Source organism: Centroberyx gerrardi, chromosome 3 (genome assembly GCF_048128805.1).
Source record: "Centroberyx gerrardi isolate f3 chromosome 3, fCenGer3.hap1.cur.20231027, whole genome shotgun sequence".
NCBI classification, from domain to species: domain Eukaryota; kingdom Metazoa; phylum Chordata; class Actinopteri; order Beryciformes; family Berycidae; genus Centroberyx; species Centroberyx gerrardi.
In genome coordinates, this window is record NC_135999.1 from 18,432,969 (window position 1) to 18,505,057 (window position 72,089).

Below are 72,089 nucleotides of genomic sequence, written 5' to 3' on the forward strand. Positions count from 1 at the left end.
GAGAAGCCATAGACCAACTTCTCTGTTTTCAAGCCGCCCATGTTCACAAATATTTATTTAATTGTCTAAGAATAACACTTGTGAATTCTGGATGGATTTTTGCTGTCAGTGTTCACTCACTCTGTATAGGCTCCCTCACATAATCACACGTACACTGTGCACACAGTTTATTAAGAGTGACCCTGATTAATTAATGTTTACACATACATGTTGATGAGCCTTATTAGTTTTCTTCCCACATGCCCATATGTCTCCCATTCCTACACACCATCTACACACTAAAGACACCACATCCTGCTGCTGCAGCTACTAACGATGCACCATATACCCCCGATGCACTGTACTGATGCCCAAAGAGGCTCTTTTCACCTCGACCTTGGATGGGGGATTGGTGGTTCTGTGGTGCGTGGGGGACAGGATGGTCATTGAAAGATAAAAGAAAAAAAGATGGAGGAAAAATATGAAAATAGGAGAAAGAGAAATGGGGAAGAGATTGATTTATGAGATTTATGATGCAATCCCCAATTATTGTGCTTGAATGCATTTATTTATTATTCATGCTTCACCACTAGCTAAGGTTTTGCATTAAGGAATGACTATTTGTGCAGGTGTGCATATGCATTCACATGCACGTGCGCACGCACACACACACACACACTGGTTTCTTCTTTTAAGAGTGGATTTTCAGAGACAATCAGGGAATCATATAATGTGAAATGCTCACAGACACCAGGTTTTCAAAGTATGTGCATATGGTTTTGAATATAAGGAGGTAAAGATCTCCAATTCCTACATAATGCTGGTGTGCAGTAGTCTGTCTCTCTCTGTTTCTCTCTGTCTCTCTTTCTGTCTGCTTTTCTGTCTCTATTTCTTATAATTTCTGGTCTCCTTCTTTCCACTCTCTAATAAAACAGGGTAAGGTCAAAAGACCTTGCAATGACTGGGAGTGATAGCTTTGATGCCATGGAATGGTTCCTATGGGAATCTGAGCTTGCTCTGCTACTCTTTGAAATTCAGATTCCATCCGTGCCAAATATGGCTTTGCATTTCAAAGTATGGAATTTCTTCTGTACACATATGTATAGAGGAACATATTGTGATGATAAGCACACACACACACACACACACACACACACACACACACACACACACACACACACACACACATTTGTCTTATTATACTTATGAGGATTTTCCATTGGCTACATTCATTCCCTGACCCCTATCCCTAATGTTAAACCTCACCATGACATGCCTAACCTTAACCCTAACCCTGAACACACACACACACACACACACACACACACACACACACACACAGACACGCACACGTGCCTTGCTGAATGATTAAAGAGGTGGTTGACAGTGAACTTGAGGCTGAGCAAACTGTTTATCATTAATAAAGCCTTGAACAAACACTGCAGAGTCTCTGTGGACACATTTCTCCCTGAATGTGCTACTGTTTATAAAGCCCACAGCAGCAGAGAAGAGATAAGACTAGTGATTTAGCATAGCAGAGGCCTTCAGGGGGTCCGTATTACACTCACTACTACTACAGTACATCTAAGCTACAGTACATCTAAAGTACATGAAATCACATATGGAAAGAATCCCCAACACAGGATCGCAATGTTGTCACAGTTGCCAGTTGAAAGTTCCAGTGAATATGCAGAGGTGATGATGTCATGATAAAAAGAAAGTTAGTGAGAGCATCTGATGCAGTAGAATGGAAGTTAATGTTAGTTGATGCTGTCATGTGTTTCAGAGACTGCTGTAATGTCATAATAGATAGAATACCATAGACAGGGAAGTTCTGATGTCATAGCAGGTAGAATGACAGACAGGACAGTTGTGATGTCATAAAGAGTACAATGCCTGGGCGAGAGAGAGAGAGTATGATGTCATATTGGTGCAACTGACAGAGATGTAGACCTAGACCTAGAATTATAGGTCTAATCTCAAACCCAACACTTGACCAGTGGCCACTTACATCTCATTCACAACTGCAATGCAATATCCACTCTCCCAGAGCATCAGACTCACTCTCACAGATCATGAATGTTTAACACCAAGGAAATCCTTCTGTTCCCCCCAAAAGCAAGTTGAATCTTAATGTTGTTGTCTGTGCAAAAAGCGAGACGTTGCTAGCTAACTGGCAGAATAAACCGTCAATGGCGACTTGGTACTGAGTGAGTTGAGTGGCCAGTTGGCAAATAGGGTTTGAGATGGTCTTTGAGCACTGACCTGATGATGACAATGTGCAGATCAAGTGGTCAAGTGGCTGAGTGTTTGGGTTGAGATTGGATCATTACTGCCATAGTATTTTGCTAACATTGTAAGTAAATGAACATCGCTCTATTGGTGAGTGAATGAAGGTATAAGTTGAAATGCACAACACAAATGCCAATATATTATACAGGGAATAATATATTGGCAATATATTCAGGGAAAGGATGGTGTTTCCATTTTCATACATCAGGTTCCTGGGTCTCTTGGTTCTGTGCCACTTATCTAAAGTTTAATGGGATGAGATTCCAGCTCTGTGGCCAAAGACAGAGAAGTTGTGATGACATAATGGATAAAATATCAAGCGACTGAGCTGATGTAATGCCCCAATGTTACATGATCCTATGACATCATAAAAGAGAGCCGATACCATTATAGCCATTGTTGCCCCAACAAAGGTCATTCCAAGTGTTAGTTTAATTTCTGTAATATCAGGAGCTAGACTCAATCAGATAAGACTGTTGTCCTTTTGCGTAATCAGTTAAAAATTCGGAAAGGGGAACTACTTCTAATGCAAAAAGAACACTTTTTTACTCAAGCTAACAGTCACAAAGATGAAATTGCATACATAGGTAATTTTTGCTACAGTGCATTTTGAGTATCCACTCAAAATGTGACTGTTAGCTTTTCACCCATCTCTTCTCTCTATCTGGTTAAAATTCTGGCTCTGTAGTCAAGTACAGATGTGACAAAAATAAGGGCAACTCATCTAGACAGAAAAGGGCGATAAAGACGAGGAGACTAGAGTTTGTTTGATAGAGGGATACAGAGCGGGGTCTAGGAGAAATCATGTGACTGGCGAGAGGTGCAGTGACTGTACCTTTCTGGCAGAGGAGCTGACAAGTCATTAGTGGTTATAGGAGTCTGAGCCTGAACCAAGTGTGGAAGAAATCAGCATCTATCTCTGTCTGCTCCCATTGCTGTTACACATATTAAGACTTAATGAACCATCAATCATCCCAACCATAATATTTGCATTCTCTATCAACCACACATCCTGGAAAACTAGTGTTCTTATTGAAAGGGGATTGAGGCACATAAAACATGTCTGTAATGGTTCTTCGGGGATGTAAACACTCAGGAACATGGAGTTCATGCAGAGCAACCTTTACTACCAAATACACGGTGTCACAAATAAACACACAGCTTTCGGTTTACACGGTTCAAACGTAATGTTTGAGTTTTAAGTAAAATAATATAATGTAGAAAATATATAATCCTCAGTCTAAATCAAGAGTGTGCTTTTGAATGTCCAAAACTCAAACCGCTAGTCACAGAGATCTCCTTAGTTGTAGAACAGATCAATATTACTGATACTGTGAATGACACATGACACCAACATTGAAAGACCAGCTCTTCAGCTGGGATCATAGTTATTAATGTGTTTAGAGTCAGTTTAGTTAAATTCACTGTGGTGAAAAGTATCCTCCATCTATTTCAGGTGGCACTTAATTTGCAGCTTGGAAATGTTAAGTTCCATCTACGTTCAGATGAGATATTAAGCTTTTTGGTTCTCAGATCCCATAGCCTAGTGCAAAACTAATATACCCATCTATATCTAACTTCAGCAGTATGTTAAGACCTGTTTTACAGCTGCATTACATGAATCAATTATTTTTGACTAAAAGGTCATGCCATGACTCCAGAATGAGATGAATGTAGAGAACACTTCCATTTATAAGTTTGATCATTTAGCAACTGCAGCTCCAAGGAACAGGCTGAGAGCCTCTGTATTAGGGCTGAAACGATTCCTTGAGAAACTCGAGTAACTCGATTACTAAAAATCATCGATGCAAATTCTTTGCATCGAAGCTTCGTTTAATCCAGATTCGCACGGATGATTATTACTGTTGCACAACGCGCTGGAGAAAGAGAGAGAAAATAGCGAGGGGCGAAGAGAAGAGACAGGCCAGAGAAAACGACAGAAAGTGTCCAAAGTTTCGGATCCAGTGTTGCCAACTTGGCGACTTTGTCGCAAGACTGAGCGACTTTTCAGACCCCCCTGGTGACTTTATTTCTCAAAAGCGACTAGCGACAAATCTGCCGACTTTTTCTGACCATGGGAAGCAATGTTAATGTGTTGAATCCCAAAGCATTTGGCAATAAATTGGTTCGGCTGATGCCGGTTTTCTCTACTTGCTTGTCTAATCCAGAGAGGTCTGACGGTCACAGCGCTTCCCACACACAGCGTAGCTCCCTCCCTCCGCTGAGAGCAGGGACTGTAGGATAGGGTCCACTTGTAATTGCTACCGGCGTACGCCGAAACTGGCCGGGTGGGCGGAGTCAGCACTTAATATTAAAACGGGATGAGATGAAGGCTAGTAAAGAATGCACGTTAATTATGGCTATATGTAATGGCTAGTTAAGAACGTAAATCAATATGGTGGCTAGTTATGATGTCCCTAAATTAGCTAAGTTTTGCTCAAGAAAATAACCACAGAAAATAAAATGCTGCAGTCAATTTGTGAAAGCCTGAGCTTCATTCATGTTATTATTATGATAGTCACACACATACACACACACACACACACACACACACCCCACACACACACACACACCTACTCCCCTCACAGTGATGCATAAAATACCCCAGAAAGCAAAATATCAGGTGGTGTAAGTAGCAATTGGAGCCTAAAATGCACCAGTCCAATACAGCAGGTATATTCAGTTTAGTTTGATTGCAGTGAGTAGGGTCAGCAGGTGTAGGGCAACCCTTCAACATAGTAAATAAATGTACATTAGCCAGTCTTATGAACTTGTATGATATTTAGGCCTAGTAATAAATATCAATAATAATAATTATTTCACCTCGTTTTCAGTAAATCACAGTGTCGTATGGACAGCTTTGTGCGGACAGCTTTTCTCTTTTGTATATTTACTATTGCTCTTTAATAAAGCAAAAGTATTTCTTATCCGATTACTCGATTAATCGATGGGATAATCGGTAGAATACTCGATTACTAAAATAATCGATAGCTGCAGCCCTACTCTGTATATTTAACCAGTTTGTTATTAAACAAGCACATTGATACAGAACAAGAAGCAAACAAAACAGTACACTCCAGTGGTATATGTATTGGTGATTGGTGAATTTGACAAAGACAATAGGATGCACACATAATACATACAAATACATACAATATATATATATAGCAATAACATAAACACCATCCACAAACATAGTGACTCAACACTATGTTTGACATTATATGTAGGGACGTTAAAGGACCTGGACCTTATTTTCCCATGTTTTCAAATCAGACTAATCGATTCTGACCAAATTCTCGTCAATTAGCTACTTCATAGAGCTTCTTACGTTTTGCAGTCTGATAGGGCCAATGGACAAAAAAATCAACCCCAAAAGCACCCAAAGCAAGTCTTTCCAATTTTTTTGATTGCTTATTCTGTAATGAGACATGTTGGAAAAACCTATGGTCCTTTAGGACTAAAACCTTGGTCCTACACTGCACCTTGGTAAGCAAAACCGAAGTATCTCTGTGAAGTAAACGACAAGATTTTGGTCAGAATCGATTACCGTAGTTTGATTTGAAAACACAGGAAAATAATATCCAGGTCGAAGAGCCGCGCACCCTGGCGAGCAAGATGTAAGTATAGCTCTGTAAGTAGGTCTGCAGTGTTAATATTTTGGGAAGAACTCATCAGTATGATAGAAAATGATGGGAAAACAGAGTCCAGGTCAAAATGGCCAGTTATGCTTGGAATGGAGGTGCTGCTTTAACGAAATAGAAGGCAATAGGCTGCAGCTCAGAGGGTGATGTTGCATTGCATGTGATTACAAGGCAGATGTGATCTCTGCTTGACCCTGTACATGGAGGTGAGGATTACTGTAATGCTTGGCAGTTGAATTATTTGCCATGGGAACAACATGTGATTCAAATCACAGAACAAATTGGATTGTGCTCATAAGGTGGGTCATGATATTCATGCAATGACACTCCCCGCCCCCAACACACACATTTAAAATATTTATTTATGTCCACATAAATACAAGCATACAAAGGACATAAACACTATTAATGCAATCAGATATTGAGTCAATCAGTTACATAAGTGCCTGATTGGCAGCCACATTGTTGCAGACACACAGGATGAAAACAGTGGCAGGTCGAGGGATAATAGACAGAATCCACTTCAAGGGTATAAAAAGCAACGCCTCCTCCATATTGAGCGGCTACCAATGATAGCAGATACTGAACAATACCTCGCTAACTGCTTGGCCCTTCTTTTAGGGAGACCAGCCATCTGAAGGCCCCTCACAACTAGCTTGTGCACATGACCCAGGCTGCCAAATATGAAAACTAAAAGTTTACACTTGTAGCCTAGCTGTGAAATGGTCTGCTCCAGCTGTTGATATTTCAGCATCTTAGTTAGAAAGGCTTCCTCTAGGCTGTAGTCAAAAGTACAGCCAACCTCTAGAATGAACACCTCTCTAAGATTTTCATTGACAACAACAACATCGGGAGTGTTAGCTGTAATATTAGAGAACACTTCTGAATCCTCACTACACAGACTGAACATGCTCGGCTTCACAGCAGAATGCTTATAAAGCATTATAGAAGACCTGAAGATAGATGTGATATCTTTTGATATCAGATCCACTATTCTGTCATGCCTACATATGTAAAGCCCCCTGTATACATGGCAACCATTTAAGATGTGGGACATGGTTTCAACTATCTGGTCGTGACCATGGTGTTTACAGTGAGGAGCATGACTGTCAGGAAGCCAGATGGAGAGATTAAGCTTAGTTGGTAGAACCTGTAATCTTGCTTTTATAGTGAAGATGACAATGCTCTCATCTATAGCTACACTTTTGAACACTGTGTGGGAGACAGAGTGATCTGCAGCAGGGAGACATGCTAGCTTCCCTTGAAGTTTCAACTCAGTCCAGTGTTGCCGTTGTCTCTGTTGTTGCGCCCTCAAGAGGTGACCTCGGGCATTTGTTAGTGGAAGTTGATGTTCTGTTCCACCGACATTCACAGTCGCTCTCACAGAGATACTGGGGTCAGATATAACCTCCTCCGAGACATTTACTGCCTCGGAGTTAGACCCTACCCACTCCAGAGTAACTTTTGCCCAGCCACATAGGTCGTTCAAGTCAGGCCAGTCCGACCACACACCGAAACCAGGGGAGCGACTGTCCAGCTTTCCACTGGGTTTCCTCTTGAAGCCCAGGAAACTAGGATCCGACTCACGTGCCAGGGGGACCTTGCGCCTCTGTAGGTCCAGAAACAGAGAAGCTCTAGCAAGCTCTCTGACACATTGATCATCACTGTTAAGCATATTTAATAGATGGCAGAGCCTCGTAGCAATATATGTCCATTCAAAGTTAGGAACCCCCAGTCCACTCTCCCGTTTACTGTGGAATATGACATCACGTGTAGTATGCGTATTTAAGCCAGCCCACTGTCTTACCATACGTACAGTTTTATCATTCAAGTCACGTAGTGACTTTCGTGGAATATGTACATTGGAAAACAGATGTTGTACTTTGGCCAGTGCTACTTGTCTGATCGCTTCCAATTTCATGATAAGTGGCAGGGGCGATGCATTTATTAAATCAAGTCTGGTGGAATACTCAGATATGATTTCATCGACTTGTTCTTTCCATTCACCTGCTACATTGAATTTATGACCAAGATATGTATATGTCTCATGCCGTGAGTAAACTCTTAGTGGCTTATTACTAATTGTGAATACAGGTAGTGAATCTGACTTAGAATGGTACCACCGGTTTCCCCCACTCCGCCTTTCATAGAAAACTGCACATTTGGAATCTTTAACCTCTAATCCTGACCACTCCAAAAAGGAGTCAGTTCTGGAGAGCATGTTGTTAATGACAGCCTCTTGACGAGAGGATATCAGAACATCATCGGCATACCCTTGAACGGGGTTAGGGGAAATGACACTGAGGGGAGCACACTTACATAGCCACTTTAACCATTGATTGATTGCTAGCACAAAGTTAACTGCACTCCATGGACAGCCAGTCTTAATGCCTACTTGGAGAGGGATTGGATCTGTGAGCTGTTTACCACAAATAACCTGTATAAATGAACCATAATAAACATCTTTAACAATGTCAATAAAAACCTGAGGTAGATGCATTTCCTCAAGAGCTCTTAACATGACATTATGTGCTAAAGTTCCAAATGCATCACGGAAGTCCAGAAAAACAGTATAGAATCTACAGGACTCGTGCTTAAAGTCATCAATTCCTGTTTTGAGACAAAACACATGTTCATTCATGCCTTGCCTATTGATGTAAGCCTTTTGCTTGGGAGATAAGATGTTTGCATCCACAAGCCATGGGAGAATTCGGGCAAGAATACATTTCATGAACACCTTATAGATGGTGGGTAAAAGGGAAATGTCTCTCCAGGTTGATGGATTGTCCGGGATATTGTCTTTTTTGGGGATTCTATGAACAAGAGCCCCCTTCCACGAATCAGGCACTCTTTTATTTTCCAAGCAGGTATTAAAGATTGAAGTTAATGTACATGACTGTGTGGCCTTGAGAGATTCGTATGATACACCGTCCACGCCACTTGATTTATTATTGGGTAGATTGCGCAACACAGTCTCCACCTCAGCCTGCGTAAAATGCGCGGTGTCAGGGAGACAGGCCGGCTCTGTGTACGGTATCGTTTCGTGCCAGGGCGGTGATGGAAGTGGGTCATCAATTGACATTCGCCCGCGACACTTTCTCTGGTAATATAATTGCACCTGCTCACAATTATTGGGACACGGGGGGGGGGGGGGGTCTTTCAGATGTTAGTGAAGGCTGCACTGTCTCTAGGAGGAAACGCAATTGCGCTTCAATCCAGCTAGTAGCCAGTGTCGGTGTTAATGCCTCCGGGAGCGGTCGCTTCACTGGGAGCTTTTTCAGAATCCGAGCTACGTATTTCAGTAGGGCGAATCCAAACGGTTTTCCACGGTGGCTCTCGGTTGTAAACACTCCATTCTTGAAAAATATGCCATTCAGGAGGGTTATGAGTCGGATCCAGCTCCCGGGATCTGCCGATGAACCGTAGTGTTGTTTCTCATGGTATCCTCCGGTAGCCAAACTGCTCCTGAAGGCTCTCTCTTGGATTTGAAAGGCCGACCACTGCTGCTCAGTCAGGGGTCGCACCAAGTCAGAGAATTCCATGTGAGTTGGCTCCATGCCCAACAGGTGTTTCGGGGTCGGGTCGTAGGCGAGCCATTGTTGTTGATAAACTCTCCCACTTCGGAGCGCTCGTTTGTAGGCAACTCTGATCGCCGAAACCAGACACATTGTCCAAACTATTCTCCACAATATCATTTTGCACATGACTACATTTACGACGGCAGTTACGACGGGTGTGTGTTCAGATCTTAGAATGCTACGCACAAGCCTTCACCTGCTGCTATGCTCCAGCCGCCATGACACACACCCACACACACACACACACATACACATACACAAAACATGTGAACAGTGTTTTTTCCTCTTCCTTGAATGTACTGCTGTGTTTGTGTGTCTGTTAGCCTCACCCACTCTTTGCTGTTCTAGGACTCAAGTACTTTCCACAATAGACCTGTCACCGCTGATTGATATCTACTCTGTGTTGCTCTTCTGTCATTGTTATGTCACTGTTAGAAGGTGTTTATGCCCTGCGCCCAAAATAGCTTCTCCTGGCTTCGTGTGGCGCGTGTATACGACTTCCTATCCAGTTTTAACACACAGGAAGCCATGGAGCTACAGCAACAAAAAGATAGAAACAGGGATTATTCTGTCTGTGGTACACACACACACACACACACACACACACACACAGAGAGAGAGAGAGAGAGAGAGAGAGAGAGAGAGAGAGAGAGAGAGAGAGAGAGAGAGAGAGAGAGGGGGAGAGGTTAATACTGTCCTCATTAAAAGCTCGTGATTTCAAACCCAATTCCAGCTACATGTCTGGGAGCCATTGTGGAAAATTGCATTTAACGTACAGAAGAGAAACTTTAAATATTTATTTATTCATCCAGAATGATAATAGTGCCCTTTCAGTTTGAAGATGGCATTCAGATATGATGATCTTTCAAATTTGATCTGTTCCACCTCCTCTCACTCACATCTTCACCCTCTGGTTTCACACCTCTCTAAGCAGAGAACCAGGCCTTGGACCAGGCCAGAGAACCATGCGGACCGGGAATTGAGATTCTACATCTTCAATCTGCTTGGCCTTCTGGGTCTGGGCTAAGATTTGTGTAGACCCAACAAACTAGATGGTTTTAGCAGAATGATCCTAAGGGACTTTTTTTTGTTGTTTGTTTGTTTTATTATTTTGGGGGGTATATGGAAGAATCTTGACCTCTGTAATACATTTTTGATTACCCTCCTTAATGCAAATAATATATTTTCCATGGTCCTCCCTGTAGACTCACAAAATCACAAACGACCAACCAAATGACCAAAGGCTAGTTCAGAAAGTTATAATTGCTGTCAAAAGAAAAATAAATCAATTGAGTGATGATTTCAACAATGAGCAAACAGAAGCTTTTTGCAGCTTATTACTACTGAAAATTAAAAAAAACATGAAAACCAAACAAAGGGATTGCAGACACAGACTGTTGAGTTTATGCTGACCCTGCTCATATACTGTATCTATTTTAACAACTAAAGCTAACCAGATGTAATGTATCATACAGTATAATTAAGTCAGAGAAAATCCATTACTTGTCAGCAGGCTACAGTGTATACAACATCACCTTTTACAGCAGGATGACTGTGGCCAATATGATAGACCTTTTCCCTTTTTTTCCCCTTTTCCTTTTCATTCATTGCATAAAACATTGCTTGCTTATGTGACAGTCTAGTGTCTAATTAAGATGATAAAATGTTTGGTCTTCTTTGCCTGAGAAGGGCTTCAGTTAATGATGCGGTGATACTGGTAGAAATGTGCACATCACTGACATTATTGATAAACCTTGAACTGAACTCATAAAAACAGGCATAGATATGAAAGAGCAGCGAGGTGTGAAAATACAGTAGATAACTGATGAAGAGAGAAGGCGGCAAGTGTCTTATGTTTTTATGGAGAGGATGAAAACGTTTGTGTGGCCTCAAATGTTCACTGCTGACCAGTGTAAGCTGTTGAAGAGAGGTATAATAAGGCATATAGTGGAAATACTGCAGTGTTTCAATCTGAAAAAGGCACCTATAGGTAGAGCCAAGTATAACAAAAAACAGGCTGATTTTCTCCAATGATCCTCTAACAGAAATTATGATACGTCCTTAACTGACATGCTCTGCTGGCTTTATCCTGACATGCATGGAGCTGCCTTGAAAGGTTTATGTTCTCTGTAACATGCAGATCCAAGCATGAGTGGGTTACTCAGATTTTCTAGATAAATCTCTGTCACACACACAAGCACACACCATCACACACACTTACAAACTCACACACACTACTTGCACGTGCGCATGACCAATGCATTATTCATCCACTGACAACTTATTACCTTCTGCACAACAACATTCTTATATGATTCATTATGATTTCATGATGCATTAATCCCCAAAGGAAACATGTGAGCTGATTGTTACAGTAATAAGTAATTTGATTGGCTTTGTACTCAAATATGATGTAAAATAACTGCATAGTAATATGCATGCACATGCACACACACACACACACACACACACACACACACACACACACACTGCTGTTAAGTAGATGTAGTATAGCCTAGCAGTAACATTTCTGCAATGAAAGGGACTAGACAGTAACTGTCAATTATGTGGAAAAAGTTGATCTGTTGCATCAAAATCTGTCAAACGTATGTCGAGTCCTGATCAATACATCCACTGCATGACTGTAGAGAAATGACAACTATTTCCTCAGTCAATGCTAAAACTAGTGTCTTGTTCTCATGCGGTGAATTGACACATTATATTCTGACACTTTTTATGCTGACAGAACTCAGTTTAATTGGATCCATACAGACATGATGAGACACAACAATTTGGCAATTATATAAAACTTTTTGCTTTTTTTATGACATTTCTTTGGGCCTCTTGTGACATTGCAACATTAGAAATAATTAGACAGGATTTCATAGTCAAGATGAGATGTTCTGTGAGACCAAATCTTTTTTTTCTCAGGATAATTAGGCATATTCACTTTTAATCTTTTGAATCATCTCAACTACAAACAAAAACACAAAACAACAATGTTACCCCTCCCACCCCCATCTTTGTCCTCATAATATGCAGCTTTTTCAGTATTTACAGTGTTCAATCCACTCTTCCTTACAATCTAAATAAAGGTCTGTATTTGTTTACCATCTTCGATCAAAAGTCCATTAGGAATCCCTTCTATGGGTTTGGCTCCAATCTGATTAGAATCTATCATATTTTGGAACCAGTCAGCTCCTTTTAACTTGCTTGAAATGTTTTCATGAAGAAATGATTCTTCTCTTCTGATCCGAGATTGTCTTCTGTTTTCTTTTTCTTTTTTTATAGCTGAAAAGTTATTTTCTTAAACCAAATGACAAAAGTAGTTCTATGTAGCACTTTCTGAGTGTTTTCTGAGATAGACACTTAGCAGTGGAATTGGAGCATTGATCCAGTCAACAGAAGAAATGAACAAAACACAAGGTGGCTTTGTTAACCGGATGCTTCTTTTCAACAAAAAAAAATCACTTACACTGTGTTATCAACTGCAACATCTTCCCTTTATGAACTACAAGTTCCCTGGCACATTATAGCCTTTTAGTTTGCACATATTGTGTACAAGACCCACCTTGTCTTCTGTGTTTGCCTCCATCCTTTCTGGAGAATAATTCAGGGTAACTATGGGGCTGCAATAAATTCAATGTATGAAAAAATAACAAATTTGCTGATTTGCTCTTCATCCAATGAACTGCTTGTGTGTCATGTACTACTTTAACAAGTCTGCATGAAGGCAAAGATCATTGTTATAGACCTTAAAATGTTTCCCACCCATATCTCTACATTGCCCATATACATTCAGACTGGCATCTCTGTTTAAAAAGGGAGAAGGATGGGGTTAGTGGGGAGGGGGAGGGGGGAAAGGGATGTGCAGGGAAGAATGGATTCAATACCTGCAGTGCCCAATTGAGGTAAAACCTAGCATGATGCATTGTTATGTTCCTTGTTGGCTTTGGTCATTCAAAACCAAGATAACTTAAACATTATAACACAGTGTTCAGTCCTTTGGATATGCAGTCTTTCTGAAGGTTGGAGCACCCATCCTCCACAGTTTCAGATGCACCAGCGGGGCTCTGGAGCCTCTTAAGGACGGCTGTGGGAATGCCTCATCATTGCAAACATTGTGTGACAAGAGTCAGTGGTCTCCAGTGAGTTGTCTAATCCTTCCTTCTCCTGATCTCCACAGACGAGAGAAGATGGCACGCTGTGTTAAGTTGTTTACACTTGTTTTCTGAATGCATTTGAATGATGGGAAATAATCATGCGCACTGCATTCCACATTCGTATTCATGAAACCTAACAAATTTGACACATTTGAGTGATTGTTGATGAAGTTGTTTGTGGGGAGGAGCAGCGGCTGGCAGGGATTATACAGTACCACAATTGAACTTCCATTGCAGCACACAGACACAGAACACAAGCACGGCTCATAACTGCAAGAGCTGCACAGATGGAAAGATCTGTGCAAGGTGAGCGTCAAAAATGGCAGGCCTCCATGTGCACACGTACACATACACACACACACACACACACACACCTACACACACATACACTCACACATACTGAAACACCGCTAGCATTTCATTATAATTTATTTAATCATTCCTGATGTCTTAAGTCAATAAGTGCTTTACGCTCAAGGTCCCAAAACCAATAAATATTCATTTGCAGCTGGGCAGTTTAAAACATTGTTTTCTCCAACACAATTCTGTGGTAAAAATGCTGATCGGTGGGGGCTACCTCCTCCTTCTCTCCCCAGGCTCAGGCTCACCTGTTTCGATGGCGCATGATAAACATAAATTTAAAATAACGATAAGCACGATCAGTGAGAGTTCATGTGATGAAGGCTCAAAGCAGCTTGTCCTTCTGCCCCCACTCAGACATCAGTCTCCTCTCCGTCCAGAGGGTGTGTGTGGCACTGCACCCTCTCCTCCAGACTGATGTCCTCTGTGGTCGTGCTGGCATGACTGACAGCGCCTCGGTGTGGCAAGGAAGGGAACTGCAAGGTGTGTCTGCTCTTAGCGGCCCTGCCCTTCCCCGCCCCGTTGCTGTAGGACACGACTAATCGCCGGCTCTCGTCAGGCGCAGCGGAGGGGGAAGGGCCCGAGTCGGCCTTGAGGTGAGGTGTCCCTTGGGAGTCACCGCTGGGGTCACTGGCATTGTTGTCATGGAGATCTGGCAGATTGCCAGTGGCGATGCTGCCGCTCTTGACGTGCGGCGTGTGGCTGTGGGTGTGGCGGTACTCCTCGTCAATGTCCTTACCCAGCTTCCACCTCTTCCACTTCTTCAGCATCTCCGACTGCACCTGGAGAGAGAGAGAGAGAGAGAGAGAGAGAGAGAGAGAGAGAAAGAGGGGAGGCATATGAAGATGGGGATAAAGATTAAATAAGACAGAGAGCACTGCATTAGATGGATGTCTCTTGCCAAAGACTACATTTAAAGGTTAAGAGATTAGCAGATGGATGATGTTGTGTCTGTCCCACCTCATAGACAAAAGAATGGAGTGGAACCTGAACAAAGATTGAGTTTTTACAGATATAAAAGAACAGGATAAAGATTGGGAAGAGGAACACACTGATTATGAAAAATGTCTTATTTATCTTCTCTACAAAGGGAAAGGAAGGAACTCTAGCAAAGGCTGAGATTAAATTAAGACGGTGCTTGATGTGAAAGCATATCTGTCTCACCTCTTTGTTGACAAAGCAGTACAAGATGGCAACCAGCAGCCCCTGAAGAGGAAGACACATTGTCATCATTTCATTCATATCACATAATGGAAACAAGCCGATGAAAACATGACCCTTGTTGTAATAATATTTATGCTACTAATATCTGATGATAGTCATATCAGATCAGTGGATTCTCAGAGAAGCAAAGATGCCTTGGAAGAAACAACACATTTAGAAATACTCTGTGTGCCTCAGAAAAGAAAAAAGAGATAAAAGAGATAGAAAACATACTGAAGCAATGGTCAGCTATTGAACTATTCGAGGATGGAAACCTCCTGTGGAGTTCTGCTCTGACCTGGAAGGAGTTGAACAGAAGGTCGTAGAAGAGGCGTATGAGGCGCAGCATGGAGCCTTTTGGGACGGACTCGTCGATGACGAAGGTGAAGAGGATGGCATGAATCCCCAGCAGGGGGATGAGAGTCAGAGTGGACTTTGCTAGTCTGGACAGGAAGAGAAATGGGGACGTGGGGACAGGTTTTTAAATTTTTGTTTGACAAAAAATAAGTATATACACATGCAAAATGTATCTAACCAGAGAATAACACATAAAAAACATTTGAATATGGTCCTCAGCGGAGGAATGGCAATACTGTTTAATTTCTAACATTTTAAGTTTTCATTTCAGGCTAACATTCTTTTCCAGGGAGACTTACAATGAAGGAGAGAATGACAAATATTCCCAAATATTCCCAAATATTTTCTCACCTGAACTTGTAGTCAGTGTATCTCATCTGATGAGCCTTGAGTTTAGACATCAGGATTTTGATAATTCGGATGAAGATGAAAAAGTTAATCTGAATGAGGGAGGGAGAGGAAGTTAAGTGGAAGCAAAAAATATGTAATGTAGAGTATCAGTTAGCAGTGAGAGAGAGAGAGAAAGAGGGAGATAGAGAGAGAGAGACTCCCAAAAAGGGGCATGTCAGGACAGCTGGTCTGTCATTTTGTAACTCTTGATGAATGTTTCTGTGGGACTTGACCTGGCCACACACACACACACACACACACACACAATCTTATGATCCACTGCAGAACCCTCTCAGATGACAGAGAACATTAATTATTACAGCGCTCAAGCTATTAGCTCTCCAAGTTTGGTAACATCTGTATGTTGTCTTAACAGAGTGTGTACGTGTGAATGTGTGTGTGTGTGTGTGTGTGTGTGTGTGCATGTCTGTTTGCCTGCATGCATGCACACAAATACAGTTTATTCGGGTGTGAATATGTGTTTGTGTGTGTAAGCGTTAGCTTAAGTACAGGATTATGTTGTGGGATTATGTTAAAGGATTATGCATGGCATTATAGAACAATATGGCAAAGATTCCAGTTATGACAACAAATAGGAATTTCCCAGACTGTAGATAAGACTTACACAGTCCAGGAAATATAAGGGTGTGTGAATATTTCAGCATGTGTGTGCGCACATATGTTTGAGCATGTGGTCAACAGGGTCATCACTGTTAGTGTGCACTTGTGTTCTTAAGTGTATCCATGTATAATGTTGTTTGTCTCTATGGGAACAGGGGACAGGAAAGACACGCACACACTCACACACACAAAGAATTTGTGTGCGTGTGTGTGGACTCGGGGGTTGGGGGTGGGCCATTGTCTGACTGTGCAGGAAGACTATAAAGCCATACCTACATACATACACACAGCATACAAGGGCAATTGGTATCTCTACTCACAGCAGCATCTGCCAAGAAACAATCAATCGATGGCAGCTGCTATGTGTGTGTGTGTGTGTGTGTGTGTGTGTTGTGTACGTCTTGGTGCATCTGTAGCTCACACATACATGCATGCCCACACACACATGCCCGACTTACCAGATAAGCAAACAGTATAGGGGAACGGATGATCCACCAGTATCCCATGTTAATATTCCTCTCCCAGCACCTACACACACACACACACACACACACACACACACAGGAATTTAAGTGTCTGGAATTTTTTGCTGTTTCCATTGTGATTCTGATTCTTTTAACAATTAGCCTGCTAGTGCCACCAAAGAGTCATCAGATGTCCATATAGTTGAATATGAATATGGTTTTAAGGGAATGAAAAGGGAAAGGGTATAAAATGAATTTAAGACTACAGCCATGTTTCTCCACATGGATCATAGATATAAGCTGATAGATCTAAGCTTCCATTCATTTCATCTGATGAGTGAAAGGGATCAAACTTACTCCTCGTTCTCATACAAATATTTCACTGTGACCCATGGCAACACGAATATGAGCGGTGCACCTGAGAATGAGAGAGGCAAAATATGGAAGTGAGCAGACATTTGACATGTTAACAAAGTAAAACTTTATAACAAATGCAGTTAAAGGAATACAAGGTTTTGGGAGATTGGTCCATTGGTCGACTTACTCAGGAAGTGATGAGAATGTAAACATTAAAATCATCCATGTGTCCCCAGTAGATCATTGTGCACCATGTTGCACCAATTCTTTAGCATACACCATGCTGAGTGACAGTATTTGAGTATTTTATTTCAGTATTTTATTTTTGTATCATATTTTGATATGTTTGTATATTTATATATATTATATTTAAGATTACTTATCCTTTAACTTTAGAGCTGCTAGTGAACAACCTACCAGGGACAATGGATGATTTTGGTGTCTATGTTCTCATAGACAGTGTATTCCTATAATAATCACTGTGTAATAGTTGTCATTGTCATTGTCAGTCACTGTGTAATAGTTAAGTTAATAATTACCCCAGCCGATGGCCAGGTAAATGTAGAAGTAGTTCCTCTCGCTGAATACGGTGATAACGAGCAGGCTGTGCAGGTAGATGCCCTCCACCAGCAGCCAATAGTTGTTGGCCATTACGCTGTATTGCATCATCACCATGGCACCGCGACACCAAGTCACAGCCTGACACACAACACAGGAAGTGGAAGTAACAAACAATCAGAGAGGGTGACACATTCAGAAGTCCTTAATATTGGTCACAATCAAAAAGTCACAATCAGAACCCCAACAGGGCCAGCCGGATGCTCTGCCAAATACTTTGCTGCTGTCCAGGGTTAAGTCTAGGTCAGACTACAAGACAAGGGCAGTTCAGCACAACCGACTGGTCTTCACACAGCGTGATGGGACAAAGGTGGCCGTCACACACATAAAGATGAAAGATCACACACTACTTGATGCTGTCATTCAAAAACATTTTCCCATTCGTCTAAAACAGTTCACTGAAAATATAATTTCAAAATAACTCTTCTATCATTTCTTGCATCATGGTACAGAAGCTACAGATTACATTAACATTACAAATGTATTTAGAAGTTACATTATTACAAGTACAAGATTGATGAAGAATCTTGTATGAGACTTCTGTCACTTAATTTGTAATTGCATACTAATGTGGACTGATCCAAGCACGCTGCCAATTTATACCATTTTATATGAGATTTATTCCTCCAAATGAAATTGTATAGCAACTTATCAAGAACTATCTATGTGAATGGGCGCTGTGGTTGACATTCTTTTTTTCCCCCCACTGAGCTAAACTCCTATTGGCTGTTGCAAGTTTCACCCTCAGATTTCAGTCTTGGTGAGTGACGCTTGGTGACGCTGCACAAGACTTCCTAGCATTGGTGTTAAAATCACCTAGTGTGACCTAGGCTTTAGCTTATTAGCCAGCGAGTGCTAAGACACATCAATGCGTGGTGCGTGTGCTCTAACCGGTATGTTAACCCATGCTTCTGTCTGGCGGTCGCTGCTGCTCCTGGGGTCCAGGGTGAGGGCCAGCGTGTCCAGCAGGGCGTCTTTCACCAGGATGGACACGGCTCTCAGGATGAAGGAGGCAAACAGGTTCATGTGGATGTTGTTCCTCATACAGTGGAGCCTCCTGGTGGTGAGATAAGTTTGAGCTTTTTTTTATTGTACGTGACTTTACTGTCGCTATACTGCATGCTTTAACATTAACCACATTCCTTTAATGTAGCGCTTTACTTTTCTCCTTTCTTTCTTTCTTTCTTTCTTTCTTTCTTCTTTTCCTCGTTCCAGCCTTCCTTACTTCCTTGCTACCTTCATTCATTCCTCCCTTCCTTTCTTCTTTCCCTCAATTCTTTCCTCCTTCCTTCCTTTCTCCCCTCCTTCCTTCCTGCCTTCCTCCCTTCCTTTCTTCTTTTTGTCGATTCTTCCCTCCTTTCTTCCTTTCTTTCTTCCTTCCTTCCTTCCCTGCCTCCTTCCTTCCTTCACACTTTCCTTTCTCCTTTACCGCCTTCCTTCCTTCCTTCCTTCCTTCCTTCACACTTTCCTTTCTTACCTCTTTCCTTCCATCCTTTCTTCCTATCCCATCCTTCCTTTCTTTATTCCTCCCTTCTTTCCCTCCTTTCTCCCCTCCCTTCCTTCCTTCCCTCTTTGCTTCCTTCCTTCTTTCCACCCTTCCCTCCTTCCTTGCTTCCTTCCTTCCCTCCTTCCTCCCTTCCTTCCTGTGCCTGTGCTACCTGAAGGTGATGAGTATTCCCAGGGCGAGTATGAGAGCTCCCAGGGAGAGCGAGTAGCCCACTGTGTACATGGCGCGGAACTGACTGAGGATGCGACCATACTGCTGCTGCAGGGACAACAGGAGAGAAAGAGAGAGAGAGTCGTTTACTTTCACATATCGACACAATTCAGATAGTGTCAAGTACAAGGTCACAGTCACAAAAGTATAGTAAATTGTGTTAAATTGTGCACTTAAAACTAAATTGAACTTCAAATAGTTTTCCACACACAGTCACACACACACAGTCTTTCACACAGCCATGCACACATACTATACACACACCTCACCTGGCCAGGGTCGTCCTCACATTCGCTGGTATTCTTTTGTGCCCAGCGACCATCTGTACCACAGACTCTGTACACCAGACCCTGCTGGACTAGACACACAGACGCATGCACGCACACACACACACACATACACACACACACACGCGCGCACACATCAGATTTCATCTCAAGGATCTGTTTCTTTTCAGCAGTGTACAATGAGATGGGTTTTATTGAGGCTATTGAGATGTCATCATGAGGCATAACTGTTACTCTAAATTGTGGGAGCATTAATGGAGGTGAGTCATTAATATTTTATTTTCACACTTTTCAAGGTAGGTAGGAAGTCATGCTTTAAGACTGAATAGGGTGGCTGAATCACGGTCTATGGAGAACAAAGTCATTCATTCATTCTCTCTACTCATTTAATCCTATTTAGGCTCTTGGGAGGGGGCTGGAGCCTATTCCAGCACCAGTATGTGGGGAAGGCAGGGAGAAACTGGACAGGTCGCCAGTCCATCACAGGGCCAACAGACACGCTCACATTAATATCTATGGGCATTTTAGAGTCTCCAATTCACCTGACTTGCATGTCGTTGATATTAACTGTGAGTTGCATGCTCCACAAGACAGGTGGGTTGGGTTGTTCCTGAAAACGCAAAGTGCAATCTTCACACCACTTGACACCTTGTAAGACTCTAAAGTAACAGTTGACTAATCTTTGGCCTTTGCACCCTATTACAGTAATCCCATACACTTTGTTGAATGTTGTGTACACAGCAGGTGAATACCGCACACGCCGGCTCTCGACAACTCTCACGCCGTAGGATGACTTTAATTAAGAGCGCTTTAAGTGGTCTTTCTCTTAAATACTTGTTTCATTCCGTCTCTCGCTCTCTCTCTTTCTCTTTCTGTCTTTCTTGCGCACACATACTGTACACACACACACACACATACACACACGCTCACAGACAGACCTTTACGGTACCATGGCAGGAACCATGGGCAGGAGACATTGACAGTGGTTCCTGGGAGTCCATCGGGCCAGCAGGCATACTGGTCAAAGGTCCTGTTACACACCAGCCCTGCAGGGGAGAGCAGAGAATTTCATCTGTAAAACCTGTGGTCAGGGCTTAGGTCAGCCTGACTTCATTCTACTCACTGCATGCATCCTATTTAGACACTGAACCTGTGCCTGCCCTTATGGTGTGAACAGCGTCACGTGTCGATGACCCCACATTGGGAGGAGGAGGGCTCACCAGTGGCGGGGGGCGTGGTGCTGATGTGGTCCAGGCACTGGTTCCTGTAGCTGCCCCACTGCTCCTTCAGAAGCTCCAGGGAGTTCGTGGAGGAGACCTGGAGGAAGACGCAACCTCCTGGTTTCAGTCTTCGAACTCTGGCTTTGAGTCGATGTGAAAACGCTTCATAGCACTCCTGGCGATTTCATTAGCATCACCACCACTACCGCCTTCCCCCATCACCACCCTCATCATAATTATCATCATTATCCTCACCACCACTGACATCATCATCGTTGTCGTCATCAACAACAACAGCCTGTATATTCACATGTTCATGCATATTTATAAGCACAGGGATGTCGTTGGATCAAAGACACACAGAGAGAACAATCTCAGTAAGCAATCCTCATGGATTAAGCTGATCATTGTGGAATAATAGGCCAGGTGGCCAGTCTAAACTGGTAATCAGAACTACTCATCATTAGTCATTTGGTTGGGTAATGAGAAGCATAGGCGACCAATTATTGCGTCCCAGTCAGTGTGAGTGTGTGTGTGAGAGAGAGAGAGAGAGAGTGAGAGAGAGAGAGAGGGGTGTGGGGGGTGGTCGGGGGTCGGGGTCTTACTGTACCTGTGTGTAGCAGCAGAGCATGAGCAAGGCCAAGAGGACACACACCTGGGACATCCCACTGACGCTGGGAGGATGGGGGTCGGTGGGGATGGGAGCGCAGAGGGGGCCCAACTCATGAGGGGGTCTTGGCCCTATCTCGCCGTGCGGCCTACACGCGACATGGAGACGCTTGTTAGTGGAGAGAACGTGTATGTGTGTGTGTGTGTGTGTGTGTGGGAGGGGTAGGGAGGGTTAAGGGGCTGAAGGGAGCCTGGGAACAAAGAAAGTGAAAGTGAAAGAGTGAAGGCATCGAGAATGACAAATGGAGTGAGAGAAAAAGAAGTAGGAAGACAAAGAAAACAAGGCAAACATCAGCGTAGACACACACTCACACTCACACACACACACACACACACACAAACGACTATGGGGCTCAATTATGTAGATTGGTAATCATCAGTGATGCAAAGTGCAACAATAGTCTTCTTGATAGCGCAGAAGGCCTGGGAACAGAAGAGAACAGAAAGATGCCTTTGGGGAGAATGGGTAAGGAGATTAGTGAAAAGCAAAGCTGGCATGGACAGGAATAAAGGACATTTCCTCACAGTAACAGGTTCTTAGTGGCATTCTTCAGCACTGTTTGTATGTGTGTGTTTGTGTACGTTAAGAATACAGCTGCACGTTTGTGTATCTGTATCACACCTACAAGTACCTTGTTGGAGGCTGCAGATGAAATGCCTAATGCGTAATTCCGTTGGGTGCCTAGAATTGTGTGTGTGTGTGTGTGTGTGTGTGTGTGTGTGTGTGTGTGTGTGTGTGTGATAGCAGCTGTCATTCATTGACCGTGTCAGCAGATGTTGTTGTGAATAGAAATACCACTTGTTCCCTTGTATGACTGTGTGTGTGTGTATGTGTGTGTGTATGTGTGTTTTCATGACAAGTGCATTTCCTGGAGCATCAGCTGATATCGATCGTCGTCGGCAGCGAAGTCGGAGAACAGAACGAAATCTGAAACGTTTCTGCAAAAAACACCTTGACCATGCAAACATTTTTGGCTAAAACGTTTCAAATTCCATTCTGTTCCAGTCTCTTTGGCTGCTCTTTGCTTCTGCTGATGAACATGTCCGGTCGTTTGCGTATGTGTGTGTATGTATGTGTGTGTGTATGTGTGTGTGTGTGTGTCTGTTGAATTACCAGACAGACATGTAAGCCAAACATCGATAAAATGATGTGTTATCATAGCACACAGATTATCACCTACATTTCAACTGACTACAGTGAAAACAACAGGTGAACTGCTTCTGTTACAATAATTGTCTTCTTCCTACAGCACCAACAGACATTTTATCTCTTGGTGTTACAGTAATAACCTTCCCTTTTATGACCAAATACAGCTCTTATCTAGCAAGCAGCAGGCAAAAAGGAGAACAGAGGGAGACGCAGACAGACAGACAGACAGAAAGGCAGACAGAGAGGAACAGGCAGGAAGACAGAGAGAACAATTTTCACGTAATCTGCATGTTTAGTACACAATCAGAGAGATGAACGTGTACCACTGTTATGATGATAAATATTGTTCATCAGTAAATGATATGAATATGAATCTCAGGATGGAGCCTTAAGGAGGCTGCTATGGCCTCACTTAAGGAGCAACCTTGTAATGAGCAGATAATTCAAGTAATGTCATCTCCAAAACTAATAGTGTAGTTTCCCTAAGGCTTATAGATATATAGGCCTATATTATATATAGACATTAGGTTAGACAGATACTAGCGGCATTCCTATTTCTGGATTTCACTTCTCTTTGATCTTTGTGTGTACCTGGGCATGTGTGTGTGCATAAGCGGGCAAGTACGTGTGTGTGTGTGTGTGTGTGTGTGTCTGTGTAACTAGGCTGGATGGCAGTGGATGGGGCAAAATCACAGTAGTATCTCAAACTGATAGCCTTATTGATTTTACAGACAGCTTTTACCTTACTCACACACACACATACACACCCACACACACACACACACACACACACACACACACACACACACACACACCTACACAAACAGTGTGCCAGCATGCTGTGGAATGAGGATATTCTAATGTATTTTCAAGGCTGTGTGGAAGGGAACAGAAGATTTACTAAAGAAAGGAAGAATCCAAGGTGCACAGCCAGCAAGAGTCCAGGTACATTTAGCACAAGGCCACTAATCAAATCCTCCTCCAAATATGTTCAGTAGCTGTTGCTGTTGTTGTTGTTGGGTGAAACTTCAAAACTGCAATTTTGGTGATCTTTATGTTTTGAATTGAATGATCAATTAGTCCTAAATGGCTTGAGAAAATGTTATGACCTATATGATCTTATGAAACCCCTTCCAAATTACATGGTTATCAATTTAAGGATAAGTCTGTTTTTCATTTATTCTTGACATTTTGGATATACATGTAATCAGAGAAACATTTGTCAGATTGGATTCCATTCTGCTCTATACTACTGAGCCAATGCTAATATCTCTATTGTAAATAGTCAACGCTGGGTTTATGTGTTTATGTTACATGTAAATTCAGCATTAAAGCGCCAAATTCCTTGCTGATAATCATGAATTCAGAGCTGACGTGTGTGTGTGTGTGTGTGTTTGAGTGGGAGAGCGACAGCGAAAGAGGGAGAGAGAGAGCGACTATCATATGCATGACAATGCTTACTGATTTGCATATGCACAAGCAGCCTGTGTGAGTCATGGCTTTTTCTTTGAAATATTCCAATACAATATACATATAAATCTGCATGTATATCTAAGCAAATGGCTACTGATGACACACTCTTTGCCTGCATGCATGTGTGTGGGTGTGTGTGTGTGTGTGTGTGTTTGTGTGTGTGTGGTCAACATTATGCATCCTGAGGGAGATTTGTTTATGCACACAGAGATTAAACCATTATTACAATTGTTAATCTCCTTCTCTCTAGCTCTTTCCCTTCTCTCTCTGGGGATGAAAGAGGTGGAGATGCAATAGATGCTACAATAACCTTACTGTTATTGACTTATTACACGGAGCCTTCGTAGGTGAGGCCATAGCAGCCTCCTGGTCTCCCTGAGGTTCATATTAACATCATATGAATTAAACAAGGTTTCTAATAACAACACTAACATGCTGCATGCTCCCTCTGTCCCTCTGTCTACCTGTTTCTCTCTCTCATTCAATTTGTCATCCTCATCAGAACTACCGACTGTAGCTACTTGTGCCTTTTTGCTTTCTTTTCTTCATAGCCTGTATGAGTGTGCCAAAAGTAAGATCATGTCTCTCTCCTCCCACACATTTCCATATGAATGCACAATATGTGTGCCTGTCCTGGAGGAAGAGGAAGAGCGTGGGATGTAGAAAGAGGGTGTGAGGTCATTAGAAGGTCTCAAACTACTCATCACGCCACAACGACATTGATCTCAAACGATCAAATGACCAATAATGAAGTCTGTCAAGCAAACAGACCATTCCCCATTATCATTAAAGTCAGATGACCCAATTCGACTAGTTGCTGTGCTTCACTAATGGTGTTCGTGCATTTGTATTTGTGGCATAATGTTATGGAATAATTACATTCCCCCCCTCATTATGTTGTTTTAATCAATAAGCCTTCTCTATGTGATGTGAGCTGGTGATTAGGAAGAGTATGTAGGTGGTAACAGAGAGATGAGTGCAGCAGCTGTAATAGAGCTAATGTGCCTCAATGAGCCACTCCGCCTGCAGGAAACTACTATTGCCCTCCTACACCACTCCTCTGCATCTGTCTTCTTTCTTTCTTTCTTTCTTTCTTTCTTTCTTTCTTTCTTTCTTTCTTTCTTTCTTTCTTTCTTCTGTATGCCAATCTGTTTTCAGTGACAGATTAGGCATGCTTGGCAAGTAGTGACCTGCTCACTATCACAATGATGTTTGTGTGTGTGTGTGTGTGTAAGTGTGTGTAGTGTGTGTGCGTGTGTGTGTGTGTGCGTGTGTGTGTGTGTGTGTGTGTGTGTGTGTGTGTGAGTGTGTGCGCGTGCGTGCATGCGTGCGTGCTTGTGTGTTATGATTAACTCGACTCGGCACTGGAGGCGACCCAGAACCTGCTCCCTCTGCAGATGTTACACTTCACTAACAGAGCAAGAGCCATCTTTCTTTCTCCTTTTTTTTTCTCTGTCTGTCTCTCCAGGTCTCTTTCTCTCTCTGACTATCTATTCCTCCTCTCTCTCTCTCTCTCTCTCTCTCTCTCTCTCTCTCTCTCTCTGCCCTGCTCTACTACTCTCTAACTGTCCAGCCACTCAAAGAGAACTGATGCTGGCTTATCAGAAAAAAAACAAATTCCCATCAGAATGCATGCAGAATCCTACCCTGTTCCCTTCTTTTTATTATTTCCTTTGTCTTCTCGAGGGAGAATCAACAGACCATCTTATTTCCTGTCTCATTTGGCTCCTATAGGAGGACAGTGCACTGGGAAACACACAGAGACAGCAGAGCAGGCACTGAAAGGCACACGATTCAATCATATGTCCCCTGTATGCATCTCAGCCCAACAGGTTGAAACCCCTACAGCAGCTGATCAAAACATTGTTCTATAGTTTACACATGATACACCGGCCTCATGTCCTCTAAATACATCGCCTACAGTTCTTTACCCTGTAAACACATTAGTCATTAGTACTTTAGCCCCTAATCTGAGTTTGAGAACTCCCTGACCTGCGCTGCTGTGTGCCGCAGCCTATAAGCTTCCATAGTATTTGTCCATTAATAGTGCAAAGTTCTTTACCCTTCACGTGGAGAAAACATTAGAGCAAAATCAGCTCCATTCTGGCAGGATTACGCATAATGATGAAGCATGGGAGATAGTTTGGCACCCAGCAGTGATGCAAATATCATTCTTAAATCACCACCACCACCGCGGAGTCAAATGGGAGACATCTGGGATTGGAAAGAAGTTTGGTTACCACTGTGACACTGACAGATGGTATGAGTGGCTCTTAGCTGATCACTGCATTCATTATGAACTGGCATTTCTGTTTGGTGACGTCTTGTGTGTTTCTGACCTGGCGAGGTGAAATCATGGCTACGCTGGATCGGAAAGGCATGCGTCCAGTGGTGGGTGAGGATTAACCCAGCAATGTCCAGATGAGAGCTATAAAAGTTGTGTGTGTGTGCGCACGTGTGGAGTGTGTGAAAGAGAGAGGGAGAGGGAGGGAGAGAGGGAGAGAGAGAAAGAGAGCACATGGGGAGAAGGCTTGGCCAGTACATACCATTCTCACTCTCCCATGGTGAATGCCAAGACCCAGACCCTAAATCCTCAGCCAGCCCCTGCTCCCTGGACTCCTCCACAAAAATGCTTGACTTATACCTCAGCATGTATTCTACCAACGATATATTCATCCTGACATTGGTCCCATACATGCCCTCTCTCCTATGGAGACAAGATAGATTGACCACCACACACACACACACACACACACACACACATACACACACTACTTACACAACCAAAAAATTCAAATAGAAATGTAGCAATGTGTAGCAAAGGTGACACTCACGCTCATTTCTTGGTAGACTGGCCAGAACTTTTCCCTGTAGGGAGAAATGTCACAGGCGAGTGTGTTAGTGTGTATCATATCCAAACTAACCCACCGACCTACCTGTCATGCTTTCGCTAAAGGCGCATCAGCTAAACACTTCCCGACACACACCATCACACTTGTGACAGCCACCAACATGAGGGACAGAAACTGGTCTATGGAAGACTGATATGGACTGACACACAATGGCACAAACACGCACATGCATGATCACACACAAACTCTCTCTCACACACACACACACACACACACACTGCACCAACCGTTCTTTTATAAAGGCTTTAATGGAAAATGGAAAAGCATCTGGTAATACAAAAGCAACCAGTTGCATTCAAGGAAGAAATGAGAAAATCTGTATAATCCTATGCACTTAAATTGTTATTAAGTGTTCATATGTCATCTGTGCATGTGTGTGTGTGCCTACATGCATGTGTGTGTGCGTGTGTGGGATAAAGACAGCCATAGCAGCCACATAGCAACTATATGAAAACACAGAGGAGACAATGGGAGGGTGAAACAAAGACACAACAGTCTGGACCTCTCCCAGAGACAGAGACGTAGGAATGCTGGGTAACATTTGGAAAAGGTGTAGGACTTCATAATTCAGTATTACTACAGTGCAACCAAATCAACACATTTTGCTTGGACAAGTCCATATCACAAGTTCTTGCTCACTCTGTTAAATGTCTGCCACAGATTAAGCAGAGGAAAACAATGTTTTTGAAGTCAGAGGTTCGTTTTGACCTCTCTTAACTTTTGTCATTAGAATTCTGCATTATTTCTTTGGGTTCTGCAAACTGTGGTGGAAAGATTTGAGATTTGAAAACTTTTTCAAATCTATTTTCTATGTGAGAATCAACAACCAATAGGTAAATCTATATACTTCAATCAGAAACCACAACCTGCAACCTACATCCTTCAATCAACCACTACAAAATGCACTGGAGCATAAAAAGCAGTAAACAGCCCCAAACTTGCATGACTGATGCTTTCGATAAACCCTGATGTCATTACCAACAATGACTAAAAGCCAAATGCTATTTCATTCTTCAGCAACTCGCAAAGCCCTGAAGCTCATAAAAAGGCAAAATTTTGTAAAAGACAAAACATCGCCATGGCTTCTCCACCCATTTTCCAAAGGAAACGCAAGAGTGGTTTTTCATGGACAATATGCTTCAGAGCTCATATCTCTGCCTTAGCAACCTTGGCTCTTATTACTGGGGAGATTTTGGCCAACTGCATAAACAGTACAGAGAACGTGAGAAAAATGAAAACAGTTCATAATGACTGCGAATTAAAAAACTCACTTCCCTAGTTAGTCTTGGACATTGCTGCACCTTAGCAACAGTTACCAGCAGTGATATTCACATAACCAGATATCTCCTTATAGGGTTAAAGTCTTCAATGAGTGATTTTACATACATATTAATATTCAGAAATGTTCAAATATAGTATTTTGTTTAAGAGCTGTCATGCCTTATCATGTTTACAAAAACCCAGAAAAATTGATATCCCAATTACGAGAAACCTGAATGTGACAGCTAGAACGTGTCACTATTAACTAGGATACTGAGGCATGTAAACACTTTGTCCCATATATTTGGGTTTGCAGTGTGTGTACATTTTTTTTTTCCCCACAGTATTATTCATAATTATGCTAATTCATATTTACAGGGATGTTTGTGATCAGGATATGAAGATGCACTGCTTCACCTAGGATGTGAGCTAATATCTGGAATACTCTGCACACGCAAATCCACTCACTGAAGATGGAGCTGAGATGGAATTGAATTTGTTCTGGCCTTGGATGTGACAGCAAGGTAGACTGAGACCTTGAAACTACCACCAGGAAACCTGTAATTTCATCTCCTTTCCGTGAACATGTGATCGTAGCAACTACACATTACTGCAAGAACACTATTCTGTTTGAGGTCTTCGACTAAATCTGTGAAGTCAACAATAGATTAAATATCGATGAGTATTGTTTATAGCATTGTTATAGCATAAACATGGGTTATTATGATCATGTGCTTTTAAGAAAATGCCTACGTTTTGAATTTATACATTTGTTTCACACAGAGTCTCTTGATAGGGAATGTTCACTTGAGACATAATATTGATGTACTTGATGAACTTGTGACCGTGATTTGATTTGCAATGCATGTCCACTAGTGACAGTTGATTTCCTAAATTCAAATGCTGCTATATAGTTAAATCAATGACAGACTGACTCTACACTTGCATTACCAAGGAGAACTGAGAGACACTCTCACACTGTGTTTTCATTCATTTTTGAATGGAAATATCTCATTTACAGGCTGCTTTTGAAAGTTGCACTTCTGTGAACATCCATTACAACTGAGCTGTTGATTTCCATTTAAATAGGATTTTTCCTGCTGTATTCGGGACATCTTTAAAGCAAAAAAACGCTGATCTATTCTATCTCAGATTGAATAAATGCACAAAATGTTGCGGTTATTTGCACTGTTTACAATTAATCTCAAGCCCATTAAAAAGATGAAAGTGAACTTATTTCTCTGTTTTCTCATATTCTCTCTGACAGACTTCATTTGAAAGAGGAACCTCTGTAAGTATGAAAAGTGAGTGAAGTAAACAGTGTGGAGAAGTTGGGGTCCATTTTTCTCTGTCAGATGAGATACATTTCAGATCTAGTGAAGAAACATAATCAGATGATTCTGTTAAAGCTAAATAGACCCATATGTGCCAGAGGCATCTAGAGACACAAAGCTTAATCTTTGTGTGTGTGTGTGTATATGTGTGCGAGAGAGAGAGAGAGAGAGAGAGAGAGACAGAGAGAGAGAGAGAGAGCGAGAGCGTGGTCACGTATGTGGCTTTGAGGGCACGGCTCATAACTCAACTGAGTTTGGCTGGTTGTAATCTTACTCCCTTTAATTCTAATTCAAAACGCTCTCCACCCAAATCACATTACAGATAATCAGATTTATTGAGTTATCTTCACAAAGCTCAAAAGGGCAGAATTACGTCAAAAAACCCACCTACGTGCGGTGATAAATTTAGGCCAAAGCCACTGATTTAAAGACTAATCGCCTCCAACGTGAGCGGCCTCATTTCCATTCTGAACACGACAGCCCATCTGACGGGAACTCCTACACTTGAGTATCATATCATATCTCGTGCCGTGGCTGTATGCTGAGAGGTCTAGTTTCAGTCATTCTAAAAATGGAAACTGTGCAGAAATGGAGAAAGTTTAGTCGACGTCTTTCTGCCTAACTGGTTATCTGTCCCACCCAGCGGCCAGATTGTCCGCTGCGTGTCGAGGCTCTCGGAGCGCCCAGCGTGAGGCGTTTGATGGTATGATGTCATCAAAGAGAGTCAGGGAGTGCATCTGGTGAAGCCGACTGTTTTATATTCATTCCAATGGTTTCATACAAACATCAGCGTTGTGTTCATGTAGTGTTTGATTTTTCTCTCCTAATCAACATTAACAATGCATAAGGCCACACAATAAGGCCACACATGCACATCATTTTCACACCGCACACATACACACAGACACATTCACACACAGTCAGTGCGTTGGTGTGGAATACCATCAGGAGTGTGACAGCACACACATACTGTACGCTGAGATGGGAGTATATGGGAGTGGAGATGGAGAGCCAAATGACAGATGTGTGTATGTGGAGAGGGAGACGGCCCCAGAGGAAGCGAGAAGAGGAGGTCCATATGTTCTCTGTCATTTGCAGGAGAGCAGGACTGAGCGTCTCTCCGTCACACCAGAGCCCAAAGGGACGGCCAGGTGCATTATAGAAGCTGCACAGTAGCTGTAATATCAGCGCTGTGCTGCAATTTAGGCCTGTATAGCAAGTGCAAATTGAGAGCGCTCTCTCGCTTTCTCTCTCTCACTCCCTCTCTCTCTGTCAGTCTCCAGGAGTGTATGAATTTGCAATGCATCCACAATTGTCTGTGTTTACATATATGTGATCCCAGATCCTCGTCCCTACAGAGTCATGCTCTAAGTAACCTGAGTGTCAGAGCTAGCAATCCTGCCATTCCCTCCCTAATCCCTCTGTCTTTCCCCTCCGCCGCTCTCTCTCTCTCGTTGCTCACGCTTTATCCCACTGTCCTTTACTAATGAGGCCAAGCTTGCTCTGGAGAGTGTCAGCAACTATGACAAACCTGCTGCTACACACAAATATTTACACTGAACAGGCCCAGTGTGTGTGTGTGTGTGTGTGTGTGTGTGTGTAAGTGTTGTCGATGAGAGTAAAAGTTGTAAATTGCCAATGCAGAGCTGCCTCAAACACCTGAGGTGGAAACAGAAAGACTTTGTGAGTGTGTGAGTGTGTGTGTGTGTGTGTGTGTGTGTGTGTGTGTGTGTGTGTGTAGAGCAGACCATACAGCAGGAGTATTGCTTTGTCAACAACACCAATCAGACTGGATCAAATAACAGTCCCAACACCTAACAATCAGAAAAGTTTTCAAGTATGTGTGAGTGTGTGTGTGTGTGTGTAGGTGTGTGTGTGTGTGTGTGTGTGTGTGTGTGTGTGTGTGTGTATAATAAGAGAGGGGAAGGGAAAGAGAGCGAAAGAGAGTGCTGACACCCACCCAATTCTGATCAGTAACACCTCTCTCTCTCTCTCTCTCTCTCTCTCTCTCCCTCTATCTCCCTCTCACCCTTTCAAAATGACAGAGGGAACATGAAAGAGAGTAGGAGAAAATGTATTAAAAAGTAAACTAAAACAAATTTGGATAGGTCTTGCAGGAACCAGTTGGCATTCTGTGAGCTATGGCAATCAGAACATCGGAGCGTAACGTTGATATGAAAAGAGAAGAGCGGCTTCATTAAGTTATCAACATGACGCCTCGTCCCTCTAGCCAGCCACCACGGGTAAAGCCTTGGGCTGTTTCTGTGACAAGTGTCCCAAGATAAATAAACACGAAAATAAGGAGAAAATTCAATTATAGTGAGAGGAAGGCAGGACGGATACGGGCATGAGACGCCACACACAGATGGACGCACAAGCACACACACATACACAAATAAAATGAAGACATGAATTGCTCAACATGGAAAGACTGATTACAGAGATTACTGAGAGAGTGATGGGTCCTTCTTCCTTAATGAGGACATTATAGTTTTCTATTCTTATTCTATTATTCTTCCTTCTTACCTTAGCTGAAAACCTTTCATGTCAACTTTTCAGGAATTAAAAACAGACTCTATCCATACTCTATCCAGAATCTATCCATTTTTAAATTTACACAATGGGTTTTGGAAGGGTTTTGTAGCTCTAAGGTCATAATATTTTCTCAGCCCATTGAAGAACATGAAATTATTCAATGCAAGTGCAAACATGAAAACGGAAAACTGGAGTTATTCATCTGAAAAGAGTGACGGTTTTATTCTCTTTAACAGAGGAGAAGCAAGGTCAGTGTTGTCTACAAACCAAGGCAAAGCAATTTGGTAAACACACACACACACACACACAGGCACCCAAACACACATAAATGCACATTCCTTCACACGCTACTACCTGCTCAAATACACACACACACATTAAGAGTTATCCATTAATGTAAGTAGCAACCTAGTTTGTAGTCACCAGGACAGAGATCAATATGTCACCAGAGAAAGACAGATATGTGTGTGTGTGTGTGTGTGTGTGTGGCAGGGGTAGGGGGGGCTTCTCCATTGAAAGTTATTGAACCATTTTATACCATTTTATATAAGTAGTCTTTGATCCTCCATCCATCCATATAAAATGCATAGATCACTGCTGTTATGATACAATTTGGACAGCTGTAAACACGCAATACACTTATGAGCAAACTGCATGCGTGTTTCTACATGTGTGTGTGTGTGTGTGAGAGAGTATTTAACCTTTAGTCCACAGTGCGGATGTCCCATAGCAGCCTGTCAAATCCAGAGAAATTAATTGTTGTTGAGGAAAAATGACCGGCTCATTATTACAGAGAAACCAGCAGCACAAACTATCAATCTGTACCCTGTATGACAGCCTTGACCCACTAACGAGGAAAGAAACAAGAGAGAGAGCGCCACAGGGAGAGAGAGCAAGGGAGGGAGAGAGAAAGGGAGGAGATGGGTGGAGAAGGTGGTGGTGGGAATGTGACACAGCAGGTGTTTTATGAATAAGACTAGCCATAAAGATCTGCACAATGAATCAGATTGTAGATTAAATGAAATTGGACGACCTGGGTTTATCAGGGGGCCATATAGAGATGTGACTGCTCTATTTGTAATTTTCATCAAGCCTTACGGTCTATTGTAATCTGGGCTGGGCAGGCACTGTGCACACTGCTGCTGATGCTGATTGTTATGGTGATCAGGGTGGGATTAGTCTTTAGGATGTGACTGAGTAGGCAAAATTGACATTGGTAATTCACAATAGACTTGAAGTGTGATTGAGGCTCATAATTGGATGAGATGGAAGCTGTTGTTATTCACGAATCAATATTCTCTTTGCTTCGGGTGACGTTGTCCTTGAATGCAGCATCGACCTGGATCCGTTCTCTCAGTCCTTTTCTAAACCATTTGTATGGGTCGGGGTGTGCGGAGTTGCTGCTATTTGTATTTGTTCAACCAAACAAATTTTCAACAACACCAGGGGAGACTAAACAGTCAATTATGAACTGAAAAAGGTGAAAAAAACTATCTATGCAACAACTGGATGAAGCTCACCACCACCACTCCACTCCTAACTGAGAGAAACTGAACATTTATGGACTGGGGGAAAAAAACAACAGAGATGGAAAAAAAAAAAAAAACAGAGATGAAATGCAAATGAAATGACATAGTTATTTTAGTGTTTTGTGTTTTTGTATCAACCTCTTTTTGAAAACTCTTTGATTTTGCCTCTACATTTTGTTTAATTTGCATATTGTGGTATGAATAAAAATGAAGAAGAGTCAAAAGCTTCCCTGGGAGGACTGGCCTTCATGTTTGGCTACTGAGCCCCTGAGCTGAAGTTTCTCCAAGTTGTATTTAGTGAAGAGCAGTAGTGTGAAGCGAAGCATCCCTGCTGTGCTGAACAGACTCACTGCAGTCGCTGCTGTGTGTATCAGCAGAGCAGAGCAGCAGAACCGCTGGGACAAGAAAAAGAACAACTGGCCTCACCAATGCAACTTAGCTATCAAAACCATTACATGATTCCTGTAGCAAGTAACTCTCTCTCTCTCTCTCTCTCTCTCTCTGTTGCGGCTATGTGAGTGTGACAGCCAGGCACTAGAAGACTGACTAAGCAGCACAAACAAACCCCGCCCCCTTCTCAGCTGAGTCTAATGAGAAAAGCCACTCAAGTTATTTTCAGTTGATATGTTTTCTCAATGATTAGAGGCAAACTACTAAACATCCGAATACTATGAAAAAATTCTGAACTAACAAATATTTGTGTCCATCTCATTATTCATGCTTTGCCAAACATGATGTTGAGATTTGGGAACCCCAAACCTCACCACAGATCAGCAAGGACGACTTTATCCAACTCTATTCTCTGTTCATCTTTTTTTAGACAGCAAGGAAGACATTACATTTACATTTTAGGTATTTAGCAGACACTTATATCCTGGCAGGATATAAAAAGACGTAGTTCATTTGTCCAAATCTCTCAGGCACTAATGCTAAGAGATTTAGACAAATGTTTTCAGGCACTTACAGCCCATACTGTGGCACCCTGTCATCCATGTCCCATCCTCTTACCCCTCATCCCCAAATGGATACCAAATATAGTCCACTTCCTTTCCATGATTCCGTCTCTTCCTCTTTCCAATTCCCTGTTCCTATTTGGCCACGGCGAGCACGAGTGATGGCAGGCAGAACCTCAAATATCTCTCCTTGTTATATTTTTGCTGTATGCCTCCTGAAAAAAATGTGGAGGATTTTCTTTCCAACTTATAGGATTCAGGGAAAAGGGATTGATGATTACTGTTATAGATCTTTTTGGACATTTTTTTTTAAATATCCTGCATCCACCACACACCCCACTTCACTTCACTCAGATTTTGTGTCCCACCACCTCATTATTCTCCCTAAAATAAATTTTAAAAAAAATAATAATGTTGCACAAGCATTCACCTTTCACTATACCCACCATATTCTAGAATAAAAGTGAGAAGAAAATACCATATATTCTTCTCACTTTTAATCTAAAATCATTATGGAGAATCTCAAGGTATACAAAAAGATACATTTCCCAGAACCTCAATATCCACCTCCTGCTGGATATTATGATTCATTATTATTTTCTAGGGTTGGTTTTATGAACTTGCCAGAATAACCAAATATTCAAACAATTCTCTTGTGGTTGACTTTTACATCTGTCAGTTTGAAATGGAATATTGTCAAAAGGTTTATTAGTATTTGGACTATTTGTACTATTTACTAGGTGGAACCAAAAAAGTGGAAGTAATAATCTGGTAATTTCTTTGTATGAACTGTTGTGGTTCCTATTTTTGATTGGTGGTATCAGTATGTCCCGTTTATGCCCTTAAACATTATATCTTTCAGGGTAGCATGTGATAAAAAGTGAGCTCAATGTGCTCAAAGTGTGATGAAATTACAGCTCTTTAATTTCCTGCAAATTCATCATTCATTTGTTGCTGCTAACATCAGTTTCTCCCTGTTGTTTTACAAGTTTACAACACAGGGAGCTGACGGTCAGAGTAACATTCAGCCGTCCCGTAGAGAACCAGGATGATGGTTGTCACCACAACAGGAGTCATGACGACAGACGGGTAGCATGACTAAAACATGAAAAGACATGGAGGAGTAAGTGATATCCCTCAGGCTAAATGTTCACCTGTCTCATTATAAATACGCTCTCACACAAGCACTCTTGTCGCTCACACACACATACACACAAGTACTCATACGAACACACACACACACACACACAAAAAAACGCATAGATTTACAGTCAAGTCAGACAAAACCTCATTTAACATACAATCACGTTCTTCACTGTCAATTCAATCACAGCGGACGGCCCTGAACTTATCCTTAATTAATCTCATTGATTCCTTCAGATGTGTGTGTGTGTGTGTGTGTGTTTGTGTGTGTGTGTGTGTGTATGTGTGTGTGTGTGAGCATGTGTGTCAACATGTATGTGTGTGTGTGTGTGTGTGTGAAAGAGAGAGAGAGTGAGCGAGAAACATTGTGTGCGTACACATGTGTGTGAATTAGCGTCCACTGGTGTAGTTCATATTTCTCAAATAACTGTCCAATCATACTGTAATTAATAAGTCAGTGGCTTAAGGATCGTGTCAGTCAGGACTCGTCGCTGTCAGGAATCACAGCAGATCTGGACTGATTGTGTCAAATTGTCTCCTTCGACTCATCCATAAAGTCCATAAAGTGTCTGACAGCAGAGTTACAGCCTGTCTTTCTCTCTCTTTCTCTCTCTCTCTCTCTCTCTCACACACACACACACACACACACACACAGGCACACATACCCACAGTATCTATACCCACAGTATCCCCCTCCACCCCCCCTACCCCTCCCGCTGTGTAGATTACATTACATATTAGCTCTTCATGTATAATGGATCAGCTCTGAGGCAGCACATCACTCACCAGCTTTACTCCGCTTTGCTCCCAGCACATCTTGCTCCATTCGCTGCACTTAGTAAACCTGCGCAGGGTGACTGCAGCTCTGTTGGAAAAACACTCTCACATGCAGCAAGAGCAGAAACCGTCTCTTCTGTCTACAGGCCACAGGAGCTGATAAATGGCAAAATCCACCAGCCACTTTGACTATTTTACCAGCCAACTAGTTTTAGAATAGAACCGGACCTCCACATGATAGCTGTTTATCTGACAGGGTGGCTGGTGGGATCGCCAAACCTACTAGCCACAAATTAACCAGCATTTTGCTTTTGGCTGGTGTTAATTTCCTGCCTGGCACTCACTCCTCTCTCTATTCTCTCATACAAAAACATAACTCTTTTATGCATTCTCCTCTCTCTCACACACATGCACATTCTTCATTCTTCCACTTAAGTTTATCAAAACTATTTAACTTTGAGTGTAGGGAATACTAATGCGTACTACAAAGTGTGCATACCACAACACACACACACACAAAAACAGACAACAGTAGACTGCTTCATTTGGATGCATAACGCCAAAATCTTCAGTAGAATGTGCTCTTCTAGTGAAAAACAAAACTCTTCATAGAAAAAGGTTAAAAAGCCGCTGCCAAAACGTGTTGGAGCATTGTAAGTTTTTAACCTGTTCTTCGAACAACTAATAAAGCAAATAAAGGCTTTGTACCCTTTTTCTATGAAGAGTGTCTTGGATTTAGTTTTTCTTCTTAGTGCATTTTGACACTCTGAAACTTTGAAGTGTGGGCTAAAATGAAAGTCACGGGTGAAAGTGGGGACTCTGAGACAGAATGAGCAGATCGCACGCACACGCACGCACACACACACACACACACACACACACACACACACACCAACACTGCACTGAGTGGGATGGGTCGGGATGGGAGGAGTTCAATTTTACGCTTCAAGAAAGAGAGTGAAAAGATATAGGGAGATTAGGAATGGGGTGATATGAGAGAGAGCACTGTGTGTGTGTGTGTGTGTGTGTGTGTGTGTGTGGGGGGGGTGGTTGGTTATTGCAGAGTGTGAGGGAGGGACAATAAGAAGAGATGAATACATAGAGGGAAAGAGAGAAATAGGCCTACACACAGGAGAACAATAACGTCTGCGTGTTTACCTGAGGCGCGAGAAGCACGGCCATAATTACCACGAAGAGAACATGTGAGCGATAAGGGGATGAAATGCTGAAAGTGAGAGAGGCAGAGAGAGAGAGAGAAAGAGTGGGAGAGGTGGATGACGCAATTGATGAGTGTGATGGACTGATTCATGGTTTTCAATTTCACCCTTCAGTCAGAGAACAGCTCAAAGATGAGATTGAGATACTCTTATTCGCTACGCATTATGGTTAATAACCTTTATCTCATACATGCATACATACTCGCTAGTACACACACACACACACACACACAGAGAGAGAGACACGATGACATGCACGGATATCACAAGATGAACGCATTAAAGTTAACAGTCTCAATTAAATTTCACGTTACCGTCTGTGTAAGTGCTATTATCACATGGGAGTTAACAAGCTGCTAATGGTATGTTTAATGAGAGTGTCTTTAACAACGCTGCTGGTCCATGTTTATGTGACAGCTAAGGAATCGGTTCTGGTTCACTTCTAAACACACATGTGCACATCCAAACACACACACACACACACACACACACACTGTCTCTTTCCCCCCTCCATCTCTCTCTCCCTCAGAAGAGTAACAGGATAGCGGGTTAGATCATCCCTCGATCAGATGGGGGAGTTTTCCCTTGTGTGCGCTACAGTGTCGCCGACGGCAACGCTTAAGAAACCTGTGAAAATGTTCCACGCTCCACTTGACTTTTGGTATGAGAAGATGACGATGGAGGTTACAGATTGAGGCCTTAGTGAAGGCTGAGCGGCTGAAAACATCTGTAAGGCATCAAGTCTCACGTCCCCCTGCTCCACGGTCATTTCCTGCAGCGATTTGCCGCTGGGGCGTCTCACGTTGATGACATCAGCATCAGAGGGGAGAGCTGAATTAATGTGATTTTCCCTGACAGATAAAATGTCTCTGTTTAACCAGGCAGAGGCAATCTGCTCCTAATGTGCTGTGCTGTGTGTGTGTGTGTGTGTGTGTGTGTGTGTGTGTGAGAACATGGCATGCGTCAGAAACCAGTCTGGGTCAATGTTGATTAAATAAACGACCGTGTTTATAGGCCAGACCTGCTTCTCTCAACACACATGTGCATGTATAAACGCACACACACACACCCACACACACACGCATTGAACACCCTTGAAAATGTCACTCAGTGACACGTGTTTGTGTGTCACTGAAGCGCTCCGAGCCCCGTGGCGTCATAGGATGGAATAAATGTTAATCAAGCAATTATTGAGCCGCGACTCAGTGTGAGTTTTCCACGTAAATCCAGTCTGTTTCACTTCAAACGTGAAAGGCCGAAGAGTTCATTCACACACACACACACACACACACCTACAAACACACATGTATGCACATACAATAATTTATAAGGACAGCAAATTGTGTTACATGATGATAGACAATTAGCATTAAATGCCCCCTGCAGCTGAAATAATAGAGTGAATGTATGAAAGCATGTGTGTGTGTGTATGCTTCTGATTGAGAGATTGCAAGAGAGAGAGAGAGAGAGAGAGTGTGTGTGTGTTAGAGGGAGAGAGTGTGAGAGACTCCTTGCATAATCACTTAACCCCAACCCACCCTAATGAATAAATAAAGGCAAGATCAAATAGATTATTAAACAAAAGAAAGAAAAAAAAAAGAAATATGCAAGACAGGCTTTTACAAAAAAAGGTTTCTCCTTCTCATTCTGAACATACCAGCACCAGCTTCTAACATTATAAATACACAAACCTATCATAACATCATTAAAACTTTTCTCCCTTTCTCACTACTCACAACATGTAAAATAATTCTCTAAACCTGACTGACACCTCATGAAAGATGTGTGCATGTATGTGTGTGTGACAGCGATTTGTTTGCTTATTGATTGTAAAGTTTTAGGCTTTGACACTGGTGATTGTGTGCGGAGGAAGTTAACAGAAGACATTAAAGTTCAGACAGTCTTCTTCCATATTGTAAGACCAATGTCTCTGAATCACTCTCTGTCCTCTCTAAAGGTTCTCTATGTACGCCAGCCCATCCTGACCAGGCAAATCAAATCTCTGGCCATCATACCATTACAAAAGAATGGTCTGATGTCTGGGGATACGACTGAACCCTCAGGCGGGGGGCCGACTTAGGTGATTACTTCGTGTAGAAAGAAGGAAAGAAAGTACATGAGAGAGAGAGAGGGACAGAGAGAGAGAGAGAGAGAGAGAGAGAGAGAGAGAGAGAGATATGGAGACAAACAGAAGCAGAGAAACTTTTCATATTCAAACCCTTTCATTCAAATTCAAATTCTCACATGCCTCTCTCATTCACCTTCAGCAAACAAGCAAACGTCCATTGTAGCGATCCATGTGTTCAATAAGGGGAAGTTCTGTGCTGTGGCTTGTCTCCCTCACCCTCTTATCTCCTCCAGTGTCTGCACTTCCTTTGCATATATATATACAAATACAGCTGCTTTTTTTTGTCCCTGGACATCCACACCCGGTAACCACAGAAGTTTCATGGCAACAGTGGCTGTAGCCTGGCCAGGCAATAGATAGGCTACCACTGACTGACCACTTATCAATACACTCGGTTTGGGTGAAGAGCTAAATAAAGCACATCAAGATACGGGAGAACGGCTCACTGTTGAGATAGGAAGAAAATTCAATGTTTTAACTGACTTCTCTGATTCCTTCACCGTGATATAGGGGAAAGCGCTCTGATAACGTCCTGCCTCAGCTGCGATCGGTGGCAAGAGAGGCAAGGTCTGCGCACCCGCACACACACACACACACACACACACACACACACACACACACACACACACACAATTAAAACTCGAAAATACAAGGGCGTAAAGAAAGCAACAGGCTCAGAGGCATTCTGTTGGACTGTCAGTGTATCTATAGGTTTTATAGGGCAAAGGACACATTCAGGCTTTGGGATAAGAGCAAAATAACATTTTTTCCCGTTATATCACGCACCTGATCGGGACATCATCATTTTGGCAACCTATACAGCTCCCTAACACTGCGCAAAGTTATAAGGCTGTCTTCTACTTCAGAATAAAATCGTTTCCATGTCAGAGTCGCCAGAATCCAGAGAGACCACAGACAGAAGAAAAGAGAGTTAACTCCTCGGATTTGTCAGAGGACACATTATATGCTGTAGCCTATATATGTAGTGTATTGTTGTACACAGTTATATATGTAGCTACTGTATATAGTTGTATGTTCCGTTAGACCAACTCCAGCCAGCATCCTGCTCAATCAACTCGCATAGACTTGAGAAGAAGAAGACAGACAGCCTATTGGACTAAAAGAACAGAGATGAATAGATAACTTGAACAAAACGGCTCTTTACCTATGCGTCCAGAGCGCCTCTCGCGCCCCTGACACCCCCACACCGCCCGCTGCTCATCTCCCGGCCCGGCCCATCGGCGCAGGTACAATCCAGAGATCACAACAGACGCATAGCCTAGTCCAAATATAAAAGAAGAAAAAAACTCCGAGGGCAGTGAAGAAAAATAGAAAACAGTGGTAAAATATGCCTACTCAAAATTTGACTTTCTCCAAGTGTCCAAGGTCAGTTTCGGCTAGTTTGTTTCTCTTCAGATGTTTGGATATTTCTTTTCTACATTAAATCTCGTTCCTGTTGCAGAATGGACTGAGGTGCGTCGGACTGGACGGCGCGGAATGATCAACTCTGTGCGCTCAGAGCTCCCGATAAGTGTCAAGCTAATCAGAGTAAAAAGTAGCACTTCCGGTAATATTTTCAAAATAAAACACGGTGTGTGTGGGTGTGTGTGTGTGTGTGTGTCGTCAAAAAAAGACATAAATTTACCCTTCCATAAAATAATATTACTTAGAACTGAGTCAAAGAAATAATGAATTGAAAATATATGATAAGAGAATATATCAAAATATAGAAGTGCAGCATAAAATAAGTTAGAAAAATATCAATATACATGCAGTATATTGTATATCAAAAGAGAGGAAAATGAGAATATGAAGACAAACCATATATGTAAAATGACAGCATACATACAAGATGTGCAAAAATGTGGTTATATTCACATTAACATATCTACAGGGGGCTATATGTGTACAGAATGTACAGAATGCAAGCTGTAGATCATATGTACGGGTTTGAATATGTGCATTATAGCAGTCCACCTTATCAAAAGCTCCAGATAGAGGCACCATACAGATGAGTGACAGCGTGCGCATTGATGTCTGTTCTCATTGTCACTATCATAATCAGAACACATATATGAATGGAGGAAGCATATATGTAGAAACAAGTGTCCAAGGACATGTTTGAATGGACAGACATATGTAGCCTACAAACTAAATGCTGTATAGATTCGTCCATAGGAATGCGACAAGTAGTCCAGGATAATTTGTATAGGATCCTATACAAGCTGCTTCACCACCCTCGGCTCTGTGTTGCATCTTGGAGAGATAAGGCGGAGGCTGAATGTGCTCCAAGGCTGCATCAGTCACCATAGAGGGGGTGGGTGCTGTGTAGCTCACTGAACTCGTCATCCTTTTCTGTCATGACAGTCATCCTTTTCTGTCATGAGTTGAATCTGAAGTCAGTCAAAGAAAACCATGGCCTTGACCATCTGAGAACCTCCCAGAGCGGCAGGCTGGATGGTGTTGAAAGCCCTGGAGAACATGATTCTATGCTTCCCATGCAGGGTCTCCGGGTGGGAATAAGCCCTGTGGGGCAGGTACACTGAGTACTAGCCCAATTAGGCCACTGGCTGACCAATAAAACTTCCCCAGTGTCTTATTAGCCTCACACTGTTGGGCAACATTATAGAACCTTGCCTTAATACAATATAATCTTTTTAGTATTTCATTTTCAGTTAGAGTTTCACCTCATATTTAATATAATGATTCAGCTTAATATTTTGATATGTTTTGTTGTTATAAATCCCAAGACTTTTTTTTTTATCGTATATATTATTTTATAATTTTTTTTCCCCAAAACGTGAGCTATTTCACGCTTTTATTTTGAAGGCAAACTTCTCTAACTTCCGGTATAGTTCTGCCTAAGTCTGGCTCGCTTGACACAGTTCGGCTCCCGGCCCCGCGCGTAACTTCACTGAATATTTCCCCTCTGACGCATCGTCATCAAGTGAAGTGGGCTCGTTACTCCCCAAAAGTAATAATGAAGTGATACTAATGTGTTATTTATTTCTCGTTTTAAAAATAATGTCACTTCTTTATAGATTAATAGATTAATTACAAAGCGTGTACCTTCGTATCAATTGTTTTACTCATATGCGCTTGTTCTCATATTACCACCCACCTGATCATTAACTTTCAGTACAATTTGGTCTATTTAGTAGGCATACTGGGCATTTTAAGGGGGCGTGGGGTGGAGCAAAGAGAGACTGAAACATACAGAAATTCAGGGGTGTGTTGCCTCCTAAAGCAGCTGCACTCAGAATGATTAAAAGAAAACACAGACCTTTTTTTCCTCCGCTAATGAAACACAAAGGACGGGTGCATGACCTTCACTGCTTATTTCCTTGTGTGTTGATATAGGATAGAAAACTTACATCTGTAATACACATATCTGTTGTTTATGTAGGGACACAAATGAACATATGTACATAATAAATAATGAAAAAATGGATGAGAAAAAAAGAAAATATTTGATTGTATTCCTGCGTTGGCAATTGAATCTCCTCCGGCCCAGGCTGCGCACACATGTCGGCAGAGAAACCCGAGAGGGGGGAGTAGTGGAGTGGTGGGAGTGAGCCAGCAGACTAGAGAGAGGACCAGTTAGCAGTATCTGCAATACAGCTGAACTGAAAACATCACAGGGACTCAGCTGAGAACTCCCATTCCTATTCAATTCTTGATGAGACTAGAGACTGTAGTGACACCCCTTTTCCACCGCACGTACGAGACACACGTCATGACTTTTGTCTGATAATATGCATTTTGTAAAAAGGATCATTTTCAAGAAGATATTTCCAAGGATAGTATTTTTTGTTTTAGGTTTTGAAAGACATTTCCAAAACATGCAGTGCTACAAGTCAAATATTAGCATGTAGGCTGAAGACACTACTTTAGGATAGAAAATAAAGTGAGGCTACATCAGAATGCCCAAAAGCAATGTGACCTACAGTATGGGGTAGATGATACAGGAGACTGTGTTCAAGAGTTATGTATTATCTGATTACAATCCCATGACTTTCCCTTCAGCTCTGTGAACTGGCTGTATGCCCTGGTATCATCTGATCAGGCAACAGAAGAATGAAGATCTGGAGAACAGGGTTCAAACTGTGCATCACATATGAACAGCCATTACCTGAACAATAAGACAGCTGACAGTTTACTTAGTTTCCTGATGTCAGACCTGTCCACTTTCTGTCTGTTTTCAATTGGCATCAATGTTTACATCTCATTTATTGTGAGGCTAAATGTATTCTCAGTATCTTGAAAATGCATGTATACATGTTGTGTAATTTTGTCAAGTCAATTTATATTTGTATAGCACACTTCATACCAACAGTATCACAATGTGCTTCACAAAGATTGATAGCAAATTAAAGTAATAGAGGAAGTAAATCAATGATGCAGTTTGGCACAAAAAAGAAGAATTGAAAACACAATAGTTCAGTGATTAAAAACAAGGGAGCAACACAAGACAAGCAAGACACAAAAGACTGTACAGCACAGGTAATCACACTAACACACACACACACACACACACACACACACACACACACACCCAAAGACTACAAACTAAAGTGAAAGACTTGGCTATAAATGACTGTACAGGGATATGTTTTGTAATATATTTTCATTTTGATGGAGTTGTATATTTAACAAGAAACATTGTGATGTATTATTGCCTATTGCTGGAAGAAGTAATAGTGCTTGACCGCATGAGTGGCACTTAAGACTGTCATCACATGGTTGAGTCCAGCTCTCTAGTTAGAGCTGCTTTATGGTGTGTAGAGTGAGTTCAGAGGGGCGAGTGTAACATGAACTACATTTACATGAAGTCTGGTAATTCATTAATAGCAGCCACACTCCCAATGAAACAACCTCATCCAGGAGAAACACTTCTTCAGACTACAATAACGCGTTAGGATCAACAGGGTTGAAATTTCAATCCGGTTGAAGGACCAGGGTTTGCTTTTTGAAAATGTATTTAACATAAAAAGAACAGGAGAAATCTAGTCTAAGAGCTGCATGACAGATACACACATTTCATTCACACACTAGATGGCAATGTGAGAAATTAGTAGAGTGTTTTTGAGTTAAATGAAACAGAATCACAACACAAACCTGTTCAAATCATTTAATTAAAGGATAAAGGATGCTGGGTTTAAACCAGCCATTGAACAAATACACACACATAAAATATGTGATATGGCAAATTTAAATCTGTTGTTGCAAATTGCACGACACACTGGCCGCAACTTTGCCTTCCAAAGCATGGGTGGCACTGTTGCGGACACATCTATGCTCTCAATAAGCGTAATGGAGGAAAGAGACATGAACTCTTTCTCGTGTAAACAGTTAGTCGACTCCGATATCAAGACTTTTGGTTTGATGATCCATTTAACCCTGATCAGAGTTGAAGGAGGTGGATAAACTCAACAACTCAAATTGCTGATAAATGTAACAATTCAACAATTTAACATTTGGTCACACTGCATCATTCTGGATGTTTGACTGGGAAGGATCTCAGCCCTCCTGTCTGCACCAATAATACCTGTAAAAGTCCTATTCTTAGATGCACACAGGCCCTTTTGCACAGGCTCAGACCTTACACTCACATGAGTATCATGACCGCCAAAGTTTTTGAATCACAATTACAAAAAAAGCCTCAGGATTTTGTGAGCTACCTCTGAATTCTTATTTTTGCCGGGACTTAGAGATGTAAATGAGCCTCCATTAGTCTGAGGACTGGCCCGACATTGTCAGGTGAAGTCTGATTGTAGGTTAGACACCGAAGGGGCTTCTAATGCATTATTGTCTCTCTGCCCTGCCTCACTCTCATTCTCTCTCTCCATTTCTCTCTCTCTTATATTGCTCTTTATGAAAAATGCAATTCAATATCCTTGTGGCCTCTGACCCCGAGCTGTCGCAGCCTCATCTGTCCAAAGGCTTACACAACGTAGACTAGAGCCCCAGTGAAGGATGATCTTCTCACAAACACACACGGCATGGAAACAAAAACGCACACACAAACACTTGCAAACACACCTGCACACGCTCATAGACATACACACACACACACACACACACACACACACAGTCTGGCTGACCTTCTTAGTCAATTAGTTGAGTAATCGTTTGTTAGAGTCGTTACAATCGGTCGTTCGAGTCATGCCAGGGACACACTGCGATTTTAACTTCCGTCCCAAGTTGGCAGGCCAAAGACATTTTCAAGTTCAATGGGAGTCCAAGCCAGTAGGGCACAATTGGACTGACTGTTTGGATTAAAGATGTCTGGTAATGTTTCCCCAGCATTTGTCAGCTGAGACTACTTGGTTGATTGAACAAAGAATTATTTTTGCCCTGTCTCTCCTCTCTGTCTCTCTGTTTCTCTGTGTGTCTCTCTCTCTCTCTCTCTCTCTCTCTCTCTCTCTCTCACACACACACACACACACACACAGCATACAATGCTCTAGACTTCTGCAATAAAGTAAAGAAGTAATAAAGAGGTATAAGAAGTAAAGAGTATTTTAAGCGTTTGGTAACTTACCTTTCTATCATGATATCTACATGTATTACTTCCATCCATGCAGGGGAAGAATGAAGCCTAGTGACATCAGAGCTGCCATCTTTACTTTATATGTGCTTTTATAACAAGAATTAATGAGTTTAACTGTATATTCAATTAACATTTCAACAGCTATATTGGTATAACACTCCTGTAGACAAGCAGTCTGGAGAGTAACTTTGAATTATTTAAATAAGTAACAGTAATTTTTCCATCTAACTTTTCAATTTAACACATTGTTACTTAGTTACTCTCATTAAAGCAGCCTATATCATCACTACATAACTCATAGTTAGCCCTAGTGCTGGCAGTGAATAGATTCAACCTGACCAGTCTTCAGGTAGTGGTGTTCTGAGCATAAAGATGAATCTATATCTGGTACAGATGGAGACTGCAGATCTTCATTATATCTGCACTCCTCTCTGACCGTCTGCTTCACTCTGCAACAGAACATTAGTCTGTCTTCCAATCTGCCGCTCTTCCTTTATTTTTAATGTCCGTGACCAAATGACCAAGTCTCCTTTTACCCTCATCGTTCTCTTTTTGTCTGTGTTTGTGTGTGTGCGTGCGTGTGCGTGTGTGTGTGTGTGTGTGTGTGTGCGTGCGTGTGCGTGTGTGTGTTTGTGTGTGTGTGTGCACATGCATACTTGTGTATGGGCGATAGTGCAAAGAGTCTTGCATAGTTTGATGTTTTCATTCCCCCTCTCTTTTGCTCTCCTCCACAGGAATTGTGAACTCTATCATTTTTTACAATACTTCTGGGAAATCAAATGACTTTTCATTTAAATAAAAAGTAGAAAACTGCTGGTGTGAGCGGCAGCAGATTTCCATCAGAAAGCCACCTGGCGGGAAGGAACCAGTCATTACATAGGACCAGTACAATGTATTGCATAGCAACCAGATGGAGGAAACCTTTTGCTGAAACTCACCTTTTTTAATATGAGAAAAAGAAAAAAAAACATCCAGTCACCCTATTTCCAAAGACACAATAGTGGTGAGATTAAAATGGCATCAACCAAAACAGCTGTTTGATCAAAATGATCTGACAGCTCGTATTCTAATTAGTTGTACAGTTAGTGAGGGTGTCCTAGGCTCCTCAGGCTATGGTGCATATGATGTATTTTCTATTGTATGGTATTGTATTGTACTGGCGTTGTGGGTTCGTAGCTTTTGTTGCATCTCACAAAAAGTTAATATTAAACAATTTACAAGTACTTTTTAATTACTGTTGCTTCCAATAGATTAGGTTTGGTTCCAGAATACTGCTTGAATCCATTTGTACCAGAGGCAGTCTTATAGGATCCTGCTGAATTGTGCAAAACTTCTATCTCAATCTTAAAATGAAATCTTAATGGATTAGTTACAAATTATGATACATTCCAAATGGATTCTATTATATTTTTGCAGTGAAGGATGCAAGGACATCATACTTCTCTGATATTATCACTAGAAACTTCTACAAATCAGGTGTGTCATTGCCCCCTCTGCAAGCGACAATATTAAGGCTTCCGCAGAACAGTGTGACGATTTTCTGGCTCATTTCAGAAAAAAATAGAGAACATCAGAGACCAAATTTCCCACCCTGCCAGTGATCTGTCAGTCTCACCATGCCCTTCCTCCCTCAGCAGCATTCAGCCCATTTCCCTCGCCACTTTAACTGATGCCATATGAAATCCTAATCTTGCCTCTTGGACATTATTCTAACTAAATTCTTCAAAGATGTCCTTGATGGCACAGTCAGCCCACACATACGTATCAGATAGTTCACTGTCCTATGGTTCCGTTCCACCCTTCTTTAAAATTTAAAATGTCACAGTCCAGTCTCTCTGAAACCAAATGTCAATCTCCTTGATCTCACTAATTATAGACCTATATCCAAACTACCATCTTGTCCAAGGTCCGAGAAGAGGTTACTTCATTACACCACACTGTGATGCAGAGCAGGGATGAAAAAATGGGGAAAAAAAGCAGTTGTGTTCTGCAAAACCATTTCCTGGATAAATAAAGGTAAAAAAAAATAATCATGTCGAATACATCCAAGGCCTCCTCTGAGAAAATTATATGTTTTTAAAGCATTCGGTTTTGGCTGTTGCCATAGGGATTCTAATGACATCTTTGTGTTTAATCAAGTTCCACAAGTTTTACTCAGTTCTAATTGCCTTGATTGTAAACTGATTGAAACAGGAACAAAAACAGAATTGAATGAGACTGAATCATATGCAATCCACATAATCAAAAAAGGAATGTTTGTATTCCATTCTCTATTTTTGTGATCCCAAAAAAATAAAATTTATTAAACAGATGGTGACAATAATGTTTCAACCAAACATGGTCTTCATCAGACAACCTTTGCCCTCATTTACCATATCAATATATAGACGCATGATGCCTCGCTCCCGTGACCTTTTCCATTCTAAAAGGACAGAGACAGAACATGAATCCGTAAGTATAGATCTGATATATCTTAATGAAAACAATCAATATACATACAGCCATATGTGAGCATCAGGACACAGTAATTGAGTCTGTCTCTGCCCCCCGTCCCCCCACAAACACACACATACACACACACACACACACATGCACATACACTCGCATTGCTCTTGCACCGATTACAAAAAATCAGTGTAGGGATGGAGGGATACAGAGCCAGTGTGAGAGAATGAAACACAGAGAAGAGAAAGGGAAAAAGGGAAGACAGAGACAAATTCAAAGAGAGAGAGAGATGTAACGATGTCCCTGCTAGGTTATTAGGTTAGTGATGGAGGTTCCACAAACACAAATCACTTCAATTACACCTTTACACGTAAGCCCGGTGGAAGTCAGATTGTATTTATGGGCCAGGCCTCAATGTTCTTTCACACACAACAACAGGCAAATGTGTGCGCATGCATATACACACACCCACATAGAGATAAATACCCATTTTTCCTTCCTTCCAATCCTTCTAATCCTCCCTCACTCCCTCACACATTCACTAACCCCCCCCCCACACACACACACACACACACACACTAATTCACCCCCCTCCCCGCAACACACACATACACACAGCACACATGTGTCACAAGAGAAGACAACTAATTACACCACACAGAAATTTGCTAATACGTCTCTGAGTCCATGATGCTTGTTTTGCTTTTGCGACAGGAGAACAATCGATGTGTAAACCCCGGGTCAAGAGGGATTGTCTCCTGGGTCATAAACCACAGAGCCAGATAATTATCTCAACGCCTCTGATCAGAGAAAGAGTCATTCTCATGCACACACACACACACACACACAAGACCCGCCACCTCCACCCCGCCCACATACACACACAAAACACACAATATGCGCTCAACACAGGCGACCGCTCGCAGCCACATTCCACAGCTCCCCCGACTTGTCCCAAAGTCCTGTAGGCAGTCAGAGGGTGAGTTATACCAGTCTCACATATTCCTCAGAGCAGAAATGTAATCACTGTGTACAGTATGTGTGTGTGTGTGTGTGTGTGTGTGTGTGTGTGAGAGAGAGAGAGAGAGAAATTTCTGCCTGTTGTACCTTAAATTTATAACACTACTGCTGGCTCGTGCATCAGTGTTGTTAGTTGCTGATAGGCTCAACAGTGTGTGATGGAGTATGTGGTCTGGTGTGTGTGTGTGTGTGTGTGTGTGTGTGTGTGCGTGCGCGCGTGTGCATGTGTGTGTGTTAACAGACTCAGTAACATATTTACTTCTCTCTGCCTTTTCTCATACTCATTTCTGCCGAAGAATCCTCCCCACATTCCAGATCTATTTACCTCTGTTCTTTTATTTTCTCTCTCATTTATACATTACCTTCCCTTCCTGATCAGCCTCTTCTATCTTTACCTTCACTGTTGTGCCACCGGCTTCTGTCAGATCGAAAAAGGGAGGAAACTCTCTCTTTTATTTCATCCATTTACCTCCCTTTTAAAAAAAAAAGAACAAAAGAAAAATGCCAGATGCAGAGCTGAAAAACACAGCACATAACACTGTAGTGTGCGAGATGGAAAAAAAAAAATGTATGTATGTATTATGTATGTAAGATAAGATAAAATAAGATAAGATTAAACTAATTTACAATATAAAAATAAAATATAATATAAATAAGAATAGAGAAAATGTACATACTTAACTGACAATTTCACACTAGAACATACTTATGTTAGTGATGGAGTGTATGGATGAGAGTATGACAATGTATGGATTACAGCATTATGTGGGTGTTAATAAATAACAGTATCAGTGGTTGAACTTACAGAGACAAAAATAAGAATGTGACCATCTGCACTATGAAATAACTGAAAAATGATCAAAAAATCAATTATATGCAAAATATAACAAATGAGAGGAATATGAGAATATGAAGAAAACTATGTATGCCATCTGTATATCCATTAATGAGTATACAGAGGGCCATTCATGTGTACAAGAAGTGTCTAGGTGTGTAGACATGCATTGTAAAAACTATACTAACTAGAAGGCACTCACAGAACACAAACCTCCACCAATGCTGAATTCTCCAACCTGCTGTTACACCTGAACACATCATTCCTATCACTTAAATTCTCAGTTAAATTAATTTCCTGACCCTGCAAACATATCCATAGTTTCATAATTCGATAAACGATAATCGTAAAATGGCAGAAATCCCAGATCTGGATCCCCACCAAAATCAAATCAAATGTTCCTTGGCCCAAGGCCTATCAGTCCACCAAAATTATTAGAAATCCGTTCATGCGTTCTTGACATATCCTGCTGAAGGACAGCCATACAAACAAACTAACAGGGGTGAAAACATCTTTAGCAGAGGTAAACAGAGTAGCTATAGCTTTATCTAAAGCATTCCAGGACAGTTTGGCAGGCACCAGGGCCATGTGAACAGAAAGTGTTTATATAGTCTTATAAATGTTGACACAAAGCAGAGCCTAAAGCTGCTCTGTAGCTGCATCAGAGGTTCAGTCTCTGCTGCTGCTTCCAAGGTAAAAACTTTGCATCAGTTTGTTTATTCTGCCCGCATCCCCCCCGCCTTGATGCTGCTTCCCCAGAACACCACCACAACTGATTTGTGGAACATGTAAAGTAGTGTGTTGCATCTATTGAAACACCTGAAAATCCTCAAGAAGAGCAGTCAGCTCTGCTTTTGTCCAGTGCCTCTGTGTGGTCAGACCTGTCCAGTTTGTTGTTGATATGCAGACCCAGGTGCTTGTAGGACTGCACCAGCTCCACCTCCTCACCCCGGATGATGACAAGTGTCCTTCATCTGACTGATGTTGAGCTGCAGATGGTTGTCCTCGCATCACCCGGCTGACCAGACTCCTACACTCCTCCTTCTTGCCCTTACTAATGGATCCCAAAATGGAGGAGTCATCTGAGAACTTCTGGAGGTGGTATAACCCAGAGGTTAATCTGAAATCAGGTGCAGGGGCAGCCTCTCAAAAGTCATTTTGCTCATTAGGTCAATGCCACCTGCCTGTAAAGTAGTCGTTGGAGCAATGCAGGAGGTTTTCCACAGTGCAGGCATCCTCTTCAGACTCAAACAGTGGTTGAAGAGGTGCTGGAGAACCTCTTCTAGTTGGCTGGCACATGCTTTGAGCACCCTGGGGCTGATGCTGTCAGGACCCGCTGCCTTGAGCCTCCCCAACTCCCTTCTCACCGCTGTGAAATAAGATCCAATCAGAGTTTTAATGTCTCTGGTGTGTAGTGTATTGATCACCCTGCGCACACCGTGGTGGTAGAAGACATGACCTTGAGGGGAGAATAACTAGAGGAGAATTTGAGAGAGAGAGAAAAAGAGAGAGACAGGCTTTACCTCTGCTGCCTGTCAGACACGTTATGGATGAGTCGAAGGAGACAGTTTGACACCATCAGCACCGATCTGCTGTGACTGCTGTTTCCTGACAGGGTTGAGTCCTGACTGACACACTCCTTAAGTCATTGACTTATTAATTACAGTACTTGATTGGACAGAGAGAGAGAGAGAGAGAGAGAGAGAGAGAGAGAGAGAGAGAGATATAAAGTGACACTGATTAATTCCATTTTATCAACACAAAGTCTAGTACAATGCCAATTTTCACCTTGTAATGCCAAGAGTGCAGTTATAGGAATTTTAAAAAGTAGTCCATCACCAACACTAGTACATAGCTCAAAAGGCACATTCTAGCTGTACCAATGTGGCACAAAATATTCTCCATTTTCCAGAACAAGACCTCAGGGATACACACTGATACTAATACTTCTTTAGAGAGGACTTGAATCTACCTGTAATAGCAGTAGCAGTTGTTTCTTGGCATGCTGCCTTTCCACAGAACAGTAGCAGAATGCAAAAAATGCTGTGTGTGTGTGTGTGTGTGTGTGTGTGTGTGTGTGTGTGTGTGTGTGTGTGTATGTGTGTGTGTGTGTGTGTGTGTGTGTGTGTGTGTGCAACAGACAATAGACAGTGACTATGCCATTTTCTCAGTCATGCTGATCTCCGTCATTCTAGCAAGTCTGCTTTATCTATTACTGAACAGACAAATTAGCCTGGGTACTAATGCTAACAGAGTCTTTTAATCAGACCACGATGTAACGTACACTTTGTAGTCACTGACTATGACTGATGACTCTCAGATGACAGGAACGGAAGAAAAAAAATAGTCCTCAAACTTGGAGGGATGAAATCAATTAATCATAATTTTTACATGAATTAGCGTTATTGAGAGATCCTGTCCAGTGGGCGCCAGTGATTCATGAATTTCTTGCCAATAGGAGAAACAGGATCGTCATTTCAGACTTAAACAGATTTGGATTGATTGTGATGAGAATGAGAGTCAATACAAAGAATCCCTGGGGTGGGTCTCAATGTGTATGACTGAGCGAGAGGAGAGCAAATCTCTTTCCACTGTCTATCACTGCTAAATTATTTTGCAGCTCGAAGTTGTCAGGAGGAACATCTCCCTCATTGCCATTTTATCAATGTTTGGCTCTGCTCATTAACCTGTCATCTTTTCACTTGTCTTCTTTTCTCTTGTCTTCAGTTCTATTCTGCTCTCTTTTTTTCTCTTCCCATCTCTTTCTCACATGTGCACTTAGCTCTTTTTTCTGCCAACCCCACTTTACCTTTAACCAACCCCTGCAGCAAATTGTCCCAAGCAGAGCAGAATTAATTATTTAACTTTGTCTTTCTATTTAATAATAATCTACACACTTTAGACATAAAGTTAATTGCGAAAACCTTGCTAATTACTGTTAACACACCCTCCCTCCTGTCTCCAGGGTCCCACCATGACCTTTGAGTTAATACCACCCCCTGCTGTTTCTCCATCAGCCTCAGCTCACAGCCCACAGCGGCCTTTGTCTGAGCCCTGGACCGTGCTCAGATCAAACCGCATCGAACGTGGCCTTTAGCATAGTAGACTGGCTAGTGAAGTGCTGAATTGCTTTATTACTCCTTCTCACAGTCCATCATATACTATCAATACTCTCACAGAGCAGAACGCATCGCTGAGTGAAACCAAACAGACCACATCATAGACAGAGCTGAAGGAACCGAAGTTTTGTTCCTGCATCACTCTATAAAATAAGGTATGAAAGCAAGCACTTTGAAAGTGAAGAGGTGTTGGTTTTTTCTGAACAGGGGACTTTAACTTCAGATATTATATCAATCATCTGTGGAATGTGAATCTGTTGAATGTGAGTTTCCAAAATTTCTGAGATGCTTGGTTATTTAGTTCAGTTTGGCCGATCATTTAAAAATGTCATCATTCGTAATGATCCTGAGTATACTGTGTGCAATCATATGTTCCTCATATATTAGCAGATAATTTATTCTTATTTACATCCTAGGCATTCAAGTTTAATTTTAGAATCATATCTGCCAATGTTTTTTTTCTTGTTCCCTTTCTTTTCTCTCATTTATTTTGCTTAATTTATTTTGTTTCCTGTGTGTATGTGTATGTGTATGTGTATGTGTGGGGGGAGGGTGTGGGTTTATTTGTCAACATGTCCTGTTTTGGGTAATTGTGTTATATTTGTACTTGTTTTAAACTTGATAAAGTAGTGGAAAAAATATAAAAAAATATATAATTATTCACTCCCATTCATGCCAGAAATTGTATTGGTGAAGGTGTCTCAAAGCTCCTGGAACAACGTCATCAAGCTGCAGTGGAACCTTTTCAGGAGCAGACAATGCCCGATTGAAAAAAATGCTCGAGAATATTCACGCATTTCAGTGTAATGTGACAGTAAAAGTGGCAGAATGGGGCAAGATCAGGATTGGATTTAGGGCAACAGTTTGATAAGGGGCTTCTTTTTGAATTCATAATCTGTGCTAAAGAAAGAATAATTTATACTGTGTGGTAGGATCACTGGTGTGAGGGAGAATGTGAAATGGTTCTGGGAAGGGAATGGCAGTGAACACAGATGGAAAGAGATTTTGTAGGTTGTTTTTAACCTCAGCATGAACCATCTAAAATATCTTTTATCATTCCTGACAGCAGAATCTGGTGTGCCTGACAGGCTTTTCAGACAGGCAGGATTAGTAAGTTTTGCATGAAGTGTTGAAAAACCTGTGCGTGTTTCAGTGTTAAGCAGGATGAAAAAGTAGATTGCGATTACCCCCTTGCTTTCTTGTGTGTGTGCGTGTGTGTGTGTGTGTGTGTGTGTGTGTGTGTTTGCATCCCCAATATACAGTGTAGACCCTCCAATTGTACAAAACTTGTCTTTTTTTATTGTAATTCAATTCACAGAAATTGAGGAATCATTGTTGGATCAATATTTACAGTATCTACTATTATATTAATCTAGACTCTACCTTAAATGGCCAAACATAAGTAGTTACAGAATAGCAACATGCAATATTTGTCCTGTAACAAGTCAAATCTATATGACATCCGTCTCAGCCGAGAAGCAACCATTTCCATTTAGCCCAAACATCTTGAAGTGCATCCTTCATCATCCTTCATCCTCCTATTCTCTCAGATGTCTGGATGTTCGGATGGGAAGAGTCCTCATATTTTCCATCACTCTTTGGTATTCATCATTTATGGCACATACAGCGCAGTACAAAACATCTGTGCATATGCATTACCCTGAAGAGGGCAGAGGCCCTCAAAAGGTCTCAAGTGTGTGTTTCTCAGATGAGATGAACACATTTATATTCACTGAACACCTGTACAAACAAACCAACTGACGGACAAAATGTTCCCTTAATATTAGGTCGCTGTCATCCTATTGTTGAACTGTCTCCAGTGCTCTTTCTGTTTTATTCTACTATTCCTCTGATGCCCTATCATGTCTGTGGTCTATGACTTGTCTCAGACTCAAGACAATATTCTGGCCTCGACTACTGCCGGCTGTTGATTTATTTATTTATAAATCATAGGTCGAGGATGCTGTCTGCACAGCAGCGCTCTTCTCAGGTGCTGGTTAGAGCAGGAGTCCATACAACACTGAAAATATTCTACTCTAAAATCTTTAGATCATTTATATATTTACAATACGAAAGATGTGCATCAAAACAGACACAATAAAACTCCTTATGTACAATACCTTATTTATTTTACATTCAATCATTTATTTCACAAAATCAACACATTTATTTACAAAGTTTTTCCATATCTTCCACTGTATTAGACTATTCTCAACAGTATAATTGGAATGCAGTCACATATTTAACATATCCAACCAAATACTACAGTCTTGGAAAAGACTGGACTCACTCCAGTCTTGGTCTTGACTAAAGTAGTGCTGACTGCAGCCCTGACATACTGTATAGAGGATTATGATGACAATGGGCTTTATACATTATTACATTACTCTCATTCCCCCGGTGGAAGAAGCAGAAGACAGCATAGATCTTTTTGTGTGTGTAATGTCGGTGGAATCTCTGACATCTTTGGTAGAAACCTGCACTCACTACATAGTCTGAGGTAACTTCACAACCTCTCTCTTCATTTCTCGCATTCACACACACACACACACAAACATTCACAAACACGCAAGTCAAAACCTTGAGGAGACAATGAACTAGGCACCCTGTAAATCAATGTGGCTCCTCATCAAATAATTTACCCTGGTTTAATGAAAACCTGTGGAAGCTGATGAAATCTAGAGATGCTGCACTAAGGAAGGCAATTAAAACTAGAAGAGACACTGACATGCTGATTTATAAAGGTTTAAGGAACAAAGTTATCCAAGAGCTAAGATTAGCTAAATCTCGTTTTTATCTCAATATATTGAATGAGGCAAAAGGCAACAGTAAATTGATCTGGAAAAACATTGATAATCTCACAAGGAGGGACCAACATTTTTTAGGAGATTTTAAACTCAAAGTACAGGGAGAGTTAATTGAAGATCATCTTGCTGTTGCTTCTGTCTTTAATAATTTTTTTCTTGAGTCTGTATATGAGCTAGAAAAGAAATTTACAAAAAGGAAACTAGATATTGTTCCTATAGATGCTACAGGCCAGGTTTTCGAGCTGGTCGAGACTAATGAGTCACAAGTAAACAAAATCATCAGCTCCTTAAAAAGCTCCAAAAGTAGAGATGCTTTCCAATTTGACACTATGTTTGTTAAATCACACAAAGATATGTTAACTCCCCCCATTGCTTATTTAATGAACTTGTCTTTTAAACACAGCTTCTTTCCTGATGACTGGAAATGTGCCATTGTCACGCCTATTTTTAAATCTGGAGACCACCTTGAAGCCAGTAAGTATAGACCAATAAGTATACTGCCAGTACTTTCAAAGGTTGCTGAGAAAGTTATCATTGAACAACTGACAACATTTCTTAATACAAGCAATTTTGGTCTACATCGTATGCAGTTTGGCTTTAGAGCAAATCATTCCACCGAAACTGCTACCTTGCACCAAATTAAATCAAGGCTCGATAAAGGAGGAGTAGTTGGTACTGTATTTTTAGATCTGCGTAAAGCATTCGATACAGTCAATCATGATGTTTTAATATCGAAACTCTCTAAATTTAACTTCTCATCTAGAGCACTGGCATGGATGTCTTCATATTTATCTAATAGGATGCAATGTGTTAAAGTTTGTGACGCACTGTCCAGTAACATGAAGTGCACAATGGGTGTTCTACAAGGGTCAGTGTTAGGTCCCCTATTATTTAGCCTATTAATGATCTCCCTCAACAGTGTCATGATGTAGAACTGCAAATGTATGCAGATGACACTGTTGTTTACACACATGCAAAAACAGCTGAGTTAGCAGCTGCCAAGCTAACAATTGCGTTGGATAGGATCACACATTGGCTTGATCAATCATGTCTGAGTATAAATGTAAACAAGACAAAAGGCATGTTTTTCTCTAAACCCATGGTACAACCTCCTAACGCGGATATTCTCATCAAAGGTGAAAGGATTGACATAGTCACTGATTTTAAATATCTTGGCGTGATACTGGATCCAAATTTAAACTTTAAGAAACATGTTAAAAAAAAAGGTTAAAACCATAAAGTACAACTTTTTAAAGTACAAATTTTAGACATATTAGAAACTGTCTCTCTGGACGCAGCCAAGATATTTATGCATGCTATGATTCTTTCCCATATGTCTTATTGCATTAGATGTTGGGGGCAGGCTGGTGAAACAGCCATAAGACCTTTTGAGTCCTTATACAAACAAACTCTAAAAACTCTCAACAAAAAGCCAATGCATTTCCATCACTGTAGGGTACTGGAGAAATACAATTTACTGAGCTTTGAGAATTTTAGATTATTTTCAAATTTGTGCCTGGTTTATAAAATTTTAAATGGTTTGGCCCCTCCTCCACTACATGACTTTGTGTATACTCGCTCAGTGGATTCTATTAGATCCTCCAGAATATCCTCTATATGAGATTGTACCATACCATTTCGCCGCACTGCATTTGGGTGATCAGCTTTCTCTGTAAAAGCCACAAAACAGTGGAACACCCTGCCTGACGATGTGAGGAGCTGCAGCTCTATCAGCACTTTCAAAACCAACTTAAAAAGTCTGTTAAAAGCTGCTCAGCTCTGTACTCACTGACTTTGATATTCTATCTTATGGTCTTCATGACTTGCTTTTTTTTTTTTTTGACAAGCATACATTTGTGATGTGCTTTTGCGTGTAGTTTTGTATTTCGTGTCTTGTGTGTTCTTTTTTGTATAACTTTGTATGTTGTTTTTACTCTGTACTGTTTGTTATTGTGCTGTTTCTTTGCTTTGACCTGCCAAGGGACTACAGATGCGAATTAGCTTGCAGCTATAATCTGGTACGGTGCATCAAATGGTGACATTTATGTTTGAACTGTACATTGTCCCTTTTAAATAAATAAATAAAATAAATAAATCTTTCTCCTTCGATGACATGAACGGACTGTTTGTTTGTGTGGGAGGGCTCTTTGTGACAAGGTCTGCTGAACTGGAGCCCAACTGCTCTCTCTCTCTCTCTCTCTCTCTCTCTCTCTCTCTCTCTCTCTCAGTCTCTTATTAGGTAAATGTAAAGGATGATGTTTAAGTAGTTAAAGCTTTTGGAAATGTAATGTCCCTTCCACGCATTCAGTTAGATTTTCAAAAGAACATGAAGCAGGTCATGGCTATAAATGGACAGATCAAGGGCTGAATTTCTTCTGCACCTCGCTGAACTGTATGCTCAGCTGTCCTTGCATAGGCTGTATGCTGATTTTCCTTTTAAACGTTCCACCCCAAACAACTGTTTTTTTTAAGCATGCCATTCATACAAATTATTGGTTTACCAGGCAAATAGTAATTTTAACTTTTTGATTGCTGCCAAATGAAAATGGTATAACTGTGCATCCCATCACACCTGAACCTCAACACTGGAATTATGACTGGCAGGCATTATTGTACATCACGTTTTGAGAGGGCTTGTTTTCAAGAAAAAGTTTTGATAGGAACACCATCATCAACCACAGCTTAAGTGGAACCTTTTCAGGAGCAGACAATGCAACGGCTGATTGAAAAAATGCTTGAGAATATTCACACATTACAGTGTAATGTGACAGTAAAAGTGGCAGAACAGGGCAAGATCAGGACTGGATTTAGGGCAACAGGTTGATAAGGGGTTGATAAGATATTGTATCAAATCCAGTCATTATTTCTGTCTAATCTTTTTGTAAAGGAAAATCTTACTGTGTGACGCAAATGTACGCATGTAAGTGGGTTTTTTTTCACATTTCACAAAATGTGCCTCTTTGTGCCAGCTACACGATTCCATTGTTATTGGATGAGCTAACAATTGCCTCACAAATAATAGGCTTACAGTCTGAGTTTCTTATTACTGAATATGCAGGCAGAATATATGGGCTATAGCACTGCTAAAGATTGGCGAAAATGGGCACAGTGCATGCAAAGATACAGGGCTAACAAATGCCCACACACACACACACACACACACACACACACACACACACACACACTTGGTGATAGATGTGAATGGTTGCAGTCATTAAACAGATGCCATATTGCATATGATGGATGGCATTAATAAAGCAAAGGGCAGAAATGTTCGTCTGGACAGGGGAACAGAGTCACAGTGCCCCCATTCATCAGCATTTCTGAACATCACCACTTAACTCTAGATAGTCCTGCCACATAGGGCAGACTTGGAGGTCGTCATTCTGTTAAATAAGTTAATGGGCTATCTGATCTTAGCTTGGGACTAAAGTTAGGTCTATGGGCCGGTGGGAGGGAGTGGCTGAACACACACTATACTGTAGCGATGTCCTTGCTCTGATGGAGTCAAATTGTGAAGCGTGATTCACAGACAGCAAGCTTCATTGCACTACAAGCCTTTGACCAATAGGAGGTGGAAGAATACAGACACACAAAGATCACCCAGTCTCTGTTTTACTGCAGACCAGCGGTTTTCAACCTGGGAGTCAGCACAGCCTAGGGGGGTTGCAAGATGATTTATGGAATGTGACAAATATATAAATATATTTATGTCTTTCATTTGTATGACAAAATGTTTGTTTTTTTTCTTTTGAAATAATGAATACAGCTTCTAGGGATGAGTAGGCATCATTTTATTTTGGGCGGCTGTGAGCCAAAAAGGCTGAGAAACACTACTGTAGGCAACTGTTTTATTTGAGTGCAGTATAAGTAGTCACATGTGTGCTACCAAAATAAAGGTTTCATTGGCCTCACATAAAACATTATCACATAACACAAAAACTGAGACATGTTTTTAGAATTTTAATTCATTAGTATTTTAATTCCAAAATGATTAGTTCATGATCTACAAAATACAAATTCACAACCTCTCACAGTTGTGACTCCCTCCAGTTTCAGTTATCTGCATTTGCGTAAGTAGGGGTTAACACCACTTCTTATTATGGCTGATCTAAATCACATTATTGAGAAACTCTCGAACTGAAGAACATGCACACAAACACACACACACACACTCAGCCATTCTCTTAAGTAGCATTGACTTTGTGGCTATCTCATTCACACTCTAATCTTTAGGTTTATTCAGTCTTGCTGATTGATCCCATCCTCTCTTCTCATTTGACCTGGGGAAAAGGTACAGGGGAAGCTCTGAGAGAGGATCCTTTTGGTTGGTTGTGTCATTCAGACCCAGCTAGTGGTAGGATTTCATTCATAAAGTACCATACTGCCCCCTGGGGGACAGACACTATAAGGCAACATGACATGACAAAGGCTCCATCAACAGAGCAGGTATGGCACAGAGACAATGCTTCATTATTTCACCATTACAATACTGAATCAAGGTCAAATCTCCATCGTGAGAAAATAACTGGCTACAGTCACAAAACATTTGGAGGATCCCCTCCGTTGGAACCATTTGTCATGAACATTTCTGTGTATAATTTTTGAATGTGTTAAAGTACACAACATAATCCATTTATGTGTGCATGGTGTGTTTCTATGCAGTGTTTCTACACAGCAGTGTACATTTTTGTCAGTGTTGGTTTTCGTAAAGTGCCTTATAAAGCAGAGAAGCATCCTGAGTCATGAAGTCTGACATGTATTCAGCTAGATGAAACGGTAACATTACAGTCAAGAGGTGCTATTTCACTGTATAGCAATTCTCTAATAGGCTTCATATTGGGCTCAACAATAAGCGTCTCTATTGAGAAAGCAGTACGGGCTCAAGTGGTCACACAGCATTCCTTGTGAACAGACACTGAACCATTGTGCCACATGCCAAATGTAACACGCCAAATGTACCTTCAGCAGGATTTCGACTTTGACCTCGATTTCGAGGAGTCTGTTCTTACTGCTTCACTATTCAACCAACCTCTCTCTCCTTGCTTGAAAACACTAGATGAACAAGCTTGGTCCTCTTCTCCAATAGATTCAAGAATGAAATGTTGAAAGAGGTTTGGAATGAAGCAAAGAGGAATCAAGTAAAAGCTATTGAAATGTAGCCCTATGCGTTAGTAGTCAATTTCCAGTTCTAAAATATTAATGTGGTGAAAAACAAGCAAAAACAAACAAATCAACACTGAGTAAAATTCGGGGTACATCACAACAGTTGGTCACGACGGGCGGCAATGATTATTATGTAATTCCATAATAGTTCATTCAGTCTCGTTTTGGTAATGGCTTTTGGAGAAAATGGTAGACAGGTAAGAATGGCACTGATGAAAATGCTACATTATATGCTTTGTAGGCAACAGTAAATTTTGTTAACCCTGCACTAAAGCATGAACACTGTCTGCTTACTATGGCACTAACAAACTGTTGGAGAGAAGGTCTATGGGGAACACTTTCCTGGCACAAACTTTAAGCATTACAGAGATTAAAATATAACAAGCCAGAAAATCTAATTCTGAATTAGTCACAGGCAACATTCACTCTGCCATCACCATGAAATCAGAATTCCTTGGGCCTCCTTTACTCAAAATCAACTCAAACTCAATACATCTCATCCTGTCCCTTACTTACCCAACATCATACTGTACATCTACATTTATCTATACTACTGTATATCTGTATTAAACATTTGATAAAGCTAACTTTATACTTCCATTCTAACATGGGCAGGTCACTCTAAGGGTCCAATTAAGACAGCATGTGGTTTCTTAGCATCATATTGATGATTAGACCATGGGACTCACTCTTACCAGAGGGTTAGGGCTGCTGTGAATGTCCATAATTATTTAGCGTCCAGTTTCCCTACAACAGCTGATAAGACAGAGGTAGAGCGAAAGGAATAGGAAAACGTGCACAAGCCCATACAACTTTAATTTACTTCCTTTCTTCCCTTCTTTCCTTGTGACTTGTAAGAACAGAGCAGTGATGGGGAGTTGTGAACGGCAGTGGCAGCCAGTGGCGTGTCAGTTGACCTTGCAGGGGGGTTGAAGGGTTAAAAAGGGTGGCAGGTCACGGAGCATGCTCAGGAGATGATGCGGATGCCAAAGTTCTTCTTGAGCTGCTCCAGGAAGATGAAGGTGAGCACTGTGTGAGGAATCAACCGGATCCCTGCTGGGACGAGACCCTGAAACACCATTTGAAGACCGGTTACTATTAGTAGTTAGCTTGTTGTCCAATTACATCTGTGGACTTAAAAGGTACTAAACCATTTAAAGATTTGGTCTGTTATTGCAGAACTTGTAATATAGTGGGAAAAGGTCCATTAATTGGCACAACTGTTTGAAATATACACTACCAGTCAAATGTTTGGACTATGTTTTTCATAATCTTAAAGCCATTTTGATCTAAAAGCTTATGCTTAAATGTCTGAAATTTGTTTCTTCTTTCTGATGCCTATGTATGGATTTCTTTCCAAAGCCTTGGTGGCTCCTTTAAAGAATCTAAAATATAAGATAGTTTTGATTTGTTTAACACTTTTTTGGTCACTGCATAATTCCATTTGTGTTATTTCATAGTTTTGATGCCTTTATTATTATTCTAAAATGTGGAAAATAGTAAAAATAAAGAAAAATGTGGTGTGTCCAAACTTTTGACTGGTAGTGTATGCTGTGTAATTTAAATGGCTTAGCAGTTTGCCAGCTACATGCAGACCACTTACTACCACTGAAAAAAAAAAGGCTTAAAGCCATTTCTCTGCCCAGAAATGATAATATCAAGGTTCCCTCTAAGACATGTTATTGTACAGTCCCTATTTCTGAAAGGGCAGTAAGGAAAGAGGATATACGATTAGTTGTTTAGGCCCTTCACAGTAAAGATATGATGGGGCAACCTTGACAGACCTTAAATGTCTTTGAGCCAGGATTAAAAGATTAGATAGGGCAGGGGTCTTATCTTTGACTGCTGCTCTACAGCCAGAAAACAGCTCCAAGTGGTCAGGCAGAGTTAGCATCAAATCATATTAGAAGCCAAGGGTTATATTGACAGTTAGTCAAATCACTGAAATAGTCTAATAAAAAAAAAAATAAGTACCTATAATGAAGAAGTTCTGGTTGAAAGCCACATAGAATACACTCAATAACCACAGTGACGCTTATGTACAGTGTGTGTGACTGGGTTCTAACCTTGTAAAACGCCAGGGGACCCAGCTTGGCAGTTTCTCGTAGGCAATGCATCACCCCCTGGAGACACACACACACACACACACAGGGTTAGGGAGAAGTAGAGGCAGAGAGGAGTGAGAAGATAAGAAGAAAAGAAGAGAGAAAGAGAAGAGAAACTGGGGATCCACTCACTGTGTACTCTCCCTTCGAGTTCATCAGCCTCGTCTTCATCACATCCAGAGGTTGACACAAGAATGTAGCACAGCCTCCCTACAGATAAACAAAGTTAATGTGTACAGTATGTGACGGTGTGTATGTGTTTGTGTGTGTGTGAGTGTGTGTGAGAGAGAGAGAGAGAGAGAGAGAGAGAGAGAGAGAGAGAGAGAGAGAGAGAGAGAGAGAGAGAGAGAGAGAGAGATTGAGAGTTAAAGATTAAATAAATCATAACAAACATTGCAAATCTAGGGCCCAATTGTGACCTTGACTTTTAAGCACTAAGCAGTCATTTTTTACTAAATGAATGATGATGGTGTGACTCCTGGTCACATGTATGCTTCTCATCCTGGTGACAGATGCTGTGACAGCGAGACAAAGTGTCAGGACGTTGTGGGGATTTCTCAGCTCTCTGTGCCCACTGCCTGCTGCTGTTCTTATTGGCGATGGGCAGACCCACCAAACGACATATACCATATAGACCAGAAATTGATGCACAAAAATGCACAATCAAGAACAGATTGCATTGCAGGCTTAGAAAGGAGTAGAAAATGAAAACATTCAATAAACACTTAATTGGTATGTGACCCAGATACGGCCATAACAAGTGTTTGCACAAAGATATTGCTTGTCAATAAGTTAAGAAGTTTTCATTAAGAAACTGCATTTTGGTATAAAACATAACTTGCAGCGATTTCTTATAGGCAAAACTGCAGAACAGCCTAAATCCTTTCAGATTTCGAAAAGTAGATTTTATTAAGTTTTTATCCAATTATCGTCCCAAGGGCATGTTGCCAATTCAATCTTTGTGTGCTTTCATCCTAAACAAAACTGAATTAAAAGTAATTTAAAAGGCAGATGCAGAAAGATGAAAGGAGAAAAGTCCATTTTCCATTCTCATTTTTCCACTTTACCCACAGCCGGACAAAGAAACTAAGATTTTGTATAAATCTGCATGCAAGCAAAAGTACACTCTAAATGCTCAGTGTACATATCAAGTGGTCCCTATCTGAATAGAAGGGCACATATGTACTGATCTGAATCCACAAAAGACCAATCTAACCAATGAGACAACCTGATACTCACAGCAATGAAGCTGGAAAGGAAATGTGTGAATATGTTGTCTCCCATCATGCCGGTTCCCAACACCAGTTGCTTGGCCTGGTCATAACACGCCAACTAAAAAGGTGGAAGAAGAGGGAGGAGAGCGAGGAAATTAGTGGCAAATTATGGCAAAGGACCATCTGTTCTATCTGAAAATACAAATTCTATCACATGATGCTGGCCAGGGACCCTATTATTATCAATATAGCTTAGCTTGTTATAAAGGCTTTTGTGATGCACTTAACTGTTTGTTTTTTCAGACAAACACAAACAGTTTTGTAAGCAACGTGTAACCTTGAGTGTTATGAGCCTCAGAAAAGCATGTAGGTTCTGTTGCTATTATCAGTCCGTTTATAAAAGTAGAAATATTCTACAATCACTGGATCAGTACAAGTGATTAATCAACCTGTTAATAAAATGATTAGGTTACAGGCCAATGTTATGCATGAATCTGTATTTTGGTATTGTCCAGATCCAGTCCCTGCAATCGGGCATCTGATGAAAGGTCTTATGATGAATATAATGAATCCGATAAGACTAATGACTCTCTAGCTTTTGCATTATAGGTGTGGAATCAAGGTAGACTCTTCAAAATAATGAAAAGAAATGCTGTGGCATGTATTTATACAAATTATGTATACAAACATACTCTATCTGTAGCCTACAGTCAATCAATAATAATTGCTATGAATGTTTGGGACTCAATTAATGTGAATAGTTGCACCAATACTGCAGTTTCACCGAGGTTAGACCTACAGTCTGAAACCAATTTCCTTTGGTTGTGCTTGCCAACACTGACTTTCTAAAAGTTAAGTAAAGCTAAGGCTGCAATGCACTAATCCATTATGTAATGTTTAAATGGGACATTTTGAAAGAGTATGCTATTCATCTAGGAAATGGATTCAGCAATGATAAATTACCTTTATATTCAATTATCTTATTGTAAGAGTTATAGATGGACTCTCAATTTGACACACCTTGTAACAAAATGACTATTAAACGTCTTGTTAATCATTAACAGAAAAATTAATGGTAACACTTTACATTACAGTTCACTACTTAATGTTTAATTATGTAGTTAATTAATCACTGAATAGCCAATTGATATATTAGATAGTTCATAACTCATTAACATCATAATTACCAGTGGCTGCCAGAGAGGTAATGAATACATCACACACATACATCACATAATGATAAATTAAACTGTCAGTTAATGATGCTGTTCTTGATTAATTAATAAGTGCTTAAACACTTATCAGCATAAGCTATTACTTATTAGTGACTACGAGGTAATAAGTAGCTAACTGATATCTCATTCAGTGAATTCATTAATCAATGATTAATTAACTACATAATTAAGCATCAACTAGTGAACCATAATGTAAGGTGTTACCAAATGAATTTATCTTGTGTTTGTGTGATATAATACATAGAAAAGTGAAAAGGTAAAGAGAAAAACACTGCTCTTTACTGTCCTAAGAAAGCCTCAAGCTTTACAAAAATCTGCAGGAAATTTTAAAGGACATATAAGTTGCAAAGCGTGCACCTGAAATACCAGCAAAGTTGCATGATGGTAAACCTCAGTGATCTAAATGATCTGCAGAGTTCAGACTATGAGCAGTGTGACTTGCCTGTCCCACAGTGACCAGCGCTCCTCTGCTGGAGGCCATGGTGGCTCCTGAGAACAGTCTCCTCATACCCTCTACAGGACAGGACAAAGGTTAGGGGTCAGACATGGAGACTGTGTACTGTGTCCTCTGCATGCAGTTACACATTCTGCTTGTGCGTTACCTTCTCTGAAGACTCTCATGAGCCCATCAATGGCGTGTTTGTAGCTAGAAGAAACACACAAACATGTTTTAACAGTTAACATGTGAAAGAGGTTTAGAATGCCTTGGCAAATTTCCAGTTTCCAGCGAGTTACAGCACTCACTTTCTCCTCAGCTCTGGTGGCAGTTTGACATCATTCTGCATCCTAGAAGGAATCACAGTTTAGTTGACAATATTTAAAATGCAATATACCAATGAACCTGGATTTTAAAATGATCAAGGACGACACATTAAAGTTAGAGTCCTTGAGTGTAACACAATGTTAAGACACTGGCAGCAGTCAGTTGAGAAATAAAATAAATGGCGCAACCAAGTTTTTGAAAGCTACACCTGTCAGAAGCATAATACACACAATAAGTCTAACAAGTATAGTGAGCATAATAGTTTCATACATTACCCTAAAATAATGGCAATCAGTTATTCTAATGGTTCCCTTTTTAACAGCCATTTCCTGAGGCCTGTTTGATATTTGGTGGTACTTCATTCCAATCCTGTGGCCTCAAAAATAAAAAAAAGGAGTCTTGACTGGCCTTGATCCTGAACTGCTGCTTAGGTTTATCTCATCATGTGACCCTCCGATAGAGTAGTTGGGAGTCAAGTCAAATAATTACATTACCAAGGCAAAGTTGGGCAATTGTTATCTCAATTGGTAACTAGTTTATCTCTTGAGAGGGCCTCTTACTCATTTGCCCTCCCGGGCCACGACCCAAAACTAGTTTTCATGATAAATCATCATCATTTTCACAATGTTTCATTAAAATGTAGCAGAACCAGGCCTTCACAGTTCAAAATGGACCCTTGAGTAACATTCTTCCCCAGGAACAAAAATGACCCTTCACCTTTAAAGCTACAAAAGTGTCACCTTGACGCTAACCAAGACTATGGGGGGGATCTCCTCCACCAATCAGACAACTCTTCTGAAATGTACAAGTTTTATCTACAAGCCACATCAGACTGCAGACCAGGATCTCCCTCACACACACAGACTCACACAAATTAAAATAAGAATATTTATTTTTATCTGGACCAGAAGACTGAGTTCTATTGAATTGATGTTGGACAATTAGTCACATTAGATAATTAAATACATTTTGTACCATGTTACCAAAAGGATCAGGAATTGCTTTCTCCCTTCTCTTTTTAGTTCTGTAGGAAACCCCCACCTTTCTAGATATAAAAGTCATAAATCCATAAATTATTTTCATTCTTGGTTTAGTCCTCTTCTCTACTTTGTATTTCCTAATGTCTCCAATGAGTTTTTAGAATAGTGTGAATTATATACTAAATTGGTTAATCATATATGGTTAAGTGTTTTAATTATCCTCCCAATAGTTGGACCCAGTTATTCCCCTAAGACCACACTGCTACCTAAGGTCTGATTATATTTACCCATTCTTGGCCCCCACATCGATAATTATGCTCTATTTCATTGTTTCCCTATATCAACCACTACAGTTACTATGTATTCGTGATTTAAATATTAAGATTACAAGTATGTATCTAGGCTATTCTGCTAAAACAACTCAGTTCACAGAAAAGTTTGAACAGTGAAAGTTTTATTGTCTAATCATCTTTCATGTAATGGTTTTATGCAATCCATAAGTGTTTGTTTACAGGTTTCATAATGTTCACCGATTGACAACAGTAATTGGTTGAGTATGTAAAATCCAAACGCGTTATTCGAAATCTTTATCATTACATAGGCTAGGTACTAACGTAGTTGAGAGAGGTATCCTCATGTGTCTCTCTGTCTTATCATGGGCGTTGTCTGTCTCCAGAACAAAGAAATGTAGGCGGAATCTCCAAAACCGCGCAAAGTATCTTTTTACACTGCAAAACCCCGCCTTGGAATTCGGAAAAACTATAAAACTCTGAGTTCTTTGTCACCTTGTGCGCTTCATGCCCCGAGCTTCATGCTGGAAGCTATGATGCCGATCCAAACTTAGAGAACTAAGTGCTTCACGCCCCGAGCTCTATGCCGGAGGCCACGAACGCCGACACCAACTCCAAGACCAGCAAGCCAAGACTTAGCACGAGCGGAGATTCACATCTCGCTGCCTTGTAGCTACTCTTTGTCACTAATGTGATCCTGCCTTTTTACAAGCCGTTCATACTATGAAGTTGAGCTTCGCTTTTATCATCAGAACCACGAAGACTGTTATTCGTTATTTTAAGAACGAGTTGTTAATCCGTTTATTAGTAAAAGTTAGAGAAGCCAGAAGCTCCAGTCAACTCTCTCAGCTGACCACCGACCAGCCTGCCGAAGCCTCCTGCTCCATCCTGCCTGGAGTCCGGTCGACAGCGGAAAGCCAGTCGCAAGGACATCCATCTGAAAGAGCGTCTTTTTTCAAAAGACCCGCTCCAACTCTATCGTTTGCCGTTGCCAGGCGACCCGACTATTGCCGAGCTTACCAGACTCGCTGATCTTCGGGAAACCTGCTTCTACACGGTCGAAACCTCCTGATGGACCCGGCAAGTAGGCTGAAACATTTTCCATGTCTTTCTGCTGAGAGTTGATGCAAAAGCTTTACTAAAATTATCACTTAATCCAATCAGGAAAGTTAGTATAGTCTGACTGATCCCTTAGAGCGACCCGCCTCGTTTCTCCGGTTTATTGATCTAAATTGACATAACACTATTTACTGTTGCCAATAATTATCCCTAATTCTCATTTCATTTTCATTCCAATATTCCTTTCCTTCTCATTTTATTTTCATTTCATTCTCATTTTATTTTATCTCATTCTCATTTCATTATTCAACCTATAGTTTAGTGTTTTATTCTGGTTTATCTTCTGTCCATTTATCACACATTTCACCCGTTTCATGTATTACATGGTTAGTTGTTTGTTTGTTTCTTTGGTTGTTTGTTTGTCTGGTAGGTAGTTAATAAATATATTCATTCACTATAAGGTTGGTTGTTCTGTATTTCCTTCTCTGCAGAGAAAAGTAATCCCTGAACTGAAAAGATCTCATGATCTTCAGATTGATGACTGATTAGTATAGCCAAGTTAAGGTCCGTTTTTCCTTCATCTATGAAGGTGGTGCCCCTACGAGTGTAATTTGATATCTTGATCAAAGTTTCATATTTCCATACCTTTACTAAATTCGAAATTCGATATTTTCGACTCTACACGCTACAAAAACATCATTTTAATTGTGTGTATGTTTAATTAGATGTTTAATTTAATCTTACCTGACATTCACCATGTCTGCTGGCGTGCCAACAAAACCACCAGTGAAACCTGTTGGCAGAGACAAAAAACATTAGTGTGTGCACGTGTGAGTGTACAATGGCACACAAACCTGCGTGGGTGATATGTACTGTACATGTATACGTGTGTGTGTGTGTGTGTGTGTGTGTTCCTACCTCCGAAGGCTCCCAGCAGGACCTTCTGGTAAAAGGGCATGGGGCCCTGGCTTTTGCTGCCCATCATGTCCCTCACTGTCTCATAGATGGCAAATCTGGTCAGGGAATAGGACATCTATGGAGAGGAGAGGAGAGGAGAGGAGAGGAGGATATATTAAGAGGTAGAAATCACAATTGGGGGGCAGACAGGTGTACAACATAAAACAAAACAAGTAATGGACATAGAAATGGTAGCGTAATTGGGATTAAATTGGGGAGTACAATGAAAAGAGGAAAGGAAGAGGAAGGTAAAAAAGATGAAGGAGTCCATTTGAGGGCTGAATCCTGTGTTCTCCTCGTCATAATGTCACACTGTTGCTTCATTCAACCACCAGGAGGAGTCTATGTCTACACAGCCCAGGAGTTCAGACATAGTTTTGAGTATTCAATGTCCCGGTCAGCTATGTCAGCTATATTGCATCTGACAAACTTTACCTTGCTCTCCTCTCTATTTTTATCATTTCTTAAAAGGGCATGGGGGTACCATATATAAGCTCAGACTTTGGGCTTACGCTATCCTGCTGCCACAAAAACACAATTGTAGTCAGGTGATAGCAAGAAAATCAATCACAAAGTCACTATTGCCTCCAGATATTCCATTGAAATGATCGGTCATAATAACATGTTTCAACAGCCAACCAACCTGAGCCAACCAGTTCTGAATCTTTTTCTAATCTAATTAGAGTTACCAAAAGCTTATTCTGATGTCAACTGCCATGTCTCTTCCTCTAACCACACAAAGTGATAAACTTGGTTGTGGCAAGGGCGAATAATATTCAGCTCAAACTTCACTTAAGCAAGGGAACAGGCTGAGAGCCAAGCACTCGTTTTTGGTGGACCATGTGTAGAGGGAAGAAAGCAAAGTGTGAAAGTCAATATCATTATAAAATCAATCAGTACAAAAGATATAATCGTATAATGATAGATGTGTGTATGAGATAATAATGAGAATAAAAAGGCATTTATTTTTCATAATTATAGACAGAGATACTGCAGCTGACTAAAGAGACCGCAGAGAGCCATCAGCGGACTAATGTTTATAGGAGAGATGGGATAACGATTAACATTAATGGTGCAACCAGACTGAAAGGATAAGCCATTTTATATAATACTGACAGAAACTCACACAAACAGACACACACAATCACACACACACACACACACAGACCTGTCTGCAGAGAGAGGCAGAAAGGCCACTGTAAAGAGCCAGC

General features: G+C 41.2%; 2 protein-coding genes across 5 annotated transcripts in view; both read right to left on the reverse strand.

Annotated features, from left to right (window-relative positions):
* Window positions 1-13,128: 13,128 nt before the first annotated feature.
* On the reverse strand, window positions 13,129-41,780 carry gcgrb (glucagon receptor b). 4 transcript variants are annotated; one of them, XM_078291572.1, is made up of 15 exons: window positions 41,496-41,780; window positions 27,377-27,410; window positions 21,861-22,008; window positions 21,251-21,347; window positions 20,969-21,076; window positions 20,013-20,101; window positions 19,685-19,791; window positions 18,918-19,083; window positions 17,948-18,107; window positions 17,409-17,469; window positions 17,046-17,115; window positions 15,928-16,016; window positions 15,518-15,662; window positions 15,181-15,222; window positions 13,129-14,798 (listed from the first exon to the last, which is right to left on the reverse strand). In XM_078291572.1, exons 3-15 carry the CDS (start codon window positions 21,912-21,914, stop codon window positions 14,370-14,372), a joined length of 1,617 nt encoding a protein of 538 aa, XP_078147698.1. In that variant the 5' UTR covers window positions 21,915-22,008; window positions 27,377-27,410; window positions 41,496-41,780; the 3' UTR covers window positions 13,129-14,369. The 4 variants fall into 4 exon arrangements, with proteins under 4 accessions (XP_078147698.1, XP_078147691.1, XP_071783790.2 ...); XM_078291565.1 differs by having other exon boundaries at window positions 21,251-21,387; XM_071927689.2 differs by lacking the exon at window positions 27,377-27,410.
* Window positions 41,781-61,067: 19,287 nt separating this feature from the next.
* slc25a10b (solute carrier family 25 member 10b) overlaps window positions 61,068-72,089 on the reverse strand; it is a 16,727-nt gene continuing 5,705 nt past the window's right edge. Inside the window, exons 2-11 of the mRNA XM_071927691.2 lie at window positions 72,047-72,089; window positions 70,840-70,954; window positions 70,666-70,714; window positions 67,574-67,615; window positions 67,432-67,475; window positions 67,272-67,342; window positions 65,620-65,712; window positions 64,513-64,590; window positions 64,342-64,398; window positions 61,068-63,344 (exon numbers count right to left, since the gene is read on the reverse strand). The exon at window positions 72,047-72,089 is cut by the window's right edge and continues 77 nt beyond it. Coding sequence (XP_071783792.1) covers window positions 63,243-63,344; window positions 64,342-64,398; window positions 64,513-64,590; window positions 65,620-65,712; window positions 67,272-67,342; window positions 67,432-67,475; window positions 67,574-67,615; window positions 70,666-70,714; window positions 70,840-70,954; window positions 72,047-72,089 — 694 coding nt within the window. The 3' untranslated portion in view covers window positions 61,068-63,242. The remainder of the gene's footprint in view (window positions 63,345-64,341; window positions 64,399-64,512; window positions 64,591-65,619; window positions 65,713-67,271; window positions 67,343-67,431; window positions 67,476-67,573; window positions 67,616-70,665; window positions 70,715-70,839; window positions 70,955-72,046) is intronic.

Coding starts and splice junctions, on each gene's coding strand:
- gcgrb (XM_078291569.1), bottom strand. CDS start 21,976: ATGAGTTGGGCCCCCTCTGCGCTCCCATCCCCACCGACCCCCATCCTC. Junction 21,388..21,860: donor TGCTCTGCTGCTACACACAG/GTACAGTAAGAC, acceptor ACTCAAAGCCAG/AGTTCGAAGACTGAAACCAG. Junction 14,799..15,180: donor ACTGCTTTGTCAACAAAGAG/GTGAGACAGATA, acceptor CTCTCTCTCCAG/GTGCAGTCGGAGATGCTGAA.